The sequence below is a fragment of the Thalia democratica genome, chromosome 1 (genome assembly GCF_965202585.1).
Source record: "Thalia democratica chromosome 1, ktThaDemo2.hap1.1, whole genome shotgun sequence".
Classification (NCBI taxonomy): domain Eukaryota; kingdom Metazoa; phylum Chordata; class Thaliacea; order Salpida; family Salpidae; genus Thalia; species Thalia democratica.
In genome coordinates this window covers 87245282-87306229 of record NC_139165.1, presented here as the reverse complement: position 1 = coordinate 87306229, position 60948 = coordinate 87245282, and the positions used below count along the sequence as shown (strand labels likewise).

At 24.9% G+C, this 60948-nt stretch overlaps 3 protein-coding genes across 5 annotated transcripts; 2 read left to right on the top strand and 1 right to left on the bottom strand.

The window, feature by feature from the left end:
- Positions 1–18571: 18571 nt before the first annotated feature.
- On the bottom strand, positions 18572–23092 carry LOC145840735 (uncharacterized). The gene is made up of 6 exons (XM_082948066.1): positions 22888–23092; positions 21919–22084; positions 21267–21430; positions 20834–21009; positions 19150–19265; positions 18572–18811 (listed from the first exon to the last, which is right to left on the bottom strand). The coding sequence occupies exons 1-6, from the start codon at positions 23049–23051 to the stop codon at positions 18572–18574; spliced, it is 1026 nt and encodes a 341-aa protein (XP_082804192.1). The 5' UTR covers positions 23052–23092.
- Positions 23093–26964: 3872 nt separating this feature from the next.
- On the top strand, positions 26965–35738 carry LOC145842733 (uncharacterized). 2 transcript variants are annotated; one of them, XM_082950215.1, is made up of 8 exons: positions 26965–27021; positions 31385–31529; positions 31887–32000; positions 32830–32889; positions 33058–33147; positions 33906–34049; positions 34387–34450; positions 34590–35738. In XM_082950215.1, the coding sequence occupies exons 2-8, from the start codon at positions 31410–31412 to the stop codon at positions 34826–34828; spliced, it is 831 nt and encodes a 276-aa protein (XP_082806341.1). In that variant the 5' UTR covers positions 26965–27021; positions 31385–31409; the 3' UTR covers positions 34829–35738. The 2 variants fall into 2 exon arrangements, with proteins under 2 accessions (XP_082806341.1, XP_082806349.1); XM_082950223.1 differs by lacking the exon at positions 31887–32000.
- A 5671-nt stretch (positions 35739–41409) lies between these two features.
- LOC145845809 (uncharacterized) lies at positions 41410–49069 on the top strand. Of its 2 annotated transcripts, XM_082952876.1 has the most exons (8): positions 41410–41550; positions 41889–42002; positions 42401–42460; positions 42629–42718; positions 45542–45673; positions 46019–46082; positions 46214–46427; positions 48805–49069. In XM_082952876.1, exons 1-7 carry the CDS (start codon positions 41431–41433, stop codon positions 46408–46410), a joined length of 777 nt encoding a protein of 258 aa, XP_082809002.1. In that variant the 5' UTR covers positions 41410–41430; the 3' UTR covers positions 46411–46427; positions 48805–49069. The 2 variants fall into 2 exon arrangements, with proteins under 2 accessions (XP_082809002.1, XP_082809001.1); XM_082952875.1 differs by lacking the exon at positions 48805–49069 and having other exon boundaries at positions 46214–46628.
- Positions 49070–60948: the final 11879 nt, after the last annotated feature.

Sequence of the window (60948 nt, the reverse complement as noted above, 5' to 3'; positions counted from 1 at the left end):
AAATATGAAAAAAAAAAGGAAAAACTATAAATAAATAAAAAAGAATTAAAATTTTATAAAATAATAATACTTGTAGAAAAATTTTACTTATTTTAACAATAAATAGAGTTTATCTTTATCTTTATTTATATGTGACTTATTTGATACTTTAAATTTATATTCTATTCTATTTGGCAATTTCAAATTAAAATTAAGCACTTGTTTACAATTAAGAAATGGTGTGTTGTCTATATTTAAATTTGTTTATATAGTCTTTTACAAAAGTATGGTTTTGGTGATGTAATGGATTTCTTCTTTTGAACAAAATATATAAAATATATTAAAAGTTTTCAATAAAAATTATTTATGTTACAACAACTTTTTTCTAATTTAATCTCTTATTGTTAACAAAATTTCTGATAAACTGAAGTATAAATGTTTATCAATTAGTCAAGGAACATAAGTTTATAAAGTCTAAAGATATAGAGAGGTGAGTTAGCATTTAAAAACATATTTTAAATTAGAAATATACAATAAACCTAATTTGTGCAATGTTAGAAAAAAATAGAATTTTTTTTTTGAACTTTTTAGAATTCTAAAATGCGTAACTAAACGAGAGTGCGTAACGTCACGAGTGCGTAAAGATGCGAGAGGTTACTGTACTACATTTATTTTTAAAAATACATCTACCTGCGGCCCGCGAGAGACTTTTTTTAAGAAAGTTGGTCGCGACTTATAATAAGTTGCTGAATTAAAGTAAAGTTAGAAAATAAATTAATGATTTGAATAATATATTGTTATGGTTTTACAAAATTATTTAATTTTCCAAAAAAAATGACGTCATAATCGGAAAGCTTACAAATAAATTATATTACAGAAAAAAAAATAGACTTTAAGAGTTTAATAAATGTTTTAAAGTATGTTGTGTTTTATATAGACTCATTTGTCGAGCAAAAGAAACATGGCCTTTAGAAAAGCAATAAAGTCATTAATTTGCTCGTCTTGTATTGCACTGAACGACTACAAGCAGTCGAACAACGCACTGAACCTGGCCCAAGACAAGTATGTAACAAAAGGCAGTGAAGGATGCGACTCACTTCAACCGGAATTTAGGCTTCACCCGGAAACAGTTGGTTACAAGTTCGACAAAGATTGGGACCCGAAAAACTCAAATCAATCAGGTAGGAAGGCGATGCATTTGAAGCAAACTTTTTAATTTTTTTCAGATGTTACTTTTAGTAGTTTTAGTTTAGAACTTCAGATTCAAGTTTACAACTAATAGTTTATGCTTTTATGCATTTATATTATCTAATTCTTTAGTCAGTTTGTTTAGTAATTTATTCTTATTGTTTTCTGTTATGTATTTCTAATTAAGAAGTTTTCAAAGTTACAGTATATTCACAAATAATAGCTACTTTAGAATGTTTATCATTTTGGTCTACTTTCGATTTCATTCAGGAACAAAATGGTACATGTTCATCACTCCTTACAAGTACTCCTACTGCACTGAGAACTTTGGACCGAAGGGAGAAAAGCAGTTCAAGGACATGACGTCAAAGTTGGAACTGTGGCTGCAAAACAGAACTAACGCCAACAATTTAAATGTTGACATCATTTCCGCAGACGACAGACATAGCCAGCAGACCGCGTTCAGACTGCTAATGCACTTTAATAAGGTTTGTCTTGACCAAAATAAAATACTAGCTCGTAGTAATTACTGAAAACATGATCTCATTTAATAACCTTTATCTTAAACTAAACTTTGACTAATTTTGGTTAACGTTGAAAGTATTTGTGATAGCAAAAATCAAGTATTAATAAATACATGTAAAGAAGTTTTTTTTAGTTTTCAAAAAAGCTTTTCAGACGGCTGAAACTTTGTAAAATTTTTAAATGAGCACAATACTTTTTTTAATAATAGCTTGAGACTACTTTATGTTTAAACCTTATTTTTTTTAAATTTCGTCAAATTATAAAGCATTCTGTGTATAAATGTAAGTAAGTTGTTATTATTATATACTTTTGCTTTAAAGTTACTTTTGCTATATTTTTTTTAATACATTCATTCATATACTTGACTGAATAAAAAGTTGTTTAGCATAACTTATTTGATCACAAAAGTTAAGAAGTTTTTTACAAAAATACACGAAAAATTTTGTGCATTTTGTTTAATGCATATCTATTATTATGTTTATCATTTAATTACTAATTTAACAACAGTCGTCGACTAAACCAAAATACCATTTACGGAACGTAACATAGGTTGTTGTCGGTAGTCTTGCGGTCCAGTTTTAAATATGGACATTTTTAACACCGGTTCAGTTTTAAATATATTTCATGGCAGGGCGACGACGACGCGGTGCGACTGACGCGCGACGAAAGGCTAAATGACGTCATACCGCACTGGACGGACCCGCTTAGAATTGAGGAGGGACCGAACGAAAAAGAGTACTGGAAAATTGTGGACATGTACAACAAGTACATCAACAGAAAAATCAATATAAGGTCAATTTTGTGAGAAATATTGTTTGAATAATTTTATTTAAGTTTGGTATAACTTCAAACAAAATTTAAAGTTATTGTTATTTTAAGTTTTTACGTCTGTAATTAATAAAAATTATTTTTTCATGCTAAAAGTTTTAAGTCTAAGGCAGTGGTCAAAATGTATGATAGTTAGCTTTATTGCTTTGTTTGTTTGATGTCTTGTACACTGTATTTAAAAACAAGTCTATAGGCAATGCAACACAAAGTATTCAATGCAAAAACGGTGTAGATTGAGAAAAACATTATTTGGTTCTTGTTTTTAAATTTTTGTTTGACTCTTTTAGATAAGTTTGCGGTGAGAAAAAAAAAACTTTAAAAAATCTATATAACTATAAGCTAATATTTCAAAAAAAAACTTATCTTTCTATTTCTAAAACTTATATTTTAGATGTTTATGCCTGTTGTTCGATAAAAACTTTTTCAAAATTGATTACAAAATGAAAAAGAGCTTTAAAACTACCTATTTTTATTATCTATTTTGACATCATAACAGAGTGCATGAAGAAACGGACAACAAAAACGACCAGGTCGTAATTTGCGTTTTGGGTTCAATTCTCCACAGATATTTTTTTACCAAGATAATGCAACTGCCAAGCAGTTTCTGGAACAGGTAAGTTTCTATATTGTTGATTATCTATATCAAAGATATCTATTATGTAAGTAAATAATCAAAAAGTTATTAATATCATTTTTGTAGCTGCAATCAGAGTAATTTAATTACTAGCCAGAAAAGTATTATGTTTAAGATAAACTTTAATAACTTGTTTAGTAACAATCAAATTAATACCTGCTTTAAAGCTTGTAACAATAATTTTTACTACTCTTGGTTTTTATTAGAGCACTTCAAATCATTTAAATTTAATAAGAAACCGTTCAGTCTTTTATTACAAATTCGTTTCATCCAGGTTTTTTCCACCGGACATAGGAAGTGTGAGTATAGTTAAAGTGGATTGCAGCGGAAAAGTTTCTGCTTTCCAGTACGCAGACCAGATGTCGAAAGCCAACTTCGAAAACGTTAAAGATGAAAAAGTTCAGGTTTGTAGTTTGATAAACATATACAGTACCTATTTTTTTATCATATAAAAATAAATACCTTAAAGTCATTAGGCTATAGCTATTTTAATGTTTAACTACTCAAAAAAGTTTAAACTTTTAAAAGGCACAAGCAATTTTAAATTAATGCGCCTTCACTAGCTATTCTGTACAAAAATTTTTTACTTAAATGTATTTTTAAAGTTAGATAAAGATAAAGTACACCTAATCAAGCATACGTTAAAAGTATAAATGTATTATAATACTTAAAACAATATATAAACTTTAAGTTGATTACTAACTGCATTAAGTATAAGTTAAAGGTTTTTCAAAACAAATCGTAAAACGTTTTATAATATTGTTGCATACTAAAAATTTTTATAAGTATCAAAAAAGACTTTGAGGAAATATTTTATTACAATTATAACTTAAAATTTTTAGTAAAGTTCAATTATATATTATCTACAATTTTTTTTAGTTTATTTTTGTAATTGCTCGTTTGGTATATATTTAAAAAGGTATTCATCCTATCACTACTTGTTGCCATACCACAAGTGCTCACCTTAGTCTTAAATAGGTGTATTTATTTTTTTTCTTTAGATTAAAACAACTGAATTATGATTTTGAAAAATCGTATATATATTTATAAAATATATAATTTTCATAAGCTTTGTACTACTTAATGAAATATTCATGTAAACTTTCTACAAAATAGTTATAGATAACATATATGTTACACAAGTTACTATGGAAACTATTTACTTTTCCGTTTTCTAATCATACTATAACTACTTTTTAGTAAATAAGTTTCCTTTATCAAATCCTCAAACCTATCAAAAATCATCTCGCATTAAACTGATTAAAAAGAATTACATTAATTTAAATAAAAAATCTTCCTTTGCATGTTAAGCTAATAACCAATGTTTTAATATGAACAAATAGATTTATCATTTATCATTTTGTTCAGACTAAAATACTAGCAATAATTTTTTTGTTAATATTAAAAAACATATTTGTTTCAGATTGACTTAGAAAGTTGTGAGGAGAATTGTGAACATGATGAAAATTTTGATGATTGTTTTGTAACTTTAAATTAAAATAAAATTTAAAAACAATGCGATGTTGATGTCATATATGTAGTAACTAAATTTTTATTTTCTTTTTTTGCTCGTTCATTAACTTGTTTTAAAGTTTTTGACCAAGGTATATTGCTTTTAAAATAAGTCGATTTAGCATCTAAGTGAACAAAGATAAACATAGGTGATGATCGTTTCTAAAATTATATTAAACTTACTGTATTTTTGATTTGTATTACTTACATATCTCCTCTAGATCTTTTTGCTAAAAACTGACTGAAAAGATAAATCGTAATGCATAAAAATTTAGTTGGTGCTAAAAAGTATTTAAAGATTTTTAGTTCTAATAAAATTTAAAAATAAATTGAAAATTTGTTATTTTCAAATGGACAAAAAAAGGTTCACAAAACAAGGTTTGTTCGAGTGCTGTTGAAAAATAAATGTAAAGTAAATTTAACATAAGCGATAAAATTTTATCAAAAGATTGAAAAATATATTTGGAATTGTGTGCACTTGATATATTAAAATACTTTAAAGAAGTTTATTTTTTTAAGTAGTAATAAAATAATATTTTTTATTATATACTAAACTAGTACAATTTAGTAAAATTTTTTAGCTTAGTTTTTATTCATTTAACTAACTTTTTTATCAAAGTTTTTAAAGACTAATAAATTATGAATATTTTACAACCGTAAACGAATTTAAGTTTTTTGTTTTTAAGTGAATGTATAAATTGTTTGGGGTTCACAGTGTTAAGCTATGAACAACAGTCCAATTGCTCTGAATACAACCTAACTTTTATAAATCTTGAATACTACTTTTGTAAATAATAACTACTAAACTAAGAATATAAAAGTAGTAACATTTTAAAAGTTACTTTTCACTACCTTTGACAAAACCGATACAGTTTGCTTGACAAAAAATTTATAACCATAATTGGATTACATAAAAAAAATAATCTTTAATGATTTAGAACAGGGGTCGGCAAACTGCGGCCCGCGGGCCAAATGCGGCCCGCGAAGGGTAAATCTGCGGCCCGCGAGCATGTTATTTTTTTAAATGGAATGCGGCCCGCGAAAGAAAATTTTACGGCCCGCGAGCATGTAAATGTGGCCCGCGAAGCAAAAATATATTAAAAGTTAAATTTGTTTGATAAATTTAGTTTTTAGTTCCTGTATATAAAATTTTAAAACAATTAAAATACTTTAATGATTTAGCTTTAAAAATGTGAAAAAAACAGGTTAGCATTCTACTAAGTTTTTTAATAAATTTCATAATAACTTTCTTCTTACAACAGCAAATTGTTTTCTGAAAAAAGAGTGTAAAAACTGCTTTGAGTTAGTAAGATAGTTATATAATATCTATTTAGTAAAAACTAAATGCAAATGTTTTCCGTTTTGTACAAAAGGAATGCACAGTAATTAAATAAAACAGATCTCTATAACAGATGTTTTATTTCTAAATGTTATATTCTAGTTTACACAAAAACATTTAAAATAACATAATAATAATAATAATAAGAAGAAATAAGGTTAAATTTACTTCGGTTTTAAAGTCTTTGATTTTTTAGAAGTTTTCTTTGCATTTTAAATTAATTTCTATGCATACTAATGAACAATAATGCTCATATTTTAAACCACTTTTTATTTAATACTTAACGCGATAACATTTAGTTTATGCATAATTTTCTAGCATTATTGTTTCTACAGGTAATATCTAAGTGTGTACAAACGCATTTAAATTAATAAATATGACATAAAATAAAAAAGTTTTTGATAGATTTACTTTTTGATTTTTCAAACTATGTTTTTTGGCAAAATAAGAAAATTTTTATGCGTTGCATACTTATATAAAGAGTTGCTGTTTTTAAACTACCTATTTAATACAAACTAGATTAAGAAATGGTAATTTATTAAGTTTCTACATTTTTATAAAAATAGTTCAAATTCGATCAAAAAAACAAATAAAAATTGCCACACACTCAGGCTATGACTATTTGAAGACTTCAAATTTCAGGCCAACTTAGTCATTTTTCAGTTTTTGGCTTGAATTGCTTTTTGTATGCTAAAATATCAGGCTAGTTTTTGTCACTCGGACTGACTTTTTTGCTTTAAAGAGTGGTTATCAAATTTATGATGTATGTTTTGTTCAATGCACAGTGTTGGTTTAAATTAATATATATTTTAAATTTTAAGTTATTCAGCTGATATAATTTGAACTATTATTTATACTAATTGTGTACATATAAGTTTGAACAGTTAGTGTTGCCAAAAAATCCCGGAAAAGCTTGAAATTTTACAATTTATACTTAAAAAATCTGAAAAAGCCTTTGAGATTTATGAAAAAAACTGGAATTAAAAAAAAAATTACATGTAAAGTAATGAAATTTCGATTTGACACAAAAATCTAACATATGAATATTTTTTATTAAAAATCAAGTTTAAAGTATCTTAACATTTTTATAACTTTTAAATTTTTCTATATTACTTAAGACAATTTTATTTTACCTTTAACTTATTATATACTAAAAATAGAAGCAAAAAGTTGTACTTTAAAAAACTTTATATTGGAGCATTGCACATTTGCTTATAAAATGTCTTTACCTATTGTTGTGCTTTGTATTGGAATTCAACCTAGAAATTCTTCTAAAATTTTAAAATTAGTAAAACCACCTGAAATAAAAATTCTAAAATTAGCAATATCTGTTGTATCAGTTCTCGCATCTTAACAGATTGATTTAAATCCTAATTTGGTTTATGCGGCTTTATAATTTCCAGACATTTCCTAAACACGACTTTTTGTTGATATTGAAGAAATAAACAAAAATATTTTACTAACGCAAACACAAATATTTAAATGAGTTTTCAACTCTCAACGGTGTCTTTTTTTAGTAATTACTTTTGCTACTTTATAACTTGCCTAAACAGTTTTTTTTCTGATCAGTCTGTAGTTACTGAAAATAATTATGTGCGTCGTTAAAACTGACTTAAGAGACTTGTTTTTTTTTCGTTTCCGCAATTAATCCAAACTAAGGTAACATAGTTCTTTTAGCTCGTCTTATTATTCACATTTAATCTTTTTAAATGCAGTATTTTATTGCAGGTATAGAATTGCTACAGTGCTCAAAAAAAAAAAGTTCTTATAATTCATTAATAGCTTAATAAATTTTTATAGATTTGTTAAAAATGTTTAAAAATTTAATTGTCTATTCAAGCTAAATTACAACAATTTATTTAGTTATATAACTAATTCAATGTTAATAAACTTCGGTATTTCTTTATTTGTGAACTTTATTTTGAACAGGGTTGCCAAACAAACAGGCTAGTTTGATATTTCTTTTAATTTAGGTGTATCTGAAACTTTTATTTCAAATATTTTGAACAAATCTTCAAACTCTCAGAATAGTTTTTATGACTGTAGTGTAGTCTCCTAGTTGTATTTTTTTGTCTATTTACATACTGTGCTTTTTTATAATAATGTTATTTTAGTTAGTATTTAAGCTTGATTAACAGAAAGTTTTCAGATATTTTAATTTTTTGTAAACGTTTGATATAATTTAGACATTTTTGTTTTTAAAGTGGCAACCGTGTTAAGGCTAATTAATTACTAATAAGGTATTTTATAAAGTATTCCAGCACTAATTATGCTAAAAAAAATTGATTTAGCTTATCTACAGTATAAATACGTTTTAATTTTATTTAATTAACTAATTACTGAATTTTCTAAAGAGTGCAAACTATTTAAGACGCAAAAACTATTTTTTAAAGTCAAAATTTTTTAAAACATGAAAAAGTGGTTCATAATATAAAAAATGTATAAAGGTGACCAATAAATGTTTTTCAAGTTCGGTTTTTATAGAGAGTTAGGTTGTAAGTAAAATAATAAAAGTATTTTATTAAGTTAACTTATTAAGTATTTAAGAAAATACATATTTCATAAAGACTTAAGTATATTAAACAATGTAAATTCTATTACAATAAATATTTATGTATTAAATAGGCATTCTAAGTGTAGCTAAAAGTCATTTAAAGTAACTATTTGAATAAAAGTTAAACTATCTCTGGTGTGACCAAAACTAAAACCAAAAGGTTATTTAAATATCACCAAAACTAAAACTGTGGCCCTCGAAGATTTTGAAAACTTGAAATTTGGCCCGCGAGCACCAACTGCCTGCCGACCCCTGATTTAGAATTAGGTGATTAAAAAAAAAGTTTTGTAATACATAACAAAGCAAAACAAAACTACTTAATAAGAAAGTTTGCATTTAAATTGAACTAACAGCAACTTTATCTAAATTAACAAAAACACTTATAATATATAGTAAAAAGTTAACGACAATCTTTTTAATAAAAACAGACATTTTTATTTATTTATCTTAACTTGAGAGCAAATAAAATAAGTTTTGTAAAAGTTATCAACTGTAACAGCCGAACGCAGCTTAAAGTGAAAATTTAGCCAAACAAACTGTTTACGCGAAGTTTTAAAGCGTCATTCTGCGAGCGTTAGTGACGTAAAAATGAAATACCGATTTTACTTTCTTAAAAAAAGAGTTCAAACTTCAAGTGGATGTTGATGTAGTATGCTTACTATCTTCAATCTTTCGCTTTTTTGCTGGAATATTTTATACAGCCGAGTATAAGGCTGGAAGACAAATTTGATACGTTTGCAAATGTGCATTGATTAAGTTATAAATTTGAAAGACAAAATAAAAGATCTATAAAGTATAATAAATTTATTATCAGTATTTCAATTATTATTTCCAAAAATCAATATATATAACTAAAAAATTTAAATATAATTTTGTTATTAAAAATCATTTTAGCGTCTCCAATAAAAAAAAAAAAATTTTATTTATTAATTATTTTTAATAGAAATCATCAAATACTCTTATAAGTTTCTAAAAGGACTTTTGCATTAAAAGCATATAGACCTAGACTCTAGAGCCACTATCAAACAAATTAGTGTTTTTATTTCAGTACCAGTTAAAAACAAAACTTCATAAAACAAAGCAACTTAAAATGTACTATAAATAGTACATTATTGGTTCCAGGCTTTTTAAACTAACATAGCCCAGAACTATACTCACTGTAAATAAACAGCAAACATACTTTAAAAAATAAAATTTAATTTAATAAGCGTTCAATGTTTTTTCAGAATTTTTATACACTGATAGAAGTATTAGTAAACTGTTTACATTAAGTCATTATTTAAAATTTCAATAGTTAGTATAACAAAAATTATATTTCTATTAAAATAAAATTTCTAGGCATCAAAATCTAGTTTTAATCAGTTCAGGTCACTAAAACCTATAAAACACCAATAAACTTGTTTTATTTGTAGACATAATAAAAGGTCTGCGCAATGCGATCAAACGGAAAAAAAAATGGGTGGGTGTCAGAATGAAACAGCGACAAAATGACACGGTGCCTTATTTTGGCACGGTGCGTCACTTTGGCACGGCGACAAAATGACACGGTGCGTCACTTAGTCACAGCGACAAAATGACACGCTGCGTCACTTTGTCACGGTGTGTCACTTTGGCACAGCGACAAAACGACACGGTGTGTCACTTTGGCATAGCAACAAAATGATACGTTGCGTCACTTTGGCACGGTGCGTCAGTTTGGTACAGCGACAAAATGACACGGTACGTCATTTTGGCACAGCGACAAAATGACACGATACGTCATTTTGACACAGCGAAAAAATTACACGGTGCGTCACTATAGCATGGATTGTCATTTTTGCACCGTTTTTTTCATCTATATTCGCTCTGAACGTCTTTTAACTTTTTATTTTGTAATAAGCGTTATTACTGCTCAAACCAAACTTTTAAAAACCTTAACTTGAAATTTTTTCTATAGTACGTGTAAAAATTGTAAGCAAAATTAGGAAAAGTGAGTATAACAACACAGAAGTTGGAGTTAACTTAACTCTGTTATGAAAATAATATTTAATTTTCTAATTTTTAATCTTGCGAATAAAAAAAGAAGTTTTTTGTAAAAATAAAAACATTTTCTAGGATTTCTAAAAACTTTTTTCTAAAATTTTAAAACAGTTTTGTTTATTAATTAGAAGTTAATTTCTTTCTGATGAAAAAGTAAAAAAAAGAAATCTTATTTGCTTTTGATATAAAATAGACAACATTTTAAAAATATGGGGCATTCGGCAGTAATTGGTGTAAGCGATGTGCTATTTACCTTAAAATCATGGGCAACCCGTGGTCTCCAATATCTGTATTGAGATATTGGAGACCACGAGTTACCTGAGCTTAAGAAATATTCTAATAGGAATTAGACGCCTAATCCATTAAAAAACGCAGCGAAAAAATAATTTAGATAATTATTAATCAATTTTTTAACGAGTTTAAAATCTTGACAATATCAATTGCGTTAATGTTTTATTTTGCGAAGTTTTACTATTATAATAGTAAGAAAAATTGTATTTTGTTAAAGCAAGTCTACAATTGTATTACAAGTGTGTTGTAGTGGTTTAATTGAGTTTTATTTAAAGAGACGCTTGATGTAGGGAATGTTTTGCTAAAAAAAAACTAATTTACTTGCGGTTATTTGTACTTATACTTTTATCTATGCATTTTTAGTGCTTAGATGCACAATTTTATTTGCGAAAGAGCATTATATTTTTACTTCTAAGTGTACGATACATGTTGCAACTAACATAAGTCGCATAGAGGCGCAAAATTTTGATTTTTTAATTTAAGTGCACAATGATTTTTTGAAGATGTTGCTACTAACGTAAGTCGTCAGGGAACACAGTATTTTAGTTCAAAATTGCAACCTATTAAGTCGCCAAAAGAGCGCAAGTATTACTTTTTTTAAGCATAAAAACGTAAAGTAAGAACCGCATTAGAATTTAGAACTACAACAGCAGAAAAGTTGTTTTGGATAACGTCTGAGTTTTAGTTTATAAAACAAATTTTCCTCTATGTTTACAACTACCAGTTTATTGTTTTGATGGGCTGAATGATTATTCTAAAATGTAGATTGTATTTTTTAAATCAGAATGTTGCTGAAGTTTAAAAAATATGTTTATATAAGTTTTTATCTTTCTAGTCGTAAAATGGCAAGTCATTTTCTAATTTATATTACTCGTTTTAAGTTCTAGTACAAAACTGTGTATAAATTTTTCCATTTGAAATAAATAAAAAACAAATTCCCTTTAGTTTTGGCAGTCGTAGTTTGTTAATAACTTTGCTGCTTTTGCATCTTTATGAACGTTGTAAGATACAAATAATTATTTGTCGTTTATTAAGCACATCTTTTAAGCACACCTAACACCTTGCTACTGCTTAAAAATGAGTAAATTGTTTATAAGTACGACGATGGACAATAGAAGGTATAAACATTAAGTGTTTCACTTTATTTTATGAAGTCACAATCAACTTATTCTTTTTTAACTAGTGAATATTCTATCGCAACCAGTTTTTAAGATTTATAACTTTTTTTTTGATAAGACAACTTTCACAGAACAAAACTAATCTTGTCTCAAAATACGATATACCCAAAAATAAATGTTCGTAATACTAAATTATAAAGTCTTTATAAGTGATTATTATTAATATTTAAAACCTTCTTACATAGACATTGAGTGTAACACAGGGACGTGTTATGACTACTTACCTATTTCCTGTGCTCCCCCTGAAAAAAAGTTATAAGAAAAATAGTTTAGATTGTTTAATTAAACATTATCTAACTGCAGATTTGCATATTTAAATAAGTTTAATTGTGCTTTTGTAAATAATGATGAGACAATATGACAAATTTTTCAAAGTTTTATGCTGCTAAAAAGTAAAAACTCTATAAAAATGTTACAATTGCAAAAGTTGCACATATGAGAAATGAAACTTTTGTTACAAAATTAGTTGATCAAAGTTGTATAAAAAAAACCTATTTATGAACGTCATTACAACTCAAAAGATAAAGTTTTTAATTTTGGAAACTTTGTATTTCGTTTTAAACAACATAATTAATTTTTGATTAAAAATTGGTGTTTAGCTAAATTATTTCAACTGAAATTGTTTGATTTATCAATTTATTTTTATATCATTGTATATGTTTTACTAATATTAGTATATATATAAGTATCTATTTTTTTAAGTTAGTTATAATCGTTTAAATATAATTATTTAAACTTCATTAATGTGTATTAGCTTAATTTTTAAACCCTATTTGCATAAAAGTTAAAGCAGTATTTTTTAAAATATACACAATATACATAAGCTGTAGGTTTTGTAAAAAATTGACAAATATGATTAAAATTCGTTACAAATGGTCGATTTACCGCTCATACCCCCCTTGGCCCCTTTGATGCGTATTTTCACTTAAGTGTCCAAATTTCTGTCGTGAGTGCCAATAGTGGTGCCCACTATTTACTTTATGCACCCCGATCAGTAATAATCCTGTTATAAAGTATAGCGGTAATTGTTTTCTTTTTTGAGATTCAAAATAATAAATTTGTTATTATAGACCTAACAGACGTTGATAAACTATAAGCTTTATGTTGAAACTATTATAAGCATAAAAGTAATATAGTATAATACTAAATCGAAAATAAGCAACTAAAACGTTATCAGTAACAAAAATTTAAATTTAGACCACTAAATTTTGGTCCATGACTCATTTCAGCTACTTCTATTGCAAAGATATGTTGAAATTTAACAACATCAATTTTGACAAGAAAACTAGAAATTATAAACAAATTCTTTACTATGACTACCTCACAAAACGGCCGGGATGCTTTATAAAAGGTGAAAACATTAATGGCGAATTGGTTGGATACGTCATGGGTGAGGTTAGTGTGTTCTTTTAATTTTAAATTATTTAGTTAAATGGTTTCAGTCGACAAATTTAATTGTCAAGTAGCAGAACAAGTTGCAATTTTTACCACTAATACAGTTTTTGATTTAAAATTATATACATCTTAACTTAATTTTTAACTACATACGATTTTAATTTATGGGGTTTCTAAAAGGCTTGATACATTAGGTAACTCACAAGGATTTGATTTGTTTATCTTTTTTAATCGATCTGCATAACTAGTTATTATTTTGATCAGATAAACGACAAAAACAGTTTAAAATGTGGTTATGTTGCATCGCTCTCAGTTGCATCCAACTTTCGCAGGTTGCAATTAGGCACTCGGCTTTTGCATATGTTTGAGGAGAAAGTAAAGGAAGAAGGAGGTGATTCGGTGAGTCTGCACACCTCAGCTACCAACAAAATTGCCCCTTTTTTGTACTTGAAGAACGCTTATAAAATTAACAACGAAGTGGTCGATTATTACGGCGAACATCGTAATGCGTTAAATATGGTGAAACAGTTGTTTCCGAAAATCCAGAGTAAAAACAAAACGGAATGTTATAAGGTGCTGTAAGTAACAGTGGGGACAAGATACAAGGTAGGCATCTTAAAGTGGGCAAGATTGTATACTTTGTTGTGAAGTGCGTAGTTTGTTGTTTCTGGACTATTGTTAGTTTTTCTTAAAACCAAACAATTTTAAAGTGTATTTATTTAAAACAAATACAGTTTAATCAATTTTTTATAAAACGTATAAAGACTTCTTATAAATAACAAAACCATGTTAAGATCATGTTTTTTTTTATGTTTTAGTTTGTTTTTATTTATATAGTATATTGTGTACCTTGTCGATGTCTCTACTTTATTTTTGATTAGTTTAGTGTTCAGTTTCGAGAATTTTGCAATATGCCCGGATAATTGGTATAAAAATCACTTAAAATCGTAACTTATATCTAAGTTTCACAGCTTTTATTGTCTTTATTTCTTCAAACTTCTTAATTTGATAAACCAGCTTATTTTATAAAAAATGTATAGATGTAAAACAATATTCTTTTTGTAAAAAAACTAGCGCAATTCTAAGTACTATAGGCAGACTATCAATAAGAATTTTAGTTCATTATGTTGTTTAATAATAAATGAGAAAAAAAAACTTGAATATTTATAAAATATGTTATAAGTTTTTATAAGTTTACATACAGAGATTTTTAGACTATAACTGTATGTTTGTTAGTTTTAACTAATTTAACTCTAGTTAATATTTTGATATATAGAGTATAAATACTTATTTTAATCAAAAATTCCTACTACCAAATGTTTGTTTCTATACACATATTGATCTAAAAGTTAATTCTAGTTTATGTGGATGTTTAGTTCATCTGAATCATTTTTGTTATAAAAAAAAGGTTACCTAAATTTTTCATCTGAACTAAATGGGATCTTCTAACAATATGTAGTAAAAAAAAATATACTTGTTTTAAGAACAAAAACTTAGATAACACAAGCTAACTTATGCTCAGTTAAAGTATTTTAGAAGTTTACACTATATGGAAGAATAATTTTGATTAGTGCTTTACTTTTGATTCTAATAACCACTTAATTACACTAATTTGCAGTCTTTTAAAACTCGTTTATACTTTAATTCAATTATTAAATTTTTTGTACAATTTAAATTATTAAATCAGTTTTTACTTTACTTTTTGCTAATTCTATTTTCTAATTTTATTTATTTTACATTGTACAAAAATAGGAATTATTTCTATATTCTTTGTCAGTTCTCAGACCTAAGTTACTATTACAAATACATTTTATAAAATGTTCAGTTTAGATTTTTAAAAAGTGTATTTAAATTTGATAGTTATTCTTTTGAAAAGAACACATTAAAAGTTTTTAGACAGTTTCTTACAGCCTATCAATAATTTGTTCAAAACTACACTGAATATTTTACATTTTAAAAATACATTCTAATTTACTAAGCTGAAAACCAGACCTGAAAATTTAAAACCTTATTTACAACATAATGCCTTATTAAGTAGTAAAATCACTAATATCATTGTTTCTTTTAAAATTAGATTATATTGAAAAACTAAAGTAGAAGACCATTGTTTTTGTTTGCAACTATAAATAAAAGTACGTATAGTGAACAAGAAACAAAACAAGTATGTAAACAAATTTGATATAAAAAACTATGTAAATAAATAAGGTCCTTTGGGTTGTACTTAAACTGCTCGAAAAAAACAAAAGTAAAATGATGGTGAACCCTGCTAACGAAACTCGAAAAAAAGTTTGTCTTAATGAAGCTACCTTATAAATGAAGATTGAATTCTCGATTTAAAAACAAAGTTAATACTGTATTGGATTTATGTGCTGTACGTTATTTATGTGGTTTTACCTTAATTTATACCCAATTTTACTTTATTAACAGCCAGGAAGTTTTTAAATAGAACTAATAAATCTTGAAAAAGGAATCCTTAAGAGTATAAAAACAAACAAACCCAAAAACTTGAAGAACAGGAACCTCAATACACTTTAGACGAGTCTCAAAAATCACAAGGCAAAAAAAAAGCACCAGTTTGAAAGCAGAAGACCAAATAAGGGGTGTTGAGAGCAAAAAATGGGGTAACATGAAGTTGTTGGAAAATTTGAAAGTAAAAAAATCTGAAGAACAAGTTGTACAGGTTTGTTGCAGTTGTTTGTTGTAGTAATGTCGTAAATACTTTATTATTATTAATTTTTATATTTTATTAGATTGGTGGTAAATTTAGTTTTATTTTAATTAATAAAAAAATGTAATTTATCAAGCAGAACATTTATTCTTTAAGTTTCCTTCATTTCTAAAGTTTTAGTATTTACTTAGTTTATTTAATTTAACAATAAGAATACATCAATTTAGCAATAAGAAAGGCATCAGCGAGCAGTTTAACATCAAAATCCAGATACCGGTTAAAAAAGTAACATTCAAGTTAACATATGTGCAAGTTCAGAGAGAAAAGTCTAAAGATGCAAACGACAAGTGTACCAGGCAAGCAAAAGTAACAAGCGTCACCGAATTGTGAGCCGAAATAACTACAAAAAGAACAACAAGCCGAACAGAACATTTGGTCCAATTAACTACAAACAAGTTGTGAAAGAAGAGGTATCTAAAACAACGCTTTTACTATATTATTAACATAATTCTTGTTTAAAGTTTTCAATTTTTTTTATTTAATTGATAAATGTTTATATTACAACCTACCAATTACTAAATAAATATTTAGAGTTCGTTAAGTACTTGGTAAACAAAAACAATGTTGTCGTTTTGTCATTGACATATTGTATAAAAAATATATATACTATTTTAAGGTACTGAAGCTGTACAACATTTATATAAATAATTTTTCGGTTTGCGGAAGTAGTCAAACTTTTTTATTTTTTTTTTATGTGTAGGATATAAAGTAAATGTTTCAATAAATCTTAAGATATATCAAAATAGTTTTTTTTTAATTATACTTTTTATTATTTTCACACATAAAATATCTTAAAATTGTTTGGGTTTTACAAACAAAAAAACTATCAAGTATTTGTGTTGTAATATGACTTAAAATCATACCATTCAATAACATTAATTCATAAAAAATTATGATTTAATAAATACTTAGGGTAATATAGTTTCTACTGATAGTTGTTTTTATGATTTTCACTAAAATTAAGTCTAAACTTCAAAAAAATGCGCACTTTTTCAAACAAAAATAATGTTAGGTGAGAATATCTTTTAAGGTTTGCAAGTGCTCTAGCTTATTTTAAAAAAGTTCGAAAAAAGCAACAAAATTTAATGTTTTGTACGTATACTGTAATTTTATCTAATAATTAGTTCTTATTCTTGCTCGTGAATTTAATAAACTTGCGTTTAAAACCCAAAACTTTTTGACACTTTTGAAGTTATCCTCATTAAACCTGAACGTTTGTACTCTTACTCAGTGAAAATCTGACTATAGTCAAAGTAAAGTTTAAATTGTTTGGAAAAGTTTCCAACCAAAGTTAATAACTGTAAACACATAACTGTAAACTGCATTTTTTGTAGTTTTATTGTTTTATAGTTTTAAATGTCGTTTGCTAAAAATCTTTTAAACATATTGTAAACAGATTTTTTCTGATTTATATTATTTAAAATTGGACAAATTTTTGTACGTGCTACTAAAATAGCTTTAGTTCGTTTATTAGAAGCATCTCATAATTTAATTTAAACTCATCAAATTTACTTAAATATATTTTTTTAAATTTTATAAATGTAGTACAGACTGTTTCTTTAGAAAATTGACACTTTAAAATCGATATTAAGTACTAATTTATCAATGACCGTGAAGAACACTTGAATAAAATGAAATTAAACTAAAACTTACTATAATACACTCAATTTATCAAAATACACTAATATGTTTAAAATTCTTTATCAAATATTTTCTCATTGTTCTGACAATAAACTTAAAATTAAAGTTGTATCAGTTTTTTTTTTGCCTTGTAAAAAGTACAGACAATTAAAGTTTTAAACACATTTTATAACACATGCAAATATCAAAAAAAGTATTTATAGAAAGAAAGTAATTTAAATTTAGTGCAATTTTTTATAGTTGCTTAAATAAAAATTTGGCATTCAGAATTAAAAAAATCAAGAACTGTTTATCTTCAAAGAAATCCAAAATTATTTGAATAAAAAATATACAGGTAAATTTTGTTGTAAACTCAAGAAAAAGTATTTCAATACATTCTATATCTAAAACTTGTAAAAAATAAATTTTATGTAAATTTTTAGGTATAAAGCAAGGTGTTATATAAAGTAACTCTGCAAATAGTTAGAACTTGAGTGCATATGCAAACTTAAGTATCTTATAAAATAATTAATGAAACTTCTGTACAAAGAAAATATACATTTTTTTAGTACTATATGAGCTAAAATTTTTCGATTTAAAATTTAAAACGAACTGTCTATAAAACAAAATGCTATCGTAGACTACAAAATAAAAACTAAATAAAATTAACTTTGCATTCATTAGTTTAAAAATACATTCAAATCCAATAGTATTAAAAAACACATGATTCAAAATACATTATGCATATAAAAAAATTTAACATCTACTTATGCACAATGAATTACTGAGACTTCCTCTTAAAAAACGAGAGAATGGAAAACTCGTCGCTCTCTCGCTTCGACTTCTTGTCTTCTCTCTTTTTACGCGGCGACAGTATCTTTCCCCAGAACTGAAGGGCGACCTCTGACGGCAGAAGCGAGTAGCACCAGGACAGAAACTGGTGGATCCAGTCGCCACTAGACGTTCTCTCGTGCCCCAGCTGCCTCAGCGTGGATTTTGCGAACCTCTCTGAATCGATCACCTGTGTTGATGATATTTTAATTCAAATTTAAATTTTAAGCTTGTTTATACAAGTATTTTTACTACACTCTGATTAGATGTTTTATATTCATAGCTGAAAGTAAAATTTTTACTTTATTTAAGTCTTATAAGCATTCACTGAACTATTTTAATCTTTTTTTCAGTAATTTCTAATAATTTTAAGCAATATATGTAAATAAAAACCACCACTTTATTTATTACCTTTTAAAGCTAAAAAAGCAAACTTACATAATTTTCACTAGTACTAACAATACTGTTGTGACTTTTATATTTATGAAAGTTAAAAAACTAATTTATAATAGTCTGATATAAACTAACAAAAACACTATGAGACTGCTGTGGTGCGTTTTCATCATGAACTTGCTGTTTTCTCACTCCGAATGGCTGAACAGTGAAAATATCTATTTTCTCTTCATATTCCACTGACGCTGCAACTGTAAAATATATAAAAGTTTTATTTAAAACGTTATGGTTTGTTTTGTATACCTTTGTAAATTTGATTTTTTTATAAAAGGAGAGCTAAAACATTTGAAAGTACTAGTCTAAAGTACAAAGAAAGTACTCAATTAGAAAAACGATATAAACTTAATACTCGATTTTTTTTAAGTCGTTCAGATATTCTAGAAAGTTTAATACACGCTGATAAAAGTTATTCACAAAAATTTAAAAACAAGTTTACGTCATAAAGAAAGCATATTGTTTAACATTACCTTATAAATGTAAGCAATACAGTAGACTACCGCTTAAGTACGCAAATTGAACCCGACCAAAAAGTGCGTACTTAGCACGGGTAGTGCGTACTTTTTGCCGACATAGTATAATATGAAATTTAGTTGTTTGTTTTCTTTCTTACAGCTAGCCACATATTGTTAGAGGAAAAGTACCAAAGTACATTGTGTTTACCAAACATTTTCAAAACATCGTACATTTAAATTAAGACTTAACTATGTTGTATATATTTGTAGGTTTTTTTTAACTTTGTCATCTAGATTTATTTATTTTATAGCATTACAGCTCAAATATCATTATTCTTTTCACTTTTCTGCAACCACTACATAAGTATTTAGTTTATTAACATTTAATAACAGGACTGTCACAATCTCAAGCCACTTAGACTACTCAGTATTACTCACCCTAGTTTAAAAGTTGTAAAAGTCTCAGGCTAACTCAGCAGGTTTGCCATTCTACCTGGAAATATTAAACAATCTGGAAAAACTTGATGATTGAAAATTTAGGCAAAAAAGCTGGAATTTTTTAGAAGTTCTAATATAACATCCTTTATTTTGAGAAATAAATTGTACATATAATGGCACAGTTAAAAATGTAGATTGAATTGTATTTTTAAAACTTTTATTTTTCTAGTTTCGTTAACATAGTTATTAAAGTTTGCTCTACAATGTTCATTCAATTTTTGGCTACAATGGTCACTATCAACATCAAGCAACTCACAGTGACACTAAACACTAAATCTTTTAAATGCTGTATTTGTCCAGAAGGTAGATTTTTCAAAACTAGTTCTTTAATTTGGTTTTTTAGTAAAAAAAAAAGTGAATTATTTTTTTTGTTTTTCTGGATAAGTGCGTACTTAAGGCGGGGTGCGTACCAAAAAAAGTGCGTACTTAAGCGGTAGTCTACTGTATATATTAAGCATAATATATTGATGTTGACCATAAAGTTCAACAAAGGACAAAATATTATAAAAATGAATCATAAACTTAAGTAAACTTAATAAGTTACTTAAGAAAACTAAATATACTTACTTATACTTAAATAAAACTTACACGGAAACATAGACGACAAAACAAGAAAACTTTAATTTTAGTTTTAAAGTTGCTGGAATGAAAACAAATACAAAAGTTTAATTAAGGTTCAGCACCTGACCAAAATTTAATTGTTTATAGCTCAGATATGCAAACAAAAAGCTAAAATATTAGCATTCAATTCATTAGCAAAAACAATAGCTAAATATTCGTCATGATGGTAGCAATATCTTGCAACAAACTCGAGAAGTTTTTCAAAAAAGCCTTGCACCCGCTCGACACGGACATTCCGGGAATGGGCTGCTTGGCGTTCTCGCCACCCACTACGATGATGGCGCTCTTGTGGTACCTCTGCAGCATGCGGGGAATCACCTGGTGCGAGAGGAGCACCGGTGAAAACATGTTCACCACAAGGCATCTGTTTGGTGGAAAGAAAGTTCTTTTTTAGTTGAAAAGTAAATTGTAAAATTTGAGTTTTATAAAATTGGTTATTGCTTGTTTTTGCACTTTTTTTTTAAGTTTTTTGTTAAATAAATATAGTTGTTGATAAAAATATGTATTTTCCATGCTATTTTTTCAATCAAAGAGCTTGTTTATATGAAATTAGCTGTCATTAAGATCTTATTGTTCTCAATGAACAATTAGTGATTTAAGTAGTTTTAAACAAAAACGCACTGATGTGACTTTTCCATGGGTAGTTGGTGAAACTTCTCAGAAACAGCAGCCATTCCAACTCCGTGCACGACAATTGAAATGTCCAAGTCTTCTATCTGCCTCATTATGTCTGAATAAAATGACAAGTTGACCGCCTCCCTGAAATCCGCCACTACTATTCTCACCTGTAGTGTAAAACTATTACGTTATTTAATTATTATAATTTTACTTACTATTTTTTTACTATTTATATCTATGTAGTATCTAAGCTAAATAAGGTTGTTAAAAACTGATAAACTAAAAAAATAATAACAGCAAAAGTAGTTTTTTGGTTCATAGCTTACAATTTTACACTATAATATATCAGTACCGAAAGCCTTCTTAAAGATTTATGTTAAAGAAAGTACGAACTAAAGCAAAGGCAGTAAACGTAGTAACTTTAGGAGAATTAAGTATAAATAATTATAAAATATCATATGAACTATCTTAAAATATGTAATAATTTGCCCTTTAATACTTTACTTAAACTTATAAACTGTTTTTCACGAACCACACAAGTTTTTAAGTTTATCAAGGTATCAAAAGCTTAATTTTGCTTTGAAATAACAACAGTAGTCAACATAAACTTGACAGCGAGATATAACGCTAGTACAACAGCAAACTATGACGTCACCTTCACGGTGTAGTGTGACGTCATGACATCCCGCATCTTCTGCAGCTCGTTGGTGTCCCTGCCCACCAGTATCAGGTTGAAGCCCTGCTTGGCCAGCTGGTAGGACAGTCCGTTGCCGGTGGGCGAAGTCGCTCCCGTGATCAGCGCCCACGTGCACGTACCGTATCTATGAGGGGAATAAAATATTAAAAAGTTGAAGAAATAAAACGTTGTGATTATAAAATCTTGTGCAAAGTACATTGTTTTAGATTTTTTTTCCATTTAATTAGACCAATTTACTTATAAAAAAAGTTTTTATTTGTAAGTCATGTGCAAAGTATATTATTGTTCAAAGTCTTGCTGAGAAGATGTTTGTATTGAAGTATTTAAGGTTGAATTCGTTGTTATTAAGCTATAGTTTTCAGATCGGTATTTTAAGCCGTAATTTAATTTTGTATAAAACATTATCATGTTTCGCACATTTATACTACAGCATATTAGACTTTTTGTAATTGATTTTAGTTTTTTTTTTTTTCCAAAAGTTTTACCATCCAAACTAATTTATTTCTTGTTTTAATTAGACCCATTTACTTACAAAAATAATTCCATTTATTAAAGAAATCGATTTTTTTATTAATCTAGTGATATAATATTTTATTATTTCAACACAGTGCCAGTAAAAAAAATAAAGTGTTCGAAGTTAAAGATGGAATTTTTTTAATTTTTTTTGTTAATTTTTTGTTTCACATTTGAGTCAATTTTATAAAAAGACTTCAACTACTATACCTCTAATAATAAATTAAATATTTTTTTAAAACTTGTAGTTACTACTAACATAATAGGATAAAGACAATGGTTTTAATCACTAAACTTGATATGTAACTTAACAGTGAAGATATATTCAACTAACAAAATGAATTTAAACTATTTGTTTAAACATAAATTACTAGATAAATTTTAAAGTAAATGAGATCCTTAATTTTAACAAACCTTTTAGCCAAGTCATACGATTCTCTCAAGAAAAGTTTCCTCAGCGCAGTGAGTATTCGTAACAAAAAGTAAAATATGCAGATGCTGCCAACGAAAGTCACTGAGGAGTGAGCGTAAGAATTGCTGACACAAGCTGGCGATGCAGAACTTGACTGCGTTGACATTGAGTACAAATATTTCGTTTAAAATTATTTTGTTTGCGATTCTAATTCTAACTATAAAGTTAATAGTTAATTGCTTGTCTAAAGCGATCTAAAATGTTTAAGTCGATTATGAAAAAGACTAAACAATAAGGTTTTTATCAAAAATATCTAAGCTGTTATTTTACTACCGCACGACGGCGCCATTAGATCGTATTGATATGTCATGTAGCATGCAAATATTTGCGTTTAAAGTGATAGTGTATTTTTACACAATTGAGTAAATTACAACACTAGAAAACATATAAAAATTATATTTATCATCGATACTTTTTAAAATTTCGAAAATAATAATACATGTAATAGTTTTTAAAACTTAAATATTGATTATTTTGTAATCATCACTTATTGAATGCTGCTGTTTTTAGAAATTAGAGTAGTTTTTAACTATAACAAATAAAAACAAATTATGTGATTCATAAAATAATCAAATAAATTGCTAAATTTTTTTTTTTGGGTAATCTTAGTTAATTAAACTTTACATATTGTCAAACGTTCTTGAAACTTATTAGTTGAGTGCTTAAATAACTTTTAGTTGAGAAAAATATAAAAATGCTAGTGCGTAATACAAAAAAACTGTAAAGCATTTCTATTAAGTTTGTCAAGAAAACAGAAAAGTCTTTCTTGTAAATATAAATACATTTTACTAATTACTAGCTTAACTAATACTATTTATTGAGACTAAACTAATTTTATTTTAATTAAATGAAATAATTACTTGTTTTTTAAGAAGGTAATGTAGTAGTAACTAAAAAAAACTACTACAAAAATAATTAAAAGTCTTAAACTCAACTTAATTAAAAAGTTTTTTTAAATTAGAAACATTTTCAAAGCTTTTGTCTATATTTAAAATTAACGACTTTGGTTTAGAATTTTGACTTGAAATAAAATATAAGCTAAATCAACGTACTTTCTTGAACAACAGTTGCAAATAACTTGCGTTCTAATCAAAACGAGAGCGATTTCAATTTCTAGAAGAAATTTTTCGCATTGGAAAAATTCGCTTTTGTTTACACAGTTTCTTATGTAAATACTAGCCTCTCCCATAAAGTGCATTGTGCTTGTAATTCATTGTTCTTTCATGGTACATTTACAGGTGCATTTAACTTAAGTTGTTGATGGAGATTAAACTTCAAACATTTTTAATAACTTTGGTTGACTGTATCTTATACCAACTAATAAAAAAAAAAATTTTTTAAACAATAGTAGTTTAACAAGATAACTTTTGAATTTTATAAAACTGTTGGTGTTATTACAATGGAAATTTATTATAAATTATTTAGCTTTAACATACCTTACACTAACTATTCAATTATATATAACTTATTAAAAAACGTTTTAAAACAAAATAAAAGAGATTTCTTAAACTCAAGATTTAATTTAAATAGTTAATTTAGCTTTGTATAGTAACTTCTTTACTAAGTACTAATAATAAATGTTTTTTTATTATCGAAAGTTCGAGAATCAAAACCGCTGAAAAAATTTACTGACTGGTTGAGTTTTTAAAGCAATATAAACAAAAGGTTTTTTAAATCCATTTGCACAAAATACATTATCCAAACCATTATACAAAAACAACTAGACTTCACATTACATAACAATATAAAGTGCATTAGTTGTAATATAACGAGTATTATTTTCTTTCCGGGTTTAATTTTTTCAAGGTTTAAAAGTGCATACAGAACGACTAATTATATAAAAACTTTGAACATGTTTTGGATTTTAAGTTAGTAAACAAGTGTAAATGAACTTTAACAAGCAAATTTGAGTTTATATTGAAACTTAAAATTTGTTCGAATATATACATTTTTGATAATCAAAATTAAATGATAAAAAACCATATCATCTTTATGAAGCTTTACAACTTATTTAACTTTGCGAGAAAAAAGATAAAAACTGCTTACTCATTTGAGCTATTTAAATTTTATCTCCGTTTGAAACGAAATATAATCACATAAAGTTCAAAATGTGTAATACTGCACATACTTTTTTAATGCTTCTAAACACGAATGGCATAAAAACTTAGAAATACTTATAAAAAATATATTCTTATAAACTTGAGTTTTACGTTTCAAAATTCACAAATTGTATTTTTCTTAAAAGTATCATTTCCGATTTCTTTAAAATTTTTACACATTCGTACTTTAAATAGTATTTTAAATTTTCCTCAAAACTGCAACTGTATAACTTATATTTAAATTAATTTATTACCCCAATAGAAAACATTTAAAACCAACTATAGTTGTTTAGTAGATTTTTAATAACAAATACTTTTTATAATTTTTGACAGTATTAAAATTTATTTAAAGCTTTTTTACCCTGTTATAAAGATCAATAAGACTTTTGTTTTTTAATTGAAAACAAGAACCTTGTTTTCCAATTTTTTGAACATAAGTGACTAGTAATTATATAATAAATATTATAAGCTATATAAATTTGTTAAATCTTATCTCTTAAAGCTTTACATTCTACTGATGAGAATTGCTCGAAATATATCTAGTTTAATTAAAATTTGTGTCTTGTATAACTAATTTTTATCGTTTTTAAATTTAAACGCACATATACGCATTTAGCTTTATATGTAACAAAGACCATATAACGTATTGTAAGTAAAACGATTTAATATATAGATAAAATTTATAGTTCAATTTAAGCTTTAAAACACTTTATAGGTATCTATATAATAATATATTGAACAAAAAAAAAGCCGAAAATAAAAAGGTTAAAGAACCTAGTGTACGTCCTGCCTTGAACATATAATTAATATTATAGATTTAAAACCTACAAATGTCGAGGCATTGGAAAAACTATAAACAATCGAATTCATTCTTTAGTTTTGAGTCAAGTTGAAATTTACTTTATTTCTTATAATAAAAGACAATTAATAACTCATAATCGTGATTTTAATAAAACTACGGTTTTTTAACCAAAAAAACAGGACTTTAAATATTATCTTTGGTTAAAAAAGCTTTAATATTTATAGACAAAAATTAATATATAATATAAGAACTGGTTTTTCTTTAAAACTAAAACAACTAAAAAAGCTATATTTTTCTTATACAAATAAACCTTTAAGCTAAAACTACTGGTCATGTACATATTTTAAATTATAAATTTATAAGTATAAGTGAATTTATCAAACTGTTTTCAAAACAGTAAACCATGAGTTCTAATTAAATGCTTCCTATTGTTTTATTAAAAGCTTAACGAACCCTTTTTTGTATAAATTATAAGATCAACAAAACCGAAAAGAAAATTTAAAAACAACTCAATAAATTTAATTTTTACAATCGCGATTAAGCATACTGTATATACTGCTAAACTTTTTTAAATTTAAGTTTTTTAACCAACAAAAACAGCAAACTTCTTATGTAACGAAACGAAGTATGCATTCGTTTTTATTGGATTTTCATTTCAAGAGTGATTATTTAGAACTATATGATTTAAATAAAAATATTCTGAAGCAGAAGAGAAATAAAACGGCTATAAAAAGTAAACTTTGAAAAGCATTTACGTAATTAGAAAAAAAAAGGAACTAACACTTGCTTGAAAAATATTTTCTAATGTAAATTTTATTAGTTTTTCCAATAAAGTGCTAAAAATCTTTACATATTTTTAGTTAATAGCCGAAAACACCTAAGTTTATTGTAAACATTTTGTAACAGTAGTGATAAATTTTTAAAAGTTCAAACTTAAATACTGAATTTTCCAAAGATTAAAAGGTTTCTAAGCATGATATAGAATTACTGAATGTTTTAGTGTAGATTGTTAAAAGCAATTCTTCTCTTTTCTTCTCTTGTTTTCTTTCAAGCGTAAGAAATGAACAAAATGTATGAAAACTTAGGCAATGAAAACTATTTGATTTGTTTTTTAGTTCCGTAACTTTGTTAAAAACGATCTCTTCAGCTTTGGTTCAAATAAAAATTTTGTAACAGTTAGTTTTCAATTTTATAACTTTTTGCAGCTATTTAAGATTTATAGGGCTTTGCACGTAAGCATGTGATACGAAGGTGTTTCAGAAACCTGTTGAATAAATGTAATGCTAGAAATTAACAAAAACTTTTGTTTTTTACAACTATATAAAACTTTTTATGAATTTGTTTTAGTTAAGGTTTTGTTATTACTTAATTAAGATACTCTTTGTTTAATTTTTTTTATACAAAATGTCTGCAAAAAAAGACTTATGTAAAATTTAAAGCATGTAAATCCGAAATAACAAAAAGAAGAACAACAACTCTGTGTTGATAACCAATAAATATTTTGTATGAAGGTCTAAGTTTATAAAATCTTCTATCATCAATCGCTAGTTAAAAATAAAATAATTTACTTCTGTTTTCACAATAAGTTTATTATGTATAATTTGAAAGAAATAAAGAGGTTGAAACTTGATTCAGTTAAACATGAAAAAAATTAACGTCATGATTAACATTAAAACTAACGTCTTCTATGTGTTATATTGCTTTTTTTTTTAAATAAGCTTGTTTATGATAGCTGTATACTAACTGTATCATTAATTTTAGTACAAAGTAGTTTTTTGTGCATGTTTAAAATTAGTTCTTAAGGTAAGTTTATTTTATATCTGAAATGAAAAAGAAAATAACTATACAAAAATTCTTATTTAACGTTTATGATGTATCATTACTGTAAGAACTAATATATTAAAGCAATTGTGTATAAAACAACTCCAATAGAACCAATACTATTAAAATATATAAAAAACTTATTAGTTTTCTTTTTTATTTACTTTCCATGTGTTTTAAAACTTCAAAAAGACATAAGTATATCTTGGTTTTATCGTATTTGGTTTTAAATGATACTATTATAAATATTTTTTGACAATACACAATAAATTTAATAAATAAAAAACTATAATACAATGGTTTTAAGCAAAACTTGTTGTTAATTTGTTAATACTTTTTTTTCGATCTAAAAACCATTTTAACTTTATGATAGAACTAAACCAGTTTTGAAAACATATTTAATTTTTAATTTTTAGCTAATTTTTGGATTAAAAACTTAAAATTACATGTTTACAAAAAAAATAGTCTAAAACAACTGTAGGTGTGTAAAGAAATTAATGAGTTTATTATCTTTTAATCTTTGTTGTTGTTTATAAAAATATTTTAAGTTTAATTATTTCAAAGTTAATAACTTTGAGAAATTTAGCTTTGAAAGTTGATAAATCAGTATATTTTAACGTGATAATGATTGAAAAAGTAAAATAAAAAAGAAATTCGATACATTAAAATTATACATAAGTAATTTAATCATGGTGTTTTAAATTTGGCGAGATAATTACAAAAGTTGCTACGTGAAAATAGCTTTAAAAAAATTTCAAATTTTTTCATAACTACAAACCATAAAAATTTGAGCAACCTAGATTACTTTCTCAAATCTTAACAGTAGTATGAATTAACAATTTCTTAATTTTAATTTTGATTAAAAAACAACAATTATATAAAAAGAACTGTTTAAGTAACAATTTAAAGTATTAACTTTTAGTTTTAAGTTGTATTTTCATTCTTGATAGTTTTTTGGTTTAATTAAAGTCTAATTTGTTTTTAATATATTTTCCATGTGTTTTAAAAGTTCAAAAGACAAATTTTGTTTTTTTTAACAAGTTGAAATTTGAAACGTAAACATTTCAAAGTTATTTTAATTTTTTGTATTTGAAGTGAGTCTAATCTTGAAAAATTCAACTTAAAATAAAGCTTTAATTAAAAACTGATTAAACAATACCTTTGTAATTACCACACTAATGTTTTTAATTTATGATTGTTTTCAAATTATTTTTTGTTCATTGCTACACTAAAGTTTCAACTTTTTAAAACGTTTTATTAATCATCATTTATTTCAGTAAACGTCTATGCCTAAAGTTAAAAAAAAAATTACAAAGACGCATATTTCTTCTGTTGTTGTACAATATGGTTTTCTACAACTGTTAAGTTACTTTACTAAACTTAACTTTTAATTCGTTGTAAGATTGGTGATTTTATTACTAATGAAACTTTTTCAAAGAAGTTTTTGATAATATACATAAAATAGTATTTATGTATACAGACTTTTAAAATGTGTTGATAATACAACTATTTATTTTTCAAAATTAGTTTTAAACAAAATGACAATAACATTCTTAGTATTGTATTCTTTTTATAGAAAAAATTATAAGTTCCAGTTTAAATAGTTTTTCAGCGTACGTTTGGAAGTAGTTATACTATTACTCTTTTTAGTAAAGTTTAAATTAGTTGTTTATATTATTCTGCTAAAAAAGTTGTTTTACTTGAAGATTATTAAAGAAAGCATGATACAATCAAAAAAATGTTTAAAGCAATAAAGTACATCAATGATTATGCAAATTTAAAGTTATGCCTAAATACCACTTTAATTTTATATATATATATATAAGTATTGTTCGGTTGATCAAGCGAAACAGTTTAAACTAGATAAAAAACTCTGCATTTTTTTTTTTGCTTTTGTATTAAACTAAACTGCAGCTTACTAGTACACATTGCTAATTTTATTTTAAAAGCGCATACTTTTTATTTATAATGTAGTGTACCGCTTTTAGAATTTGTGAAAAAAATATAAACATTTTTTTTTAATCTGGCTGAGTAAATGTTTTAAATATTTCATTTTAAGTCTGAAATAAAAATTATTGAGTTTTACAATTTACTTACAGGTTTAAGACAGGGTCGGCAAACTGCGGCCCGCGGGCCGCATTAAACTTTTTTAGCTAGTTTGATATAATAATATTCTCAAAAAACAAAATTTAATTTTTAGTTTTAGTTTTATCTTTAAAGGGTAAATCTATCGTTTAATTTTTCTTTGTTCTAAATAATTTTTTTTGAACATGTTTTTTAAAACACATAATAAACGTTATTTTTTGACTTGCCGACCCCTGGTTAAAGATAAAAGTCACTTGAAAACCCAGCTGTAAATAACTAGAAGTAAACATAAGTATAATTGAGACTTATTTTATTTTGTTTTCTATTGATAAGCTTAACTAAACTAAACTGATTACTTTTATAAATGCTCATTGACACTATTTTCCCAATAAATAATGATTTGAATTTAAAATTTCAACAAAACATTGGTTTTAAGCAAAACTTGTTATTATTACTAGTTTTTTTGGTCTAAAAACTTTTTGAATTTCTTGAATGAACTAAACCAGTATTTAAACTTATATCAGTTTTGAATATTTTAATAATTTGAGGCTTTTAAACTTTAAAATTATGTTTTAATATGGTAAGAGATTTTTACATTTTTTAATAATTGTTATTGTTAATAAGTGTTTTTCGGTTTTACTTGAAAACATTAAGTTGTTACAAGGCTAATAACTTTCAGAGACTTAGCTTTGTAAAGTATCACAGCTTTATGTTTTATAATGATAATAGTTGCAGAAAGTCAATAAAATCAAGAAATGTTGTTACTTTTAAATTAGTCGTAGGTTTTATATTGTTTTAAATTTTGCAAGATTTTTACAAAAATTGTTACAAGTTTCTAGCTTAAATTATTTTAAATTTGTTAAAAAAATATAAAATATTGAAACTTAAGAATGAAAATATTACTATATAAAAATTTCATAGTAGTAAGAACTAACGCTTTCAGACTTTACATTTTTTTTAAACACATTAATTATATAAATAACAACTTTTAGAGTTATAGTTTAAAGGTGTATTTCTAAATGTAAAGTCATGTTTTTATCCTTAATAGCTGGTTTATTATACTTAATATAGTAAAATTTTTATAGATCTTCTATCTAAATAATTATGTTCGTTGTTCGTAGATAATTTGCTTATTTTTAAATATAGTTCATTAAAACATTAAAGTATTACAGTTTTTCTTTAAACAATTCTAACATAAACAAATACTGGTTCGAAAAACTATTTCTTAAGAATATAAAAAGTTAGCATTCAATAAAAAAAGAAAGTTTTTTATTTGTCCTGTGAAGTTTCGTTTACTAAATTGTATGCAGAATAACTTCATTTTGTATCAACAGCTCTTTTTTAATGTTTATATTTTTGATTAAGTATATTTGAATTTAAAAATATTAAGATGTAAAACAGCTTGTAATGAGAAATCAGAAATCGTTTTAAATCTTAAACTATAACTTCTTAATAACTAGAAAATAATTTTTATTGGAAAATTTTTAATTAAAAGTAATATTATATGTTATGTAAAAAAAAAACAAAAAAAATTTAGAACCATCTACTATTATTTGATGTCATAAATTTAAATATTTTTCAAATTTTCAAAATGTAAAGCTAAACTAAGAATGCGTTTCTTATACAACACAGACGAGCCTGTATTATTTTAATTGCAATGGCCTCACCACAATTTTCGTACGAACCACAAGTACAAGCGCCAGTTCAAATGAGCAGACGACCGGAAAGCTCTCCTGCTAATGTAGAAAACGTTGAAAAAAAATTAATACAAAGTGGAGTAAGCTTAGTTAAACTCTACCTAATTTTTAAGGACGTTTTTATTTACACTGCGAATTTATTAGTTATATATCTACACAGAAACGGACAAAAATTATAATGCAAAAATAAAAAATGTAAACACAAACATTAAGTTTCTTTATTAACAATTATATTTATTTTTTTTTAAATTTATAATAGTATTAGCTATAATTGTATAGATTAGTCAAAAAGTATTTTACAATTTACCTAACTCATCTTCAAGTTTAAATATTTGGCGTTAAAAGTTGTCTTAGTTAAGAAAATAAGTAGACTTAATTTAATAATCTTAAATAGTTATGTAGTTTTGATTAACATTAAAAGTTTAAACTTTTAATAGAAAGCATCTGTTATTTTTTCAACATTTATTTTGATTTTTGGAATAATAGAAGTATCTCTTAGTTCTACTTTCGAAATTTTGACTTATGGACAAGCTATCTGGTGCTCAATAATAGTAATTTTTGTTTTTTTACATAACAGTATAAAATATATACTAATTTTCATCTTTAAAAAATTATGATGAAAATTTAAATTATGTAATTTTTCGAAAATAACAATAAAGATTAGTTTTTTCAATTTATAGCGTTTTAGTTATTTAAAACTTTAAGTTATCAAATATTTTTAAACAGCATTTAAAAGCTCTTACTTTGACAATTAATTCACCGTAAAACACTTATCATGTTTTGCACTTAAATAAATGTTTCAACAAAAAGTTATCAGATTTAAGTTTTATTCCAAATTAAGCAAACATTTTATACAAAATATATTTCAATGTTATACTTAAAAATACTGAAAGTTTATAGAAATATCATACAAACATACATTTTAAATCTTGTATCACTAATAAACAATACTTTTAGTACTACTGTTTATTTTATCCTTATCGATATAAAGAATAAAATTTTGAGTATAGTTGTCTTTAATTTTAAAGTCTTTGTTATTTTTGCTATAAAACGCTTTTTCAGGTTTTTAACGTCTTCTTTAGACTTTAGAAACTGTTTAAAAAATTCTTCATCAAGTTAACAAAAGAAAAACTATGAAATATTTACTTAATGTAAAAATATATAAATATATAAACCTTTTTTTAACTCGATTATGACAATATTAACGAAATACTGACATAGATATTTTATAATTTTCATTTTTAGTAAAAAAATAAAATATGCATATAAAACAACAGGTTTTTAACTTTTTATTTATAGAAACAAGAATGCTTGAAATAGCTACTTTTATTTTAAACAATGATATATATTTAACAAAATGTTATAATTATAAAATTTTAGAATATTTTTGCTGGAACTATTGCAATACTATGTGGAAAAAATCCTGAAAACAAATCAAAAGTAAGAAAATAAAGACACAAGTTAAATAACGATTATTATATTGTTTTGAGCGTGTTATAAAGTTAATATTTAGTAATTTTTCTTGTAAAATAGATAGCAATTTCGAGCTAACTTTTTAAAGTAAGTAATTCATACCGAACTGTAAATACAAAACTTATATTTTTACAGGCAAAATCATCAATCTTGTTTAGTTTTGTTGGAATAGTATTTTCTTGTATTCTTCTTATCATACAGCTTATTTTTTTTTCTAGGGCTTTCGTAAGTTTGTTTTCCTTTTCGACGCCTAAAACAGTTTTAGTTTTGAAACTTTTTTAAAAACAACCTATAAAATATTTTTTTTCAGAATTGTATGGTACTAAAAGTTACGACTAATTTTGTTTTACAAACTTTTACCTAATTTTAAATATGCTAATATTTTTTTTATCGTTTTTAATCTCGTTTTTTTTAAATTTTAGAAAAAAAAATATTTTGAAGATATTACTGGAATTTTAGTAAACTTTAATTTCGGATTAAAATTTTAACAAAACTCATTATGTATTAATTTTTCAACCAATGGTTTTGTTTTTCTTTTTTATAGATAAAAAAATATATATATATATATACATATGTATATATAGATAGATATAGATAGATATCAAGTAAAAAATTTAAATAAACTGTTTCTACATTAAACTAAATTTTTGATTATACATTTATTAAAACTTTTAACATAACCAAATAATATCAATAAAGCTTTAAGATTCGTAGTCATAAAAAAAAATCAGATTATACACAGCTCTCGTTTTCTTTTTTATGAAAGTGCTCTAGAGCTGAAAAATAAATTGTCTTAAAATAACGAACTAATTATATTTTCCAAAGCTTTATCGTTTGTTTAAACATTTTTAATACAAAATTTGATTATTTTATTGAATGAAAAAATAGTATTTTTATGTAGTAAAAAAAAGTCTTCACTTAAATAACGAAAGCAAATCTTATCGCTATTAAGTTCTATTTTTATTTTCTACTCACTTCTTTAGGTATATGGAAATTCAATTTTTAGTCCTTTTGAAATACTTATGTTTTCGGTTGTAATCATGTTTGGGATTCCTAACTTGTTAGTGATGACTACTTCGGCAAAATTCAGCCATGATGTTTATAACAAACAGAATAGTAATAATCAGGTAAGACTTGATCGATAAATTCATTAACATTTTATTCTTATTATTTTAGTTTGCTACCATGAAAAGTGGTTACAAAATTAATTTTCTTACAAACATTAAACATCTTAAAAGTTGGCAATAAGTTTTATATAAGTTTCAATAAGCGATTTATATATTTATTATTTTAGATGACACTGATTTTGTCTAAATCTGCTGGAAAAAAAAAGTTTAAACATATTTTCAAGAATATTAACTTCTTCATATGGTATACATATATGTAAACTAAAATTTAAATGTTGGTTTGTTTAATTACGAACGATATCGAATACAACCCTTTACTAATAAGAAAATCTTACAGCAAGTTATTGAAGATCAAGTAGTACAAAGGTCTCCTTACTCAATCCCACAGGACAACACTACTGGTTAGCATTTATAATCTGATAACCGTGAAATTAATTTACATTAAAGTAAGATAAGTAATTGAATTACTTTGAATAGCACATTTCTATTTTAGTAATTTTTTTAACGTAATAGCTAATAATGTTTTCGTGTCAATTTTAGCCACACAACAAGGTGTCAGCCAACAACACAACAATCCAATCTACGTGCAAAATCATCCACGATTCTCTCAGATTAACCCGAGCTTCTCTCAGATGAACCCGAACTTCTCTCAGATGAACCCGAACTTCTCTCAGATGAACCCGAACTTCTCTCAAATAAATCCAAGCTTCGCTCACAATAACCCAAGCTTACTTCAGAACGACCCTCAGCCACCTAGATACGAAGACATAAAATTTTAGATATGCACAACGTTAAAGATATCTAACTAACAAAGTTTAACTTTTGCCTACGTTTTCTTATTAACGGAAATTTAGATCAACAAAATTTTTATATTTTTTTTCTTATAATTAGCAATGAATTTGAATGGCAAATTTTTTTTTTTTTTACGGTACAATAATTCTCAAAAATTCATGGAAGAGAACACATCATTTATTGCTGTAGGTTTGATAATTAAACTAGTCAAACGTGCTAACGATTGTACATTTTCTATCACTTACTTAAAAAATCTAAAGCAAACTAAAAGTGTTTTATTTATTTTCACAGTGTAAATTCAAAAGCTTTTACTTTAATAACAAAAACTTTGGTTGAAATTTTTAAGTTAGTCAGTGTTTTTTTACAACTTTTTAATTTTGATTAATAAGTTTTGTTTGCAATAGTAGTTTTGACTTTTGTTTATTTTTTTTTTGCAACATAAACTTTTTAATGTACAAGACTTACTATACATTAAAGCATTTTCCTACATAAATCATGAGAAATAGTTTTCGTTAGTTTTTTTAACTGCGTTTCTAAACAAAATTAAGCACAAGAAATGTTATTTTAAGAAATTTAAGTAAGCTTAAAAATATAACAGTTTTAGTTGAAAATATCATTTATTTACTGTTTTCGAATTAACTGTTTTATACATGATCAATAGCAATAGGACTTTATTAGTTATAATAAACTGTCTAAGCAATATCTATTAACTCTTTTAAACCAACAAACATTACAACATTTCTCAACATTTAATTAGTAGATTAATTTATAGTATATTCCGAGCTCATACCCATCTAAAACTAGTCAGTAAAATAGTTACTTTTACTCTGATAATCTAATATTTTTATTAACTGTCGTATAAGCGTTAACGAGTTTTCATTATTGTATAAGTATTTACCTAGTTTTAGTTATGTTTTGTATTACATACTATATCATTCTTGTAAATAGTTTGTGAATAAACTCAGTCAAGAATTATGTATTTATTTAATTATATTTACGACTAAATAGGAAATTTTTATAATTTTGCTTAAAAACGGTTCTAAAAAATCGTTATTTCTTCCAAAGAAAGTACAGTACATAAATGGTATAAAGTAGATTAAGTGTTTAAACCAAAACTATGATAAAACTGCAGGGTATGACAGATTTTATAAAAAATAGATCTAAGCTACTTCTGTTTTTTATATGAGTAGCACTATTTTGCTTCATGTTTTAATTTTACAGTACCAAGAATTTTAGTAAAATAAAAAGTTATTTTAAGCAAATTAACATCTTAAAATTAAACTACAACATGCATAATTTGTTTATTTAAAAAGAGTGCAACTTAGTTCACTAGAAAAAAAATGCTTACTCATGTGCGTATTAAAATATTTTAAATTATTATCTTTGTCAGAAACTAAATTTGATCACTTTACGCACTGATACAAGTCGGATACAGCTGAACAATTTTATAGGCTTGTAAACGTGAATAAAACGTCAATAAATCATTGATTACAAATTTATTTATACTCTTCAGTTTATAGTTTAAAATTATAAATTATCTGAGAATTAACTTTATTACGCTTATTATTAAAAAAAAATTTTTCATCGTTGAATTGCAATAAATATTAATAAAACTTTTCATAAATTAGATGTCTGCTAAAATACTTTTCTTAGATACTTTTCTTGTCTTTTTCAAAAGTCTAATAAACAAAATCAAACTTTCAAAACTAGTAAGCAATTTTAATAAATATCTTGATTATTATCAATAGTATTTTTTTGTCTCAGCATTATTTAACAAAAATAGATAGCTATATACAATTCATATTAAGTTCTACTTCCTTCTGTTATAGTAAAGTAAAACCAAATATTATTGATCTACAACACAATAACGTTAATAGATATATGTTACTTAATTAATATAACTTTCAATAATTTTCTATAAATCAAAGTTGATAAAAGTTAATTACTCCGTATGATATTTAACAGTATTATGAAAAATACAAAATTCCATTACTTTATACTGTTTTACTTTAAATAACACTCTATAAAATATTTCTCTGTCAAAAAAATAGATTTTTTTTAAAACACAGTTGCATGGTTTTTAAAAAAAAACAACTTAACATAAAAAAAGCATTTAAAAAGCAGTTAGATTTCTCTTCTCCCGTGTTTGACGTCAATACATACTGTATTCGGTTTTTTTTAATTGATGCATATTTTTAACTTTAAGGAATATAAATATAATATAAATATAAATATATAAAAGGAATAAAAAATAGTAATGAGTTTACTCTATTATACAAACTTTTAATTTTGTAAAGTATAACTATATTTGTTAAAATTTTGATTTTTAGCACAGTGTAATGTTTGTTATTTTGATGTAAAAAGTTATATAATATTTGTTTGTTTTTACTTATTTTTTTATTGTTATATAAGGTATTTATATAATTTCGTTTTTTAAATAACTTTTTATAAACAAGGAAAGCTGAGAAGTTATAGTTTTTTTTACCTCATTTAGTAGACAGTCCGTTTTAAAGCTCTAATCAGTTTGTATAAATCTAGTTTTACAAAGTGTAGAGAAACGTTGGAAATCCTTAGATTATAAATAATTAAAGTTTCTAGTTTATATATTGATTAGGTACAGACAGTTTTATAACCTAAAACGTTTAGTACAACTACTGTAATACAAACGTAAAATCATCGTAGAATAAGCATTTTTTTTAGTATTATAAACTAAAATTATACACTGTTTAATAAACTATAGCAGTATGTCTAAAACATCTTTGATGATTAATAAGATTTGAGAAACACTGATTTAAAGTATTAATATATCTGATAAAATAAAAGAAGTATATTAGTTTAAAGTATAACAGCAAAACTATTCGTAATATATAATTCTAAATAATTTTGGTAGTTATCAGAAGATTGAAAAGCCTTATTCAGTTGGCAAACTTTTTAATTTTCACTTAAAAAACTATGAAAACGTTTTATTTTAAAATATCTTATGCCCAAATCAGCAAAATTTTTAAGGCTTACGTTACGCTTTTACAGCTTTAGTAATTACAACTTTTGTCACTTACATTTAAATTTAAGTAAATAACACTTTAAGCATGACTTGCTTTAGCTATTTTTACTGCAGAGATTTGTTAAACATCAACAACGTTAATTTCAACAAAAAAAACTTGAAATTATCCATCCAGATGTTATTTTGACTATCTTGCAAAGTGGGCGGAACTTTTTATAAAAGCAGAAAATGTTAATGGCGGTGTGGTTGAATACATTATGGACAAGGTTTTAGTTGGTTGTTAAACAAAACCTTCGTCGACAAAAAACAAAGTAAAAAAGAAAAAGTAATCAAACTTTGCATTCAAACGATAAAAATACAGTTTGAAATATCGACATTTTTTAACATATAAAGGACGAGCAAACTTTACAAGGCGGCGTCAGCTCGCTTTCAATTGCATCTAACTTTCGCAAGATGCACCTTGGCATCGAGCAATTAAACATGTTTGAGCAGAAAGTAAGGGAAAAAGGATGTGTTTTTGCCAGTTTACACGCGTCATTTACCAATAAAAGTGCCGTTTCACTGTACACTAAGAATGGTTTTAAATTTTACGATGTACTGGTTAATCATTACGACAAAAACCAGCATGGCTATGAAATGGTAAAAAATTACAAAAAATACAACCGGTTTGATATCAAATATTTTATTAAATCACTTTCTTACATTTTTTACATTGCTATACTTTGTTATGTTTCAAACGTATATACTTCTATAAAATATATATTATTAAATAACTTTGATACAAAACTACTTACAGATGTACTTTCATAAATTAGTATTGCTTATCTTAATCTTAATCAAACTAATAAATATATTTTATATGTTTTACATTTTTTTATAAGTATATCGTTTTAGGTACTTTACACTTTTAATATTATGAAGAGGGAAATATATTTGTAGTATTATAAACAACAAATTAACGTTTTCTAAGTTATGCAAATTAAGGTTTGCTTGTTCTTCTTAGTAACGAAATTGTAGTTTTATATTAGTTTTGCATACTTTTCATTTTTTGTTTAAAATTGATTTTCAAAGCAAAATTTTGTTTGTTTTTTAATAGTGATCAGTTTTAATGCAGTAAAAAAAGTACTTAAAATTCATGTAAGCGAAAGTATCTCTTATTGCTAAAGATTTGCTATTTGAACTAGTCAATATTCGCTAACAATTGTAATTTTACAATAGCAAAGTTAAATACGTCTAGAGTAATTTATTTTGATTAAATTGTGAGTGTTAACTTTTTTAAAGTTTTGTTAATTTATAAAACGTTTAATTTTAAATGTTTTATGTTTATATTAAAAACAATGTCCGAAATTTTAGAAATAGTGTTATGTTTACAGTTGATCTTCATGCAACTTTAAGTTAGTTTTTAACGTTTCTTAATATATATATAAATATCCAACTAAATAATATTAGAAATAGTCGTGTATAGTTTTTTATAACTGCATCCTCAAACAAAAATAAGGTAAAACGAAAGCATTTTTAAGTAACTTAAGTATGCTCAAGAATATAGTAGTTTTTGATTAAGATAACATTTATTTACTTTATCTAAAGTAACTAGTATGTACTTGATCAATAACAATGTGTAACATAATTTATAATATACAACTAATTATCCTAACAATATTAAATAGTTTCTTATAGAACAACACAATTTACAATATTTTCAAACTTTTAGTTTCTGAAAGAATAAATATTCTAAGCTCATACCCTTCTATAACTTAGTCAGTAATAAATATTTATTCAACTAAAAAAAATTATTTACATTTAATTTGCTTACATGATTTTGAAGAAAGTAAAAACAATAAACTATTGAAAAGTTTGTTTCTAGTAGAAACCACTGATTAAAAGTTTTATAAATCAAAACAAGCTTAAACACTTCATTATGACTAACCGTTCTTTTTTATCCACATTCTACAGTAGCTGTGAGTATTTAAAGCCACGATTTGAAAACACTTTGGCGTGTGACGCATTTTTAAGCTTTAGAACAGCTTAAAACACAAACTATCAATTTTTTAAGTTGACTGTAAAATTAAAGACCGAAAATAAACTTAACTGAATTTCAAAGGACTGTTGTACATAACTTTTTCTAAGTATATCGTTTGCTGTATTCAAATAATTTTAGAACAAATGGATATAAACACTATATACTTACAAAATACACTTAATTACGAAAAAAAAGCCTACTAAGTTTTCGTAGCTTGTTTTATATTTTGAGTAAAGGTTTAAAAAAATTTAAGTAAAATATAGATTTAATTTTTGTTTTCTAATTAATTTTCAACCTATTAGATTAATAATTAGTTAATGCACATAACATATGAAACATAACAAATACACTGAATAGCTAAAATTTTATCACATAAATATAGATAAGAAGTTGCATGTGTTCTGTAAACTTTTGTCAAAGTATTTTATTTTATTTGAATGTATTAAATTTATTAAAAAAATTAAAATTCTTAAAAAGTTTCTTTTTATTTAAAAAATATGAGCATAAAAAGACCAAACAATTATTTTGCTTTTGCCAAGCAATATGCAGTTTTTTTAACAAAAAATCATAAAGAAATTTGGTGAAAGTTTGAAAAGGCTTTTATATTATTTTGATGTGTCATTGTCCTAAACAGAAGTAAATGAAGTACTTTATCTATTGTCTGCTGGATATGCTTCACTTGAAAGTTTTAAATTACAACGTGATAAACCTTAAATAAATACAACGTTGTTTTGTATAAAGGGTGTTTATTGATATCTTCACAATGTAAATGATTGGTGGACTAAATACAAGGAAACAAAAAAGTAGCTTAGAATAATATTTGTTAAAAGCATCAGTTACTCGTGATATGTCTCAAAAGACTTTTTTCTCAATCTTCTCTAAATAACTAAAGCAATTTTAAAAGAATTAACAGAAACTTATTTTCGACAGTAAAAGAAATTTTAATTTTAGTATTTTTAGCTCACAAAAAAATCAAAGTGACTTAATTAATGGTCTAAAAGTCTCGTTGAGGTATTATAAATACTTTAGTTATTTTTTTTGAACGATGTTCCTTAGTTTACAGATTTAATTTTAAAATCTATTGGTTTCAGTTCTGCTTATAGTGTTTCTAAATATTTAGTTCAGATATGAAAGTATCAAGTTTTCCATAAACAAATATAGTATAAATGAATACTTGTTTAAATAACTAGTACTTAAGGATAGAAAATATTATTGTTTAAAAAAGAAAAAAAAATGTTTAAAGATCAAGTTTCATATATTACATTTTAGGCAGAGTAACATTAATTTTTACTATTTTTTTTTATGATTAATGTTTTTTTTAACAAAATATGTTAAACAGTCTTATTTAATCTAGTTTAAACCTTAGTATAATTATTACAAAATAAGTTTTTTTGAGAAAAAAAATTAAGTCACACTATGTTATATATCGAAAAACTTCTGAATTTTTTTTATCCATCTATTAGTGCTTTTTGTCATAGTTTTTTTTTTGATTTTGAAAATATAAAGCTTAACTAATTTGTTTTTCTTACTTTATACAACACAGACCAGCCCGTGTTATTTTAATTAAAATGACGTCACCACAATTTTCGTACGAATCACAAGTACAAGCGCAAGTTCGAACAAGCAGACGTCCAGAAAGCTCTTCCGCTAATGTAGAAAACGTTGGGAATAGGTTAATAAAAATAGGGGTTAGTTTTATTTACTCTATATCTGTTTTTTAAGGACTGTGTATTTTAAAGTTATGTTATCTTCAAACAAACAAACAAACAAACAAACAGTATAATATAAACTAAATAAATACATATTTATAAAAACTTCTTTTTAATACAATTTTATCTTTTTTATTTAAATTTGTGATAGTTTTAGCTATGATTATAAAGATTGGAAAAATTTATTTTGTAAATTACCTGAGAAACAAAAACTATTGTCTAAGTTAAGATTGTTCTTAGTTAGGAAATTAAGTTTAGGTTTAAGTTAACAATGTAAAAAAATTGTATAACTTTTATTTACTATAAAATTTCAATAGATTAATTCTGTAATGTTTTCAACACTTATTTTGATTGCTGGAATAGTAGAAGAATTTCTTAGATCTACTTACATAATTTTTACCTATCGACAAGCTATCTGGTGCTCAACAATAGTAATTTTGTTTTGTTTTTCTAATAAAGCATTATTCCGTATATATTTACTTAACTTATACAAAAATATGATGAAATAAAAAGTTAAATAAGAGGTTAAAAATATCAAATAAACAATCGAGCTTTTTTATATATTCAGCCTATTTTTAGATATAAAAACTTTTAATTAATAATTATGTTTAAATAGTATTTTACAGCTTTTCTTTTTTGACAGTAAATTAATTTTATAGCGCTTAAACACTTTCTAAACTTACATTTGTCAAGAAAACATTTTGATTAATAGATTTTATTTCCAAATTAACTGTTAATGTCTTGCAAAATCGTTATAAACAAGTACTTTTATAGAAACAATCATATAAGCTTAATTTATTATTTATTTAAAGTTTTCGTGAAATTTCAGAACATTTTTGCTGGAATTGTTGGAATACTATGTGGAAAGAATGTTAAAAACAAATTTAAGGTAAGAAAACAATCCAAATGTTAAATATAACTTTCTTTTTATTTTTTTTGTTGTATTAGAAAGTTTATATTTAGTATTTAAATTTCCAAAATAGATAGCATTTTCTTAAAGATTTTTTTAAATAAATACTTTATACAAAACTGTTCACACAAAAACAATATTTTACAGGCAAAATCATCAATCTTGTTTAGTTTTGTTGGAATAGCATTTTCTTGTACTCTTATTATCATACAGTCTATTTTACTTTCTAGGATTTTAGTAAGTTACTTTTTTCCTTTTAAAGCATAAACTGTTTTAGTTTAAAAATATTTTTTTTAACTACAATGAAATAGATAATTTAGAATTGTATCTAGTAAGAGTTACGACTAAATTTACTTTAAAAATTATTATCTTTTCATAAATATGCCTTTTTTATTTCAATAGGTTTCAAATCAAAACAATATATATCAAAACATTACCTACTAGAAGTTAATAGTGAAATTAAACTTCAGATTAGTTTTTAAACAAAACTTGTTATGTATTACTTTTTAAATATTTTTTTTATGTTTTGGTATATCAGTTTATATATAAATATAGGTACATAACCATAAAATGTATTTTAAAAAAACAAAAACAATAAGTAACAACAAATAGCAACAAAATAAAACCAAACATGAGGACAAACAAAGCGAAATAAAACATAAATTAACTTGTACATAAGTTGTTTTTAAGTAAAGATGTACCGGACTCACTATCCGGGTCCGGGTTCGGCCGGATATTTCCATTTTTGTCTGATATCCGGATCCGGCCGGACTCTAATTTAAAAAAAAAGTCTGGATCCGGTTCCGGCCGGATTCTAATTTGAAAAAAAAGTCCGGATCCGTTTCCGGCCGGATTCTAATTTGAAAAAAAAGTCCTGATCCGGGTCCGGCCGGATCCTAACAGGTTTCCGGCCGGACCCTGATCTAGTTAGTAAAAAAGAGCATACTGAAAAGTATTTTTTCAAAAACAAACCCTGTGTAAACTAATAAGAGTCATTTTCGTCAGTTAAAATTAAACACCTACCCTGATTGGCTCATTTTGTACACGTGACTAATTTACATTTGTTTACATTTAAACTATATTTAAAAAGTTCAGAAATGCAACTCTTTACATATGTTGTAAAATTAAAAACTTTGGAATGAATACTTGCATTATTTATTGTTTAAAGTTGAGCTCAGAGAATATTTAGAGTTAATACGGTTAAATGTACAAGCCAATGAGAATCATATGACGAAATGTTTCAAACTAAATACTGATGCAACAAAACATCAGAACATGACAAGCAGTTTATATGTAAGCAGTTAGTTAGTTTAGTGTGCAGCTTGAAGCAACAAAATATCTTGAACTTTTTTGTGAATGCTTATTGTAAGTAGTGTTTTGTTTTAAAAGTGAATGTTTTAACTGGTGTTTAGTTGTTTAAATATTTAAGCCAGGTTTATAGTTTAATAGTTTATTAAAAATTATACAATTTTTTTTTTACTAAAAGTTTTATTTAACTTTTAGTTTATTGTTTTAAGTCTTTCGATATAGATTTGAATAGCTTCCAGTTTTTAAAGTGTTACCAAAGTAATTACTAATTTTGTATATGCTAGTATTTCTTTTTGTGTTTTATATAAAAGATTCATTACTCATAACTGTCGTGTCTGATTATAGAAAGTAGTCTCAGTTAGAATTTATTATTTGTTAGATATTAATTAAATAAGGTAGGATTTAATTATGATGGGTAGTACTAATAATTTAAGTGTACCACAATCAGTCCACAACTTTACTACCAAATTGTAAACCTTTGCTAGCTGTTCTACTGATTATTAGATTAAAGTAATTTTTTCAGTTTTTGAAAACCTCATTCTGACTCAGGCTTGTTTATACTCACTCTAGCTAGTTTTATTGACTTAAACAGTAGCAACCCTGCTAGTTCGAAATTTTTTGGGAATTTTAGAAAATCTTGGACTGCCTCAGGCTAGTTTAGTTTTCTATAAAAACTCGGGCTAGTTTTCTTTTAAATTTTGAATGAGTTTGAGCTGATCCAGTTTTCAATATTTGGTAATTTTCTAATGTATTTTGTTCAAGAACTTGTTTTCAGATTTTTAATTGTAAATAACACCTAAATTTGTAAACCTTGTGGCTAGCTGTTCTACTTAGTATTAGATTAAAGTTCTTTTTTTTTCAGATTTTAAAAACCTCATTCTGACTCAGGCTAGTTTATACTAGTGATTCTCACTATCCGGGTCCGGTTCCGGCCGGATATTGCCATTTTTGTCTGATATCCGGTTCCGGCCGGATTTTAATTTGAAAAAAAAAGTCCGGGTCCGGTTCCGGCCGGATTCTAATTTAAAAAAAAGTCCGGGTTCGGTTCCGGCCGGATTTTAATTTGAAAAAAAAGTCCGGGTCCGGTACATCACTATTTTTAAGTAAAGCTTACTAATATTTACAATTTACTTGAAACGTCATAATGTGTTTTTTTTTTGTGATTCTTTAAAAGTTTTTGCTTAGTGCTTTATATTGTTCTGATGAAACGTGTTAAACGTTAAAACTTTAGTACACAAAAAGAACATTAGTTGTTTATGTATTATAACTAGATATCAGTTTAAATAATTTAGTAAACTTTTTAAATTTTATACTAAATATTGATTACTTAATTAATAAAACTTTTACTATAACTGATTTATATCGATAAAGCAGTAAATTCGGTGTCAAATACAAACTAAAGCTTTTTGATTTTATACATTATGTAACTGACGATTTTTTTGAAAACTATATAGAGCTTTAAAATATTTTTTCATTTTAATAAAATAATAATTCTTATCCAAATTTTTGTATAAACATTTTAAAAAAATCTTATATTTTCCTTTAAATGTATAAGTTTTGTTTTTATCGAGCAAACAATTAACACTTTCTTTAAATAACAAAGCAAATCTCATCTTAAATTAGTTTTATTTTTATTTTGTGTTCTTTAAACGATGTATAGTAAATACCACTTCTAGCTAACTTTTTTTTTAATACTGCGGTTATTCGAAAAAGTCTTTTTGTACGACGGCTATTAAAAGTATTCTTCTACAGTTTCTTGAACAATTATATCCAGCATTTATGGGTATGATTGTAATCATTCTTGGGCTCGCTAACTTGCCATTTATGATTTTTTTGGCAAAATTGAGCTTTGATGTTGTTCACAAACAGAATAGTAGCAGTCAGGTGAGACTTAATTTATAAATTCATTAACATTTCTTTTTCTTTTTAGTTTTAGTCTGCTTCTATGAAAGGTGGTTACAAAATAAATTTTCTTACAACAATTAATTTTTTTTTTAATTTGCAAAAAAGTTTCGTGTAAGTTTCAATAAGCAAATCATACATTTGTTAGTTTATATAGCACTGATTTTATCTAGATACTAGCTAATTTAAAAAAATTTAGATCATATTTTCTGAGAATATTAACTTCATTTTATTATATACAAATATTTAAACTAGCATTTGAATATTATTTTGTTTAATTACGAACGATATCGAATACAACCCTTTACTAATAAGAAAAACTTACAGCAAGTTATTGAAGATCAAGTAGTACACAGGTTTCCTTACTCAATCCCACAGGACAACACCACTGGTAAGCATTTATAATCTAATAAAAGTAAATTTAGCTTACATTCGAGTAAAAAAGTAATTTTTTCCAAAACTTTCCCAAGTTTCATTACCATTAAATTCTTTTAATTAGTAATGTTTTTGTGTCAATTTTAGTCACACAACAAGGTGTCAGCCAACAGCACAACAATCCAAGCTCCGTGCAAAATCATCAAAAATTCTCTCAGATGAACCCGAGCTTCTCTCAGATGAACCCGAACTTCTCTCAAATAAATCCAAGCTTCTCTCACGATAACCCAAGCTCACTTCAGAACGACCCTCAGCCACCTAGATACGAAGACATAAAGTTTTAGATATGCATAACGTTAAGGTGTACTAACTTTTGTCTATTTTTTATTATTAACGGAAAATTAATTGAATAAAAATTTCGTGTACTTTTTATTTTTGATTGAGCAATGAATTTAAATGGAAAAAGTTTTTTATTTTCCATTTTAAATACGGTAGAATTACGTTAAAATTCGTGTAAGTAAATACATCATTTGTTGTGTAGGTTTGATAATTAAACTATTTAATTTGCTAATGGTTGTACATTTTTTTAACTTAGTTCAAACATATAAAGCAAACTTAAATATTTTATTTAATTTCCAATATTTAATTTTAATCCAATGTTTTTATTTTGATAAGAAAAACTGTGCTTGAAATTTATAAGTTAGTCAGTGTTTTTTTTATTTGTTATTATTATTAAATAAATTTTGTTTGCAATAGTTTTTTTACTTTTGTTTAATTCTATTTTATGCTGACAATTTCTTTTTTGCTACGTTATTTTCAAATTTTTAAGACTTACTATACATTAAAAAAATCCCTACTTAAATCATAAGAAACAGTTTTCTTTAGTTTATCTAAACTGTATTTTTAAACAAAAATAAAGCATAAGAAATGTGATTTCAAGAAGTTTTAGGGAACTTAAGAATATAACAGGTTTAATTCAAAATAAAATTTCGTTTCTGTTTTCAAAATAACTGTTATATACTTTATCAATGAAAATGTATAAGAAAATTTATTAGCTTTAATAAACTACCTAACCAATATGTTATCACTCTAAACATGTAATTTTTTGATAAATATTTTTATTTATATCAATATAATTTTTTCAAAGTAAGATTCTTATATACAATTTTTATTAAGTTCTACTTCCTTCCATTATACTAAAGTAAAAACAAATATTATTGATCTACAACACAATAACGTTAAAAGATATATGTTACTTAATAAATATAACTTTTAATGATTATCTATAAATCAAAACAGAAAGAAGTTGATTACTCCGTATGATATTTAACAATTTTATGAAACCTACAAAATTCTATTTCTACGCACTATTTTACTTTACATAACATCCAAAAAAAATATTTTATTGTATAAGAAATAGAAAAAAGAAAAAAAACCTTTAAAATTTTGTACATAGGTGCGTGCTTTTCAGTAAAAGAAAAAAGTAAGCATTTATTTTACGATATATTAGATTTCTCTTCTGCCGTGTTTGACGTAAACACATGTTGCATCCGATTTTTTCTTAGTTTATGCATATTTGTAGCTTTAAGAAATAACATTAGTATTGTGTTTACTTTGTGATATAAACTTTCAATTCCGTAAAGTATAACTTAGTTTGTTAAAAGTTTGATTTTTAGCACAGTGTATTGTTTTTTATTTTGATGTAAGTAGTTTTACAATTTTTTTTTTGCTTTTACTTTTTTTTGTTATATTAGGTATTTACATTAAATTTTTTAAAGTAAAGTTTTAATAAACAACCAAGCTGTGAGTTATAGTTTCTTTTTTTTATTTCATTTAGTAAACAGTATGTTTAAAAGCTCTAACCAGTTTTAAAAAATATGTTTTTATAAAATGTAAAAAATGCTGAATCCTTAGAAAATAAATAATTTTCTAGTTTAGACATTGAGTGTAATACAGACAGTTTTATAACCTAAACGTTTTTTCAACTACTGCAATACAAATGTACCATAACCATAGATTAAGTATTTTCTTCTACTATTGTAAACTTAAATTGTAAATTATCTAACAATTTAGAGCAGTCTGTCAAAAATTTCATTGATGCTCAATAAGTTTCGAATAGTACTGACTTAAAGCAATACAATATTTGATAAAATAAATAAGGTATATTGCTTTAAAGTATAACAGCAAAACATATATTAATATGTATATCTAAATAATTTTGGTAATTGTCAGAAAATTTTAAAAGCATTATTAAGTTGACAAATTTTTAAATTTTTACTTAAAAAACTATGAAATTGTTTTATTTTAAAATATTCTAAGCTCAAATTATCAGATTTTTAAACGCTAACATTACGCTTTTACAGCTTTAGTAATTACAACTTTTGTTTTTTAATAACTAAACTTACATAAATAACACTTTGAGCATGATTTGCTTTAGCTATTTCAAATGCAAAGTTTTTCTAAACATCAACAATATCAATTTCGACAAAGAAAGAACTGAAAATTATCCATCTAGATGTAACTTTGACTACCTTACAAAATGACCAGAATTTTTTATAAAAGCTGAAAACATTAATTGCGATATAATCAGGCAAGGTTTTAGCTGGTTGTTATGTTAAATAAAATCTTCGTCGAAAACAGTTAAAATAAAAAATAAATAGTAATCAAATTCATTGATTAAAAGAGGTTTTGCTTTCAAACTATAAACATACAAATTAAATATCGATTTTTTTCAACAGATAAGGGACAAGCAAACTTTACAAGGCGGCGTCAGCTCGCATTCAATTGCATCTAACTTTCGCAAGATGCACCTTGGCAACGAGCTTTTGAACATGCTTGAGCAAAAAGTAAGGGAAAAAGGATGTGTTTCAGTCACCTAAAACGCGTCAGTTACCAATATTGCTGCCATTTCACTAAGAACGGTTTTAAAGTTTACAACGTACTGGTTGATTATTATGGCAAAAACAAGCATGGATATGAGGTCCAAAATATACAAAAAATACAACTGATTTATTATAAAATACTTTTTCAAATCACTTATTTACATTTTTTACATTTCTGTACTTTCTTATGTTTTAAACGTAAACTTCTATAAACTAAATATTATCAAAAAACTTTGATAACAAACTAATTATAGATTTACTATTGTCAATAAATAATGTTTATATTAATATATTAATTTTACTTAAATATATAATTTGTTTTATATATAATACTTTTTTTTATCAAGATATCGTTTGAAGTACCCTACACTTATAATTTAAAGTAGAGGAAAATGTATTTGTTGTATTACAAGCATTAAGATAACGTTTTATACTCATGCAAATTAACACTTGCTTGTTTTTTCTTAGAAACGAAATTATACATTTTTCATAATTTTTCTCTTTTATTTAATAATGATTTTTATAGCAATGTTTGGTTTTTATATAAATACAATTCAATTCTAATACAGTAAAATAGGTATAAAAAATTCATATAAGTAAATACATCGTTTGTTGCTATAGGTTTGCTATTGAAACTAGTCAATACTCGCTTATGATTATAAATTTACTATAATTTAGTTAAAAACGTCGAGAGCAACTTATTTTGAATAGATTGTGAGGGTTATTTTTTCTAAAGTTTTGATTATTAATAAAAGTTTTAATTAAAATAGTTGTTTATTAATATTAACTTCAATGCCTGCAAATTTTAAGATAGTCAGTGATTTTTGACCTATTAAATTTTGATAGGTAAGTTTTTTTGCAATAGTTTTTTTACTTTTAATTTTTTTTTATGTTTACAATTTATTTTATTGCAACTTTAATTTTGTTTTTAACGATACTTACTATATATAAAAAAAAATCTTAAGTAATAATATTAGAAATAGTCGTGTTTAGTTTTTTTTAACTGGATCCCTAATCAAAATCAAATTCAAATGAAAATGTTTTTAAAAATCTTTTGTATGCTCAAATATATAGTAGTAATTAATTTGAGATAACATTTATTTACTTTATTTAAAGTAAATAGTATTTACTTGATCAATAACCAATATTTTAAATTATTTATAATTCATAAGTGATTATCCAATCATATAATAGTTTTTTATAGAACATCACAATTTACAACATTTTCAAGATTTTAGTTTCTAAAAGAACAAATATTCTAAACTCATACCATTCTTAATATTTTTATTTACTGTTGTAAATTTTTTTAATTTTTTTTAACGAGTAATGTTTCTTTAGATGGTTTTAAGAAAATAAAAACAATAAACTATTAAAAATTTAATTAAATGTTTTATAAATCAAAACAAGTTTTATAAATCAAAACAAGTTCTAACACTACATTATGACTAACCGTTCTTTTTTATCCATATTCTACACTAGCAGTGGGTAGTTAACGCCACGATTAGAAAACACTTTGGCGTGCGACGTATTTTTCAGCTTGACAGCACAATTAATTAACTTTTGTATTTGACTGTAAAATTAACGACTGAAAATTAACTTTACTGAAATTTAAAGGACTGTTGTATATGACTTTTTCTAAATATATCGTTTATTGTAATCAAATAATTTAGAAACAAACGTATATAAACAAATAAACATACTTACAAAAAAAAATGCCTACTAAGTTTTCGAAACTTCTTTAAGATTTTGAGTAATATTCCAAAAAAATCTAAGTTAAATACAATAGATTTATTTTTGTTTTCTTTTTTTTAAACGTATGTGGTTAATAATTAATTAGTTCACCTAACATATGAAACATAGCAAAAACCCTCAATAGCTAAGATTTTATCACATAAATTTAAAATAAAAAGTTACATGTGTTCTATAAACTTTTGTCAAAGTATTTCATTTAAATGTTTTAAATTAATTGAAAAAGTAAAAGTTCTAAAAAGGTCTCTTTTTATGTAAAAAATATAAGCATAAAAAGGCCAAGTAATTAATTTATTTTTACTAAGCATTGTGTGATTTTTTTATCAAGAAATTATAAAGAGATTTTGAGCAAATTTTAAAAGGCTTTTATATTATTTTGTACTTTTAAAGAGAAGTAAATGAAATATTTTTTCTATTGTCCGCTGGATATGCTTCAGTTGAAGTTTTAAATTACACCGTGATAAACCTTAAGTAAATGCAACATTGGTTTGTATAAAGGGTGTTTATTGATATCTTCACAATGTAAATGATTGGTGGACTAAATACAAGAAAACAAAAAAGTAGCTTAGAATAATATTTGTCTCAAAAATCTCGTGATGTCTCTCAAAATACTTTTTACTCTAACTTCTCTAAAGAGCTAAAGCAAGTTTCAAAAACTAATATAATTTTTTTCGGCAGTAATAGTAGTTTGGGTTTAGAAATTTAGTGTATAAAAAAGACAAAGTCACCTAATTGGTAATCTAAAAATATTGTTAAAAATAAACTTTTGTTATTTTGCTGTATAATGTTATTTAGTTTACAGTTTTTATTTTAAAATCTGTTGAGTTCAGATCTGTTTACAGTGTAACATACTTGAATAATTGACTATTGTAGTAAACTAAACAATTAAAACATAGAAGGTAGTGATGTATTTAATTCAATATTAAAACATATTTTATAAACAATTTAAATTACCTGATTTTTAATCAATATGACTATTAGTTTTCTTATCTTTCGAGAAGTATCTGAAATAATAATTTTGACTTTTACTACCTTAAAGGTTGTATCGATTAACAGCTTTATTCAGTTGTTTTAATACTAGAAAGTTAGTTAGTACGAAAATAATTCTTATTGAAATATAGTAATAATGTATTTTTTATGCTAACTCACCTACTAAGTGTTTTATGAACTTTTTTTCGCTTGTTTGTATCTGTTATTAGTCTTTTAGTAATTAGTTCTGTAATCAAACAAAAGTTTTATTGTTTGTTGGTAAATTACGTTTTTAAAAACAATAACTAGTTTAAAAATTAAATAATATTATATGGTTAAGGATACTCTAATTTTTGTGCTTTAGGCAGCAATACTGTATTCAAAATTATCATCTATTTTTTCATTATAATTATCACCACTTTTGACTAAGTTTTCAAAAAGCTTTAGATCACTAACCTTAAGCTATGTCTTAACAAATTTTTTAACATTTTTTTTGTAATAATGAATATAAATAAACATTTTTAATTTGTAATAGTAAATATTGTATGTATAAGAGACTTCTTATAATCTAAAATATTAGTGAACGGTTGCAAATAAATAATTAAATAAACATAACTAATTATAAAGACTAATAAATCGTATTTTATCTTAAACAGTTTTAAGATTTACTTGAAAAGTCATTTAAATTTATAAGTTATTTAATAATCTTAATACATAGAAAAACAGTCTGGCTTATAACTTATTTAATTTTTTTACATAGTTTATATCATTTTTAATAATTTTTAGTTGACCTAGTATAATATGTTCTAATTTAACTTACACAGATAAATATTAAATGATGTTTCGTATCTAAATTTGTTTTCTTTTTTACCAACTTGGTTTATAAACTTTAATACACGTAATTTTTTCTAATTTTTTTTAAATTTCGTAATGGCGAAAAGTTTATATTATATCATACTAAAAGCAAAAAATTTAAATTTTAAAGTTATATTTTAAGATGAATGAGATATTTTAGAAAATATTTTTAGATTTATAAATTACTAATTATTTAAAATTATAATTTGTGTTTTTTGTACTCATTTTAGATTATAACAGTAAAGTCAAACTAATTTTCTATTGAATTTATATTTTTTATGGAAAAAGCATAAAACTAAGTAAAACTTTAAATGTTTGCTAGATTTAAACAATAGAAATAATTTATTTTAGTTTAAATATCTAAACGTTTTTTTTTGTCTTCAGAATTCGTTTGCAATTTAGATAAACATAAAGTTTAACATAAATTTCTAGTAATATAAAATACATATAATGATTAAAAAAAATTGTTACACTTTTTGATCTATGTTTGTGAGTTAAAAAATATTTTTTAATTATGTCCTGTTTTTCATTTTGTGAAAATTTATTTGAAATATTAAAACAGTAATTTGATTAATTTACTTCGCGTTTATTAGAAAACAATTAATCTTATTATAATGTTGTAACTATCTTGTATGATACTTGAAACATTTTTTAATTGAAATAGTTAAGTTTTTAATCTGTTCAGCAATATTAGTAGTTTTCGTGACTTTTTGAATAAAAATTTATATCAATAAGTGTACAGTTTTCAAACCACATAATCCTTTACTTGGTTCGTTTGTTTGTTTCTTTTATTTTTGTAAAGTTTAAGATGTTTCCAAGATTAATATTTTATTCATCCTAAATATCGAATTATACAAAAATTAAATAAATATCTTTTTGTAATAAACACCATGATTTAAGCAAAATTATATTTAATTTGAAGCAATTTTTTAATCTTACCGTAACACCATTAACTTATTTACAAGACATGGCGTTTATATAGTGTTAAAAGAGGTTTAGAGGATAATATATTTCATTCTTTTTCTAATACTCTGCTGAAAAAGAACAAATTAATAAATTAAACTATGGCTTAGTTGAGAAGTTGATTAATGCTTCAAGTTCTCTAATGTAAAATTTAAACAAATATAACTGTATGCTCTCGTATACATTTTTTTTTTTTTTGCTAATTTTAAAATGTAAATTTGAAAAATTTTTGCATAAGTTAATACTTGTTACATTAATTTACATTTATTACTTTATTACAAGCATTTTTTATTATAAAAATAGTATTAAAAGGGCAAAAAGAAAAAAAAAGCTTAATTACTTGAGCTTCTAATTGGTAAAGCGAACAAGAAACAAAAATGCTTATACACCTTGAAACAAAGATAAAAACTTTGAAGATTTTGGTAGTCTTATAGTGAAGTTTATTTAATTTGTATATAAAAACTTTCAAAATTTTATAAAGTCTGGAGTTTATTTTTGTTTGAACTTGTTAACAAAACTGATAGTTTTGTATTTTTTATTATTTTAGCTTTTTATAAATGTGTAATAACACATTGATAACGATATATGTGAAAAAATCGAACATTTTTTTTTTCTGAAAGCTTGTTCTCAGTGAGATGCATTTTTAATCAAAAAAGAAGTAATCTTTAAGTTAAATGATAATATTTTTTTACAATTACTTTCTTATTAGGCGTTTAAATAATTTATCTTATGTTATAATATTTATATAGTTAAAGAATTAAGCTTCGTTTTCATGTCGATTTTACTTTTTTTATATTAATGGTATCCCTAACTTTATATAACTATTTTTAAACTTGTTTAGTACATTTTAGTAATATACAATACATCTAAAGTTAAAAATATATTATTCAAAAAAAATCAATTAAAATGTCTTCTGCATTGTAAAGTAATGTTGAAGTAAAAGACTTGTTTGATTTGTTTAGTTTATTTATTAGTTTTGATAAGCTGTTATAGTATGTCGTTTTTTACATAAGATAATTTCAAAACTTAGATTTAGATGTTCGTTCTAAAAACTAATAAATAATTGTAGTTAAAAATAGCTTTTTCTCGGTTTGGAAGTTTAGTTAAAGATAAGCTAAAACTATAAAAGAATAACTTGTTTTAGCTTACGTATCTAAATATTTATAATTTGCATTGTAAACAACTACATTTTACTAAACTATAGATTTGACTTCTTTATCGAAGTAATCTGAATTTTTCAAAATTTAGATAAAGTTATACATATATAACTTATTTAACAATACAACTTTTATACAACTATTTATTAGTTTACTACTTTATGAAATAAGTATATATATAGTAAAATAAGTTATAGTAAAAATTCTTGAACTCTTTTAAAAAATAGTACAACTTTTTTCTTAGCTTAGTAGAATTATAACACAGTAACTTAATGACATTATAAAGATTTTAAATGAGTAAGAGTATTTTTAACTTTTAATAACAATACAAAAATTTTCAGAAAAATGTTTTTTAATTAAAACAACTTGTGAATCTGTTTTGATATTGATAAAATATTTTTTAGCTCTTAATTTTTAGTTGCAACTTATTATTTATTTATTGATTTTAATTAGCTTACAAAGTAGTTATAAAATCTTAAATAAAATTTTATAAAAATAACCTGTTTATATTTTTTGTTTACACATTTAATATGGTAATAAAAATCGATTTATCTGCAGATCATTTGACAAACTGGTATATAGACTTTTAGTTCTCTGGGTAACAGTTAACTAAATAAAAACCGTAAGCTATAATCTTTTTAATTTTAATCGTTAATTTTAAAATATAAATAGGTAATATTTTCTCAAAAATCTATAGTTGTAAATACTAAAAAAAATTTCAAACAACTGATTGTTATATTTTAAAATATATTAAAGTTAGTTTAGAATTTCGAATATACAATCAAAATTTTAATGTGTACAGTTTTCAAACTTTTTTACGAAAGCTTTTTGACAATTATTTACAAAAAGTTAAAAAAACAAATGAGTTTTAGAACACAATCTTTACCATTTAAAGAAGCTCATTTTCGTTAAAAATAAGTTTACAAGGGTAATTTAATTAACTACGGAAAGCTGTTACATACTAATTGAGGCGTGAAGCAAAAAAAACATATTTTTATAGCTTTTATCACAATTCAAAATAGGTTTTGTACTGCTTTGTTATACTTTTAAACATAACAACATGTAAAAAACATTGTACTTTTGTGTGTTTGACAACTTTGATTTGTAATTATACACTTATAAACACAATTTAAAACGTTAGTAGATATAGTTATTAGCCACGGTAGAATATTAAGTATGTTGTTATTAAATACACATTTTATTTTTCAAAAGCATTGATAATTATAAGAAACGTCAACAAAACAGAACTTTTATTAATTATTTCCAGCTATTACTCGTTTAAGAAAAAAAAATACTGTTATTTGATCTAATATTTTAAAACTTAAAACGTTTATAATTGATTAAGCAAATGTTAAGTTTTATGAATAAAAATACTTATCTAAAAGCAGCGAGATTGCAGTTCATTATTAAACGCTTTTACTGAAATACAAATTTACCTAAATTTTACACTTTTACCTTTTATTATTTTGTAGCTGTGCACTAAAGTATATAAAAAAATTTGTCAGTAAAACTAAGCGGCAGATTAATTTACGTTTTAAATCATAATATTTTTTTGAGTACTTTTAAACTTATTTTAAACAATTTATAACTATAAGGTAATATCAAGAAGATGCACATTAGCTGCTAGATACAAATTTGAAAAAAAATTCTTAAACCCTCTACTACTATTATAACCGACTACTTGAGATAATTTTCAGTTATGTATAGATGCTTTACTATTACAAAACAAATAATTTTAAATAACATTATTTAAATCATAATTTTTCAGCTTGAGCTTGTTTTTAAACGCAATGTCTTCACCACAGTTTGTGTACGAGCCGTTTCAAGCGCCAGTTCAAATAACCAGAAATCCAGAAAGCTTGCAAACTGATATAGATGACTTTCATTCAAATACTAAAGATGAACACTTCAAAGGAGGAGCGGTATGGTTACTTAGATAGTCTTAGTTATTCAATACATTTTCTATGGTTTTCACTATGTTCTTATCAATTATTTGTTACAATAAAACTGTTTAGAACTCACTTTATACAAAGATATTATATGGTATAAACTCGTATATGCTTTTAATACTGATGTAAATCTATTTTTTATATAGTTTTACGTGTTAAACAATTAAATTCAAAATAAAAAGTAGGAATTTTACTAGACATGTTATTCAGTTGTTTACACTAAAATGATAAATTTAAAATTAAAAAATAAATGCTTTGTAAACACCGATTAACTTGTATTTCGTTAATAAATTACTAGATTGGAATTTTGTTCTTTTCACCTATTGTGGTATTACTTGGAGTTGAAGGATTAACAGAAATTTCTGACTTAGAAACTGAAACTTTGGTGCAAACAGTCATGGTCATAATTTTTGTAAGTTTTTTTTTTAATTTATAAAACATTCTATAATTCTTAAAATTTGATGCGGTTTAGCTATATATAAAATTGTCGACTAAAGCAATGATCTACTTGGTTTGCACGAAATTTATTTTCGGATGCAAGAAGGTCATAAAGTTGTACACGAAATTGACTCTGAAACTTACACAACATATTGAAGAGTTTATAATAAAGAGCGAAGAAAAACAGTTTCAGGCATAAAAAATGGGTGTTTAAATTTTTACTTGATATTACACGATAATATTGAAAACAGTTGTTACACTTTAAGGTAGTTTAGGTCTTAGTATGCAAAGGATTATTTTGTTCTAGTTTAGTTTGTTAACGTTTCAATTACAGTGAAGACCAATGATTTAAGCAATTGTTCTGTCAAGTTTCAAATAAAACTCGAATTAACTTAATCAAGCCAGTAAAATACAGTAGACTACTGCTTTAGTACGCAAATTGAACCCGACCAAAAAGTGCGTACTTAGCACGCGTAGTGCGTACTTTTTGACGACTTAGTAGTATAATATGAAATTTAGTTGTTTGTTTTCTTTCTTACAACTAGCCACCAAACAATTAAGCCAAATAAACAAGTTTTTTATTTTAAATAACATTTAATATATAATTCTAATCTGCAAAAGTTTTTAATATATTTTAAAATGATTTATTTTTTCTACAAAAATTTTCTACATCATTAATGCATACATTTAATATACAAAGTCAATGTCAGTCAATGATATATAAAAGAATATTAAGCCATACTTTCTATATTTTGTTTTGTTAGAGGGAAAGTACCAAATTACATTGTCTTTACAAAACATTTTCAAAACATTAATGTGTTTACATTTAAATTAAATTATGACTTAACTATGTTGTATTTGTAGGTTTTTTTAACACTTTTATATGGATTTATTTATTTTATACGGCTCAAATATCGTTATTATTTTCACTTTTCTGCAACCACTACAGAAGTATTTAGTTTATTAACATTTGATAACAGGACTGTCACAATCTCAGGCCACTTAGACTACTCAGGATTACTTACCCTAGTTTTAAAGTTGTGAAAGTCTCAGGCTAACTCAGCAGGTTTTTTTGTCTATCTAGATAAGAGCGTACTTAAAGCGGGATGCGTACCAAAAAAAGTGCGTACTTAAGCGGTAGTCTACGGTATATAATGAGAGCATTAATTTTTCAAAAACTCGTTTTACTATTAAAAAATATATTTTGTAGTATGCTACAATGTTATCATCGACTATCACTAACTATAATTAGGTACAACCTTTTTTTTTTCCTAAATTAAAAAGTTATGACTAATTAAAACAACGCCTCTAAAATAGCGTAATAATTAGTGATGTACCGGACTCACAATTTCGGGTCCGGCAAGACCCGGATCCGGACTTTTTTTCAACTATGGATCCGGTCAGATCCGGACTTTTTTTTCATATCAAGATCCGGCCGGATACGGATATCAGACAAAAATGGTAATATCCGGCCGGATCCGGACCCGGATAGTGAGTCCGGTACATCACTAGTTTTCACATAAAAAGTAGAGCTTACATTTGTAGTTTCAAAATTTCATTTCTATAAAAGCTAAAAAAACTATGAATAACTCTAAATTTAGTATAAGGAAAATTGATATAAATATAAAGTACATCACAGAAACAATATCTGGTAGCTAATATTAAAATCTATTAAACAAGATCAACTTGTAATAATCAAGGAGGACCCCTTTATAGCCTTACCAGTCTAAAATCAATTTAAATTAAGTTCTCGAACAAAATTAACTAGAAAATCACAAAATATTGAAAACTGGATCGGCTTAAACTCATTAAAAATCTAAAAGAAAACTAGCCTTTGGTTTTCAAAAAATCTTTAAACTAGCCTAACAATTTTGAAGTAAAGTTTTTAATTTTACAACAAAAGTAAAGAGTTGCATTTCTAAAATGTTTATTTCATAGTTTTAATGTAAACAAACGTAAATTAATCACGAGTTCAAAATGAGCCAATCAAGGTAGGTGTTTAATTTAAACTGACGAAAATGACTCTTTTAATTTACAAAGGGTTTGTTTTTAAAAAAATACTTTTCTGTTTGCTCTTTTTTATAAACTAGATCCGAATCGGCCGGATCTCTGTTAGGATCCGGCCGGAACCGGATCCGGACTTTTTTTTCAAACTAGGATCCAGCCGGAACCGGATCAGGACTTTTTTTATATCAAGATTGGCCGGGTCCGGATATCAGACAAAAATGGCAATATCCGGCCGGTTCCGGACCCGGATAGTGAGCCGGTACATCACTAGTATTAATGTTCCCTTTTGAGAGATTTTTGCTAGTAAGGACAAAGTAAACAGTAACTAGGCCTAAGAAAAGCAGATCTAAGTTGTCGAAGTTTTTTGTTGATAATGCAGTTTTTCAAAACATTCATGAATAAATGAAACTATCTACTGATAAAACTTTCAATTTTTTTAGCCAGTTTTGACCGGAATTTTAGGAATAATTGCCGGTAGAGATGCAAAAAATCGAAAAAAAGTTAGAATGTTTTGTATTTGGGTTTTGGTTAATAGTGGTTTCACTTTTTTTAATTTTATTAAGGCAAACGTTTCAAAAATATGAATAAAATAAATATTTTTTTTTTTACTTAAATAAAATTTTGTTATTAAAATTTTTACATGAACATATTCGTACTTAATTAAAAAACATACACTTTTATTTTGATTTTATATAATGTAAACTAATCGTAACAATTTTTACAGACATTAGTATTGATGTTGTTTAGTGTTGTTGGAACAGCAATCTATATCAGCATTCCTTTCACACAAAGTTATTTAGCACTTTTTGTAAGTCTCTTTTTTCTTCGAAAAACTTATACATTTTAATTAACATTAATTGTTAGTTTTTTAAGTTTTTTATCAAATTAAAAGTTAAAAGACTTAAATGGTATTACATAGTATTATTTTATAATAAATTAAATTAAATTTATAGTTTGTTTTCAAAAAAACTATTTCCTATTATATAGAGAGCATTTTAAATTATAGAAAAATATATAATTTATTTAACATAATTAAAAAAAATTTATAGTAAAACCGAAACAAAGTTTCATAAAAAGTAGTTTTTAATTAGCATATATTTTGATAAAAAGCTTTTTTTAAGACTTTATTTATAAATCTTAAAGCAACTTCATGCGAATTGTTTTTAAAAATAAACTACTTTAAGTTCACTTTTGTATTTTAGCTCAATAATAATAGCTTACACAAACTATGATTTATTTTTGATTAAACAACTTTTAGTTTTATTTAGCTTATATTGATCAGTTCTAAAGATACATCTTGCAGCAATGATTTAAATACCTCTTTATTTAAATTAAGAGTTTCTTACCAACAGTCGCAATTTCCAATACCGATATTTTTGGTCATGACATTTATACTTATGACCGTGATTACGATTGAGAGCATTTTACATTTTAGAAGTCAGAGAAGTAAAAACCTGGTTAGACTTTGTTTACAATTTAAAACAATAATAATTAAAGTTTCATGGTATAATAATGCCATAGATATAGATTTAACATATACTTTTAAAGATAAATATATTTTTAATCTCGTCTAAAATACTTGAAAAAGTTAGTGCACAAGTTCTAAAAAATTAAATCAAAAATAATTACAGGAAAATGTCGAAAAGCAACATGTTCATTATGATCCTAAGTCGAAACAAGAAGTCTGCATGTCTAGTTAGTTTGTGCATTTAAAGATAAATTATTAAAATATAACTAACAAAAAGTTACAGTTTGCAAACATACTTTGAATTAACTTCAGAAAAGTTTAAAAAAAAAACTAAATAATCATATTTTCTAAAGTAGCACAATCAGAACCAAACCAAAAACAATGCTTCAGTTCAAAAAATCAGAGCTTCTCTAAAAATGTTTCAAGTATCTCTGAAAATATTTCA

Coding starts and splice junctions, on each gene's coding strand:
- LOC145840735 (XM_082948066.1), bottom strand. CDS start 23,051: ATGTCAACGCAGTCAAGTTCTGCATCGCCAGCTTGTGTCAGCAATTCT. Junction 21,431..21,918: donor CGTCACACTACACCGTGAAG/GTGACGTCATAG, acceptor TTTACACTACAG/GTGAGAATAGTAGTGGCGGA. Junction 21,010..21,266: donor CCCATGGAAAAGTCACATCA/GTGCGTTTTTGT, acceptor TCCACCAAACAG/ATGCCTTGTGGTGAACATGT.
- LOC145842733 (XM_082950215.1), top strand. CDS start 31,410: ATGGCCTCACCACAATTTTCGTACGAACCACAAGTACAAGCGCCAGTT. Junction 31,530..31,886: donor AAAAATTAATACAAAGTGGA/GTAAGCTTAGTT, acceptor AACTTTTAATAG/AAAGCATCTGTTATTTTTTC. Junction 32,890..33,057: donor ATCCTGAAAACAAATCAAAA/GTAAGAAAATAA, acceptor ATATTTTTACAG/GCAAAATCATCAATCTTGTT.
- LOC145845809 (XM_082952876.1), top strand. CDS start 41,431: ATGACGTCACCACAATTTTCGTACGAATCACAAGTACAAGCGCAAGTT. Junction 42,719..45,541: donor TTTTACTTTCTAGGATTTTA/GTAAGTTACTTT, acceptor ATTCTTCTACAG/TTTCTTGAACAATTATATCC. Junction 46,083..46,213: donor CCCACAGGACAACACCACTG/GTAAGCATTTAT, acceptor TGTCAATTTTAG/TCACACAACAAGGTGTCAGC.